Source organism: Sander vitreus, chromosome 9 (assembly GCF_031162955.1).
Source record: "Sander vitreus isolate 19-12246 chromosome 9, sanVit1, whole genome shotgun sequence".
Taxonomy (NCBI): Eukaryota; Metazoa; Chordata; class Actinopteri; order Perciformes; family Percidae; genus Sander; species Sander vitreus.
Genome location: NC_135863.1, coordinates 2,162,412 through 2,234,500, shown reverse-complemented (window position 1 = coordinate 2,234,500; position 72,089 = coordinate 2,162,412). Strand labels below are relative to the sequence as shown.

The 72,089-nt window shown below is 41.0% G+C and overlaps 1 protein-coding gene across 1 annotated transcript; it reads left to right on the top strand.

The window, feature by feature from the left end:
* Positions 1-35,341: 35,341 nt before the first annotated feature.
* On the top strand, positions 35,342-70,783 carry adcyap1r1b (adenylate cyclase activating polypeptide 1b (pituitary) receptor type I). Its single transcript, XM_078258104.1, has 14 exons — positions 35,342-35,626; positions 49,913-50,047; positions 57,921-58,023; positions 59,320-59,433; positions 60,792-60,898; positions 61,683-61,783; positions 62,367-62,499; positions 62,627-62,780; positions 63,900-63,960; positions 64,990-65,059; positions 65,147-65,238; positions 68,413-68,542; positions 69,002-69,043; positions 70,502-70,783. The coding sequence occupies exons 2-14, from the start codon at positions 49,988-49,990 to the stop codon at positions 70,688-70,690; spliced, it is 1,356 nt and encodes a 451-aa protein (XP_078114230.1). The 5' UTR covers positions 35,342-35,626; positions 49,913-49,987; the 3' UTR covers positions 70,691-70,783.
* The last annotated feature ends 1,306 nt before the right edge of the window (positions 70,784-72,089 follow it).

Sequence of the window (72,089 nt, the reverse complement as noted above, 5' to 3'; positions counted from 1 at the left end):
ACTTTTTCACAAATTAGCACCGCAACTAACAATTATTTTCATTGTCGATTAATCTGCCGGTTATTTCCTCGATTAAAGGTATTGTAGGTAGGATTGCGAAGATCCAGGAATTAGCCCAACAATTTGAACATCAACAACTTCTCAGTCCCTCCCCCCCTTTCCGCTAAAGCCCAAAACGGTCTCCTAAGCCCCTCCCCCCCACAAGGGAGAATGAATGCGTGTGCATGAGCAGTGAACAGGGAGCTGTGGATTTTTGCAAATCTCACTACAGGCTGTAGGTGGAGCCAGAGGAGCTGGTTTTTTTTTTTTTAATGACCTGCTTCATGTAGTTCTACTGGAACATCGGGTCAGTTTAGGCAAATATGACAGAAAGACAGTTTTTTAAGTCTTACCTACTGCACCTTTAATCGATTAGTTGTTGAGTCTATAAAATGTCAGAAAATGGTATAAAATGAATATTGATTTTTTCTCAAAGCCCAAGATGTCACCCTCAATCTTGTTTTGTCCACAACTCAAAGATATTGAGTTTACTGTCACAGAGGAGAGAAGAAACTAGAACATATTCACATTTAACAAGCTGGAATCAGAGACGTTTTTCACTTTTTTTCATACAAAATAACTAAAATCGATTATCAAAATAGCTGCCGATTAATTAAATAGTTGACAACTTAATCGATTCATCTTTGCAGCTCCACTTTGGATAAAATATGATTTTCTCCTCCCTCAGGAAGCATTTGACAGGAAACGGTCTACAGACAGGGAGGGCCGTCCACTTTTTAAACGGCTCACCCTTTAATTGTTTTGAACAGACTCACTGGTGAGCAGCAGTGTACGGTTTATTTATACATGCTATCAGAAGCAGCCTCACACGTCATTAAGCTTTGTTTTGTCACTCTTCCCGCTGGTTGGCATTGATTGCCTCTATGAATAGCTCCACTTTGCTTTAGATGACACACATGGAGCAAAACACCGCAACACAGGATAAAGACCAGCAGCAGAGAAATGCTGTGATATAAGAGAGTATGTGTGACGGAGAGACACACAGTCATATAATGCTGTGAAATTATTGTTATTCTAAATGAGGTGAGACAGTCGAGAGGAAAATGTGGACCTAGTCGGTTGCCATAGTGATTAGTGAAGTGCAGGGTACAGTATGTTCAAGTGTGTGTTTGTGGAGCAGGGCACGTGTATTCGTTTGTGTGTGTGTGTGTGTGTGTGTGTGTGTGTGTGTGTGTGTGTGTATGTGTGTGTGTGTGTGTGTGTGTGTGTGTGTGTGAACAGTTCAGTTCAGTCACTTTATTATCCCAGATGGGAATCTGCAGTCAGGAGTGCAAGTTAAACACATACAACAAATAGCATGCAAATGAACGAAAAGACAAGAACACAAAGACATAAAGTACAAAGATCCTTTACATACAATATACAGAACTGTGTGTGTGTCTGTGTGTGTGTGTGTGTGCGCGCGTGTGCGTGCGCGTGTGCGTGCATGTGTGGTTCAGATGTAACAGAGTTGTTCCTACTGGTCACTGATATCGCAGCTGATCTGAAATTGCACCTGGTGCTCCTGCTGACCTCTTCCAGTCGGCCTGACCCACTCTGTCCTCCTGTCCTCCTGTCCTCCTGATATTTTTGTCAGAGTTTTCTTTTTCTGCATCTGTACTAAACTGAATTATTGGATATTGTTGATTTAGACTCAATCAAAACGTTTGTGGACAATATCTTCCGGGTAGAAAACTCCTGCGTTCCTTGCGTACAATTTAACAGCGCTAATCGTCATCTACAATGGATGGTTTGAAGCTTTTAAATGTCAACACCTTCATTAATGTTAGGTTGGAGACCTAATATACTGGTTGGGCAGAGCACAGACTAAAGAAAAGGACACCACCCAAACTAGCAGTCAGTCCGACCGGCGGTGACATGTTGCTGTTAGATTTGGTTTATCAAAGAATCAGCACAGTACAGAAAATAAGCACATCAGAGACGACAGATAGGTCGGACCTCCGTGTTTAACTAGATATCTTTACATGTTACATACGGCTGAAAATTACAACAGAAACAAACAAGTTTGCCGATTTCACACATCCCAGCAATTCAAATCGACTGCCATGTGTTTACCCGGAAGTTATAGTTGTGTTAGCGCTACGTCACAGTGGTTCCAACAGTGCGTGTACATGGAGTTTTGTTCTGGACTTAAGTTTGAACAGCGATAAATTAACTTAAAAAACTGAACAAAATATATTGTCAAGAACTACAAATCTTTGTGTTGAGCTGAACTGAACTCTTTAATTAAAAGTGACAGCCCCAGGGTAGATCTACAGCGTCTGCTCCTCTTTGTAACAGTCAAACTTCTCTTTTCCACTTTAAACAGCAATATTTCATCTCGCTCTGTCTCGCTCTCTGACTAAAACTGTCTTGGTTCATAATTACTGCTTCAAGTTCTTTATTCTTTCACCTGCAACTCATCTCTTCCTCTGCTCTCTTTCTATTCTGCCTATCGTCACTAAATCCATGACTGTACCACCTCTCTTTTCCCTTCTCTGTTTATAGTAGCATTGTCTTTATTCCGGGCCCCTGCATCTCATGCTGGGACAAACACACCAGGCACAGAAGAAGAATCAAATATTGCATGACAGTAAACAAATAACCGCGTTAAACCTTTGTTGTCCTTCTGAACAGAAGAGCTAAAAGTGTTTTGGGCCCCCTTCTCTAATTTGCAGATGAATGGAGGGCATTGAGTGTCGCTCTGAGTGAAGACCCCTGTTTGTTAATGAACAAGAAAATGAACAAGCAAAACAAGAGCTATCTAGAGCGGGTGAGAAAAGAGGGCAAAATGGGATGTAGCCTATAGAGGTTAACTGTTCAAGTCAGCCTCATGCTAGTTTGGTACAAGCCTTCTCTTCCCCCCTTTCTATCTTTTCTCGACTACCCATCATGCTTGTCTTTCCTACTGAGTTATAGACCAATTTGGAGTGGACACGGTTATGTCACTGCAGATAGGCACGCAGCAGAAACAATAGTGGTTGGATAGTTAGCTAGCTAGCTTGCTAAATCCGACATCCTTTAATGTTCTGTTTAGACCAAAGATTCACGGCGAGACGAGTTGAAACTTGCAACGACTTGCAACGCGCCAGTCTGCAACGTTCTGAAAGCTGCCAGTTTACACAAATGTAGTCTATATCCACAACGCTCCACTTCTGGAATTGCTCCGTTGCCACCGGAAATTCCGCCGGATGTTACCTTCCAGACAGCTATCTGTCCAATCTGAGTTTTCTGTTGCACGACTAAAACAACTTTTGAACGTACACGTTCCAACAAAACAAGTTCCTTCCTGAGGCTGTTTTGCACAGGGCACCGTTGCTCCGTCCGGCACCGCCCAAGGCGATTGTGATTGGTTCAAAGACATGACAATAACCCAGAGCACTTTTTTGTCCATCCTGGAATGCTGTGTGGACTAGCCAGACCCTCCTCTGTAGCGCTGTGGAGGAAGGTCTAGCAAAGCGAGACTAACACAAATGCGACGAGACGAGATGGCGTATCATCTCCATAGCAACTGTACTTCCAGTCTATCTTTTGATGTTTCAGGCTTTTTTGTTGCTGGATATAATTTGTAGCGTCTTAAAATATTAATGAGGATAGTAATAGTGACATACTTGCTACAGTTGCATTTCTAGTGATGAACTGGCAAAAACAACATTTACATTTTCTGATTCACAGCTTTGTTCTAACATCACTCCCTCTCTTCAGTCATTCTCTAGCTCCCTCGACCACGTACCATGCTTGAGGGTGCTCGTTGAGCCTTTGTCTAAAATTGCCATTTAGACCAGTTGACAGTTTGTAACAGAAATAAAATCGATCATAGATCATTTTATTTCTATGGTTAGTAGCTGACTTTAGCAGCTGACTTCTTGTAAGAGCCAAATAGGGACTAGTTCATCTGAAATAATAATTTTGTTTAAAAACAGTTAAAATGGTAAAAAAAACAATTGTACAAAAGAAATGTATTGGTTTAAAATGCATGATTTAGTAATGTTTAGGTCCAATAACATTTCAGTATTTTGAGCTTCCAGTCAGATCATAGCGTAATTGATTGGATGTAATTAGTTTTAGTTTTTGAAGTTAGATGTTGGAAGCAACACAGTTTTTTGACCGTACGTACCATGTATCATTTTGTGTTTTATAAGTAAACATTCAAAAAGAAGACCATTTGGTTTGCTCGTGTTTCAAATAGTGGTTGTAGTTAGACTGACTTCAAAGAGTGGCACAGAAGAATTAGAAGCAACTAGGTGCCACTACACTTCTCTATTGGCTGTTGAAGCAGGTGACGCCTCTTACGTCTATGTCAATGACATTCCACTTCCGGGATTGTTCAGGTTCTGCCGGAAATTCCGCGGGATGTCCCTCTTTTTAGGCCAGATATCCATCACCTTTCGCTTCTTTTGTGTTGGCGTTCTAAACTCCAGTCCATTTCTGAGGACTATGGTTAACTGCTCCTCAGATCTCTGCAGGGTAAATCCAGACAGCTAGCTAGACTATCTGTCCAATCTGAGTTTTCTGTTGTACGACTAAAACGTGCAGAGGCAAACAGATGAGCTAGCTAGCTTACTAGCCAGCCCTAGCTTATCCATCTCTGGAGGAGCTGCCGTCAGCTCTCCTCCCAGCGAAGTAGTCTGCCAGCGGCAGGGAAACCCTGGGGAGGGTTGGGCGACATGTTGAAATCTTCCATCCGGCTGCCGTCAGCCCAACAATATATATATATATATTGAATATATCGGTGGGGTCTGCCGATATAATCGCCCGGCTGTGGCTTCAGCGACTACCACTACCCCCTCCTCCGTCAGTTGGGAGGTGTGTTAGATTAGTTATCATGCTTTTCATAATAAGCAAACGGTATTATATACATATATACATATATATATTTATTTATGTTAAAATTCTATCTATTTTTATGTCAACAAATAGTTTGATTTCTATCTTTACAACAAATAACCCTGTTCGTTAAATTATCATTGGTTCATGGCTCAGGGACACGTTGGTCGATGTATCGCAGTGGGAATCAAAACCAGGTGTCCCACACCAAAGGCATGTGTCATATCCACTGCGCCATCACCACCCAATCTCAAACATTTTTTTTACCAAAAAATGGGGAAAAAGTGGAAATTACGCCGCTGAATATTTGATTTGGCAGTAGAGCCAGTTTGGTGATACTGTGTTGGTAATCTGCGATGCTATGTTGTGTATGTATAAAAAATGATCCAATAACTCTCTCCTGTGTGTACACGTGTGTGTGTGCTGTTTGTGTTTGCACCGCCAAACTCATTTACCCTTCTGCTTTTCTCAGTGTGTAAACAAGTGAGCAAAGAGAAATCGCCAGGCTGCCTCTGTCTCCCTCTCTGCATCCGGCTCACTGTCATTGCTGCCAGCCTCCCGACTCTCTCACCTGTCTGTTTGTTTGCTCTTAACCTTCACCCTGTGTGCACATTTGTCAACACGCCACATTATAAAAATGTGACACAGGATAACTGGCATACTTTTGAATGTATAAGAGCTCTTCCAATAATTCTGGAAAGTGGATCTTTTCAAAGACAGACAACTGTCTTCCTAAAAATGAGAACAAACTTTATAATTATTCAACCTTGCATCTGGTAGTGGCACTCTCTCTCTCTCCCTCCCTCCAAATCCCAGTTAAATCACCACTGTCGCCATCAGGTGAAGTGCTCTGTTCGAAACTGTTACGTTCGAAACCGTTACGTTCGAAAAAGAAATACTTATAATACGTCCCTGAAACAAATAGAATAGTTTAAGGTTGTATATATGTTGCATGTTAAATTTCCAATTTTTTACAGCTATAGTGCGTAGTTTCTGTCTCCCCTATGAGGAATTCTAAGTAATGACAACAAAACTGTTGGCGCATCCACATGATACCCCCTTCACCCCCCCCCCCCCCCCCTCCTCCACGCAGTTGCTAGTAACCAAGGAGGACACAGAGGAGTGAAAAAACATGATGGACTCTTCACCGGAGCAATCCCGGAAGTGGAACATCGTAGATATTATACTACATTGTGGTATTCGGGAGTAAAACGTAGGGTATCGTATCTACACTCAAATTAGTGGTGCATTGTGGGTATTTTATAGTGGATTATGTGGTGAATTAAATTAACCACTGAGAATTCGAACACCAATACAAAATGGCAAACACCCTATATAGTGCACTGCATCCGTGATAGGGAACGGTTTCCAACAAAGCTACGGAGCTGTCGGGGAGTTGTTCCGCTCCATGATTTGTCTGTGGCAACAAGTCCTCCAAACCATGCGACCATATAGGTTGTTTATTCCTACCCTCTAAAATGACCTAAAGGAGCATTTTGCGTCCTCATATCTAAACCAAAGAACGTAACGGTTGCGGTTTTAAACACATTGTTAACATTGTGAAAGAGTCAAAGTTTGGTTTAGGCACAAAATCTACTTAAAGCTACATTGTGTAAGAATTTCTCCCATCTAGAAATTGTATATGACAACCAAATGAATATTACTTTCTAGCCCTTCCCATTCCTACAGTGGCCGTATTATTCCAAGAAGTACGACTTTGTCCGTGAGCGGACTTTCCAGTGTAATAATAGTTTTAAGTTTTCGTTATTTTGGTACCATTTCATTGCTAACATCAGCTATTAGGTTCCCAAACGATACATGGGCGTGATCCTCCATCTTCAACAGGCTTTCAAATCTGCCGGCAGTCGCGAGTAATCTCCCCCCTGGCATTTGTCACGGTGCCACTGAGTGTAAAAGCGTGAAAGGCGGAGGTATGTCCCTCTTTGGCTAATGTACTGTAAAGATGGAGAAGCAACATTGCTGCCGCCATTTGAGCGACTCGCTCGTATGTATTCTGAATGATTCTGAATGTCAGATTCTACGCTTACGAGAATACTTTGAGTAGTTGGTGGAAGTGATTACACATGAATGAGCACATATTTGTGAAAGAACAAAGGTTTTTTTGCTAAGAATCAACTCAAAACATTACACAATGGAGCTTTAATTAAGTTTAGAAAAACATGGTGGTTTGGGTTAAAACCAGACTTCACTTCTGGTTATGTATGTAATGCTGAACGTGGCGTAGCTTTGTTTTTTCCATGAATTTGAAATAAATCCAACGCCCCAACCTGCCTTCTTACACGGAACTTGCCGCCCTCACACTTTGTCACATTCATTTTTGCTTTGCTCTCGTCATAATGACAAAGGCCACTATAAATGTGTCGTAATTGCTGCTTGAACAAACAACCTACTGGAGTGTTTTTTGGGGGATACTATCTCGACATCAGAGAGTCCCTCTGCTTCAGGAAAGACATATTCAATGCCAAACATTGCAGATGAGCTGTACTATGAAATTATATATGCAAATGTAACAGGATTCAAATCCAGCTGCAGTCTTCTCAATCCTACGATTCCACTGGAGATCATCTGATTACATGTATGTGATATGCACGTACATCAAGGTCCAACCTCCTTCTCCTTCTGTATGCTGACATACATGCTCTCAGTCTACCTCTGATCTTTTCTTACCCCTCCTCCCCTATGCTCTTTCTCCCCTTCTGTGTCTCATCCTTCCCCTTCCTGGTGAGCAGCATGGTTTGCAGGCGTGTGTGTGATCTGAATTTCAACATCAGTGTCTGTCTACCGACCAGACTCCTGGGATGTTGCTGCCCAGAATTCTTGTTTTCCCTCCCTTCTTCGACTCCCACCCTGTTGATTATTTTCTCTCTCTCTCCCTCGTCCTTAGTCTCTCAAGCTGTCGGTGCAATCACATCGCTGAGTGAATTACATTTGCTTAATTGCCTCAATAATTTGTATGAGCTATAGCAAATCAATGCCTGAGTTAACTCTCATGCAAGGTGCCAGGGAAGCACGACACATATGCTGATCTTTATGATATGATGTGCTGTGTGGCACACGTGGTACCGATCAGACTAAGTCCTCCTGCTGCTGTATTGGGAACAAACGCTCAGTCTGAATTGCTGAGGGATTTTGGGCTTATGAAACCTTTGAGTGTAGTTGTTCATTTTGGTCTGCCCTTAAATAGGTTTAGTGATCACGGTTCAAGAGGTATTTGAAGAAAAGGTGCTGCTCAGAAGTGTGTCATTCATGTTATTTCTGTCACCAGTACAAATTATATTATTGCTGCTGGGAAGTACGAACAGGACGCAGCTTAAAACTTGAAGAGGTTTAAGCTCATTTCAGTCCCGTCGGTACAAATAACAGCAGATTACTGTAAGTAAGATTAGAACTCCATATTTGAAACTTTCACACATGGAACTCAGGAAAGTATTCAAGTTGTGTTAGAAGTATTCATTGTTTGTTTCTTTGTTTGAATAGGTGAGTCATCCAGTGGAGCGTTACTGGCTGGTAAACATGGACCTCTGTGTACTGCCACCATTTATCTGTATGAACGGCAGCACAGAACATCGGGAAACTTTCTTTTAAGTTACTAGCGGAAGTTAGCTTGCTTTATTGACAGAACGCTGAACAAGACATTATGCGATCAATTATGAGCAACAACAACTTATCAACTAGTTATAAACCAAAATGACTAACAATGGCTAAGTGATATGAGGGGGCGTGTGTGTGTGTGTGTGTGTGTGTGTGTGTGTGTGGCGTTGATAACTCAGTCGATTGCAGGTGTGTGAATGAGATTCATTCAGGAGATTGTCTCCTGAAGACTGGAGGCATTCATGGAAATGGCACGTTGACGGCTGCAAACCAGACGCCTTCTAGAACACTATTGAAGACAATGACGGAAGCGGCACTGACGCCACGCCACACCACACACACGTTGAAGAAACACACTGAAAGAAAGACTGTTGTGAACTTCAACACACAAAGGAGCGAGTTCGCGGAGAAATCAACCAGAGATGCTGGAGCTACTCGGAGCACACGAGGAGGCTGTCCCTCCCGATGACTGACGCCAGCAGGCCCGGCTTCAGAACGTGAACGCTTGCAGTGTCCGGGTGAGTCAGTTTACCACAGCACAAACCCTTCTAGAAGTAGGAAAGACATGCCCTCATCCAGGCAAATTAGTTTAATTCTCACATTGAATGCAACACATAGGGCAAACGAGACAGGGGGGATTAATGTTACTAGCTAGGCTAGCCTTTAGTAGCTGTGTGCCTTAATGTTATGAGCCCAGGTTAGCTTACCGTTTGTAACATGGTGCACACAGGGATGCAACATAACTATGTCAACCAGTGCTTGAGCAACTTCAACGGCGATTTGATGGCAATGTAGCTGCCCAACACAATGTCACTCCATTGCGTAAAATACAGACGCTTTGTCAGGTGCCTTTTTGGTGTCATTATTGATGCTAAAGGTCTGCTTTAGCGTCATGTCTAAACACAACTATTGTCATCACTTTTGACACAGGTAGGTTCAGGAAAAGATTGTGGGTGGGCTTATAAAAGGTATGTTTGTTATGTGTTATGTGACACGCGGGACAAGAAGGGACACATGGGTTTATGAAAAGATGAACGGGACAGTTGGGTTTAGGAAAAGCTTGTGGGTGGGGTTATTAAATGAATGTTTCAGTGACACGTGGGACATTACCATTGTTGCTCTTAATACTGTGTATTGCGTTCCATACACACGCTGAGGGGTGCTTATTGCGCCGTATCTGACGCTGAAATACACTGACCAAGCGTCCGTATTTTACGGGTTCGGGAATGAGAACGGGTTGAGCTGGCAGTGTTTGACATTTGGTAGCTTTGTCACTCGTAATGTGAACATAGCATTATGTTTATTTATTCAATTGACAAGCTGAGAGCGTACTTTCTGTCTTGTGATGATTTTAGTCTTAATGTTTGATTTGGCTTTTCCTTGCTGCTGTTGCACTGCTTGCTCATGAGGAAATGTTGAGTCCCTGTAAATTATGGTCTAGACCTACTCTATAAGAAAAGTGTATAAATTATGTGTTGTAAATGGACTAGACTAGTGTTACAGGGAACATGCATTACACTGTATTGAAGAGGTAAACATGTAGCTCCTGGTGTGAGTATACAGAGAAGAAGTAAGAAAAACATCCACCCCTGTTCTCATTGAGATGCATCTCAGTGGAGCTCCTGTTTCGGCTGTTCTTACAGTCGCCCTTGCAGCTTGAATAAGCCCCACTGAGACAAACAGAGCAGCTGTAGCAGCCCGAGGCTGGACAGACACATCATCATCTGGAATGGGATCATGGAGCATCAGTTATACGTCTTCACTGGGGTGTGAAATGAAAGAGAAATGGGTATTTTTCTGCCTAACAACTTCCCAGCGCTGCTCCTTCTACTCAACGGGGATGTTTTTAAAGGGTGTGTGAGGTGTTTAGTGATTTATTGATTTATGGTTTTAAAGACAGTTTTGGATTGAAGATGCCTGTGGTATTATATTTTATCAATGAACTAGACTAAATTTGACTAAATGTGACTACTTTATTTAAAGAAATACCTGAATTACACAATAACATTAAAATTACAATATTTTGCTATAAGACCTCAATTTGTATATTTTGTCAAAGTATAATTAATCTAATATAGCACACAATTACGCTTAAATCTGCAATAACAGATTTTTTGGCTGCTTGGGTGCAGCAGAAAAAGTTGTCAACATAACATTGACTTATTGTCACATTTTTAAAAGGTGAATTTTAGAAGATATGTAAAAATTAGGACCTCAGGTAGTAAAAAACCATACCTTCTAATTAAAAAGCACTGTCCAAACAACAGCATATATGCAGACTAAAATAAATTAGTTAGTTGGACTACTTCCTCGCCGAAAAACGCTACCATAGATTGTGTGTTCAAGCAGCAGTTCCGACTCATCTTAACGTTTTTTTTGAGTTGGTATCACATCGTAGTGTTAAAGGTGTCCTTTGGAGATTTTAATCACTATTAGCATGCATTGTGCATGTGCACACATACACAGTCCTTTTGATTTCAAGCTATTACACTAAAGCAAGAATGAAGGCAGTAAAGCAGGAGGAGACTGCTAGCTTGTAAACATGAATGTAAACAATGTGGGGATTTAAATATTAAAAAAATTGGATTTGCAAATGTTTTTATAAGAAAGTTGATTCAACACATTTTTTTAGACCTCAAGGATACACAAAATGCATTTTGGTGAAAAAAAAAGTAATGTATACAAATCCACATGAAACCTTTCATAATTGTTTTTCATATGAATTGAAATATTTAAATATCATCTCTATTTATGTCCTACTGTCATGAGTCCATTTGGAGCGTTGGTTGTACACGTCCTCAGAAAATGATCACTACGTGTCTGCAAGATGCATGAACGGTAGGGGCAGTGTAGGGGCAGTATGATGACGTGACAGGGTCAGGGGTCATTTAGTCTATATCAACGACGTTTCCTTTCCAGGATTGTTCAGGTGCCGCTGGGAATTCAGCCAAGTGTCTAAACTCCGGTGGATTTATAAGGACTATGGTTGACTGTACTCAGATCTCTGCAGGGTAAATCCAGACAGCTAGCTTTAGTTCCACCAAAACAAGTTCCTTCCCGAGGCTATTTGGCACAGGCCACCATTGCTCAGTCCGGTGATTGTGATTGGTTTAAAGAAATGCCAATGAACCAGAGCACGTTTTTCTCTCATCCCAGAATGCTGTGTGGACTAGCCAGACCCTCCTCCGCAGCGCTGTGGAGGAGGGTCAACAATGGTGGAAGGTAATAGACCAAGTCCACAATTACCTGCATCTGTACGATGCATTGCCGCTGCACAGTTACAAATAAGCTTCCGGAAGTTCTATACCGTCCAATATGTCTGTGTTGTGCCCTCTAGTGGAATCCTCCAGTAACACCCAACGTACACGCTGCAGACGGTTGTCTACAAAAACGTGTAGTTGAAAAGCAACTATATGTCCAGCCTAATGGAATAGAAGATTGGAAAAACCTTAAAGTTTGAAATATTTAGACATCCAACCATGTATATACCGAGGCAACATAACACTTACTTGCACGGCTGCAGTGTTGCTCTGCTTCCTTAAAGGTTTCATGGCATGAACATTTTACTTTATGAGGTTTTTTTAACATTAATATGAGTTCCCCCAGCCTGCCTATGGTCCCCCAGTGGCTAGAAATGGTGATAGGTGTAAACCGAGCCCTGGGTATCTTGCTCTGCCTTTGAGAAAATTAAAGCTCAGATGGGCCGATCTGGAATCTGCTCCTTATGATGTCATAAGAAGCAAGGTTATCGCCCCTTTCTCTGCTTTGCCCGCCCAGAAAATTTGGCCCGCCCATGAGAAAGAGAGAGACATCATAGCTTGTAAACAAGCAAAGTGGCAGTTGGTCATGGCCACACCCTCACTCTCCACCTTGCCCCCCCCTCTCCTCCTCAATAGCATTTAAAGCTACAGACACAGAAATGGCACATCCTAAGGAAAGCTCATTGTGGGACTGGCTCTAGTGGCTGTAATTCTGCACCAAGGCTGAATTTCGGGAAAGAAACTTCAGATACAGTATTAGTGCCTATATAAAAGCATCCAAAAAGCAGCATGTCATAGGACCTTTAAAATCAAAGGAAGCACATTATGGAGCATTCACTCTGCATGGTTGCTCCCTATTCTGTCTTATATTGACTCTGTCTTTTCTGTAATCTCATTGGGATAATGGACCGTGCAAATACTTTCAGTCTATTCTTCAACCCGAGGCTTATTCACTCATGTTGCCCCATAACTCGGTTAGAAGAGATTTGTTTCATATCATCTGTATGGATCACCATCAGTGGGATTTAACGTGCAAAAGGTGTAATGGGATTAACTGATTCGACATGATTTTGTGTGGGAGTTGAAATCGAGCTCTAACATAAACATCAAACGGTTGACGTTTTCGAGAGTCGCGCCCAGGCGCAGGTGGAGGATGAACTCTCTCAGCTCTGAGCACTGAGGCTGTAAATCCACAATCTTTTCTTCTGGTGTCACCAAAGCCACTTCATGTGAAAGACGACACCAATGCGCCTCCCCCACCGCGCACGCTATGACTATTGAACTGGCTGGGGGAAATGTCAGGTGTTGCATGTTGACTCGCTGGCATTTCAATAAACAACAGGTCTGAAGAGGATCGCTTCATGTTCCACGTCTTCAGCATGAGGTCTGTGGCATGCACCATCGCTACAGTATGTAATGAAATTATCATACTGTAAATTGCAGTGTGTAGGAAGTCCTCCAAAACATCACTAATATGCTCTGTGAAACCACTGATAATGATATTTGTAATTATGATAATTGTGTGTGAGCAAACATTGAAGCAAAGGGTGTAATTAGTAGATGAGAGAACGTGTAGCATGGACTCATAATGATTAGAGAACTGGATGGTTCAGAATTACAATAAGTCATTGTTATATGAGAGGAGTTTAATCTGGTGAGGTGGTTGAATCAGTTTGTTGGATTCCTCCGTGGAACTGAGTTATCTCCTCTCAACCACACACCTCTCAGCTGGTGTAATTTGTCGGATAGCTTGACTAATTGACAGACAAAGATCAAAGCCCCGAGGCTCAGAACATGGAGCGCAGACATAAAACTCCAACGTAAACTGACTTTGGCGTAGACATACGTAGGGAAGAGTAGTGAAAGAAAGCTCAAAAGACGGGGACAAGTGGAAATTCTATTAAGTAGATTTTGCATTGACAAGGAATTTCATTGAAATAGAATTAGGTGAGTAAGAGAGCGACGTTGTGAGAGACATTTAACGACACATCTCTCAAAAACAGAGGAGAAGAACTCAAAAAAGTGACAATATTGTGTCCCTCACAGGTGGAATCTATTATTAATTTTGCGAAGTCGGAATAAAAGAACGAGAGCAACGGAAGTTAGCAGGAATTCATAGAGGGCTTCTTCCACAAAAGTAAGAAATCAGTGTGACATGAGTCTAAAGAGGCTGATTACATGATCTGATTATAATCAAACCCCCCTTGTGAGCCTAGGGGGAAACGGACAGGGCATAACAATGATGGAAAGACATGGAAAAATTAAGCAATGAAGTGAGAATAATGATTAGGAGAGCAGCCAAAGCAAGAAAGCGTTGAGAAGATAAAATGATCTGTATACATGGAGACATTCATACGTAAAAATAGTTTGAATCCTACAAACTATGAATATGAGAAGTTGCATGCCGGGATCTATCAGCATGGCAAATACATTAAATAGGTATTTATTACCTATGCTTTGGTAATCAGCGTCTGCGTGATTTGGATGGGAGAACTGTTTCCATGTTTTTATGAATGAATAAATTGAATCTTGAACCTTTGAACCTTGAGAGCAGTGTCTGTAAGAGAGCCAAGTCAGGTCAAGTCGAGTCGAGCATATGGGTTTTGCAGTGCTCAGCAGTAAGCACACACATCCATGGTAAGTGGCTCAAACCAAACTAAAAGATGTCACACAGTATGCAAGTGACTTTGTAGTGCTGTTTAAGGATTTTATTCTTCCATTTTCTTTCCACTTTCCAAGCACTACAGTCCTGTGCCGACCCAGAACATAACCACACTCTCAAAAAGTCTTAGGAGAAGAGATTTCATTATCTATTTGTTGCCAGCACCACCCTGCAGCCGAGTCTACATTCATCTAATTGTGAGGACGGTAACGACAGCTGTGGCTGTATTGATGTCAAGGAAGAAGGGGACGTGAATCGAACGGTAGTGGACTGAATGGGCCATTAATCTCTGAGGAGGCCAAGGGCAAAGCTCACTTTAGCCGTTGCCAAATGGTTCCCATAGTAACCATAACTGAAATAAAGGGATTCCCCTTGAAGACATTTACAGTACAAACACCATTCTCCTGAACCACACACACACACACACACACACACACACACACACACACACACACACACACACACACACACACACACACACACACACACACACAGAACTGCACAGGTGTGCCATTGGTATGCAGTATGTTTGGTGAGGTGTGTTCACTTTAGCCCATTATAGTGGGAAATGAGACACAGCCGTCACCCATCATTACTGTAATTGGTTAAATTGCAGCTACATGTATCTCCCCACCTGCTGCCAATTTAGCAATGTGAGCATCCGGTGAAAAAAAACACAAAAAAAGCTGTTGTGCTGAAAAAATGTGATGACAGGTGAGATAAGCAGTTATATTTATATGTTTATGTTCCTCCTACGCTGACAGACTTAAACACACTCTAACAGTTTGGGCATTAACAACACACTTAAAGTTTAATGTAAAATTCTTACATTAATCTTGATCGCTATAAATATGGGAGTACTGTCGATAGCAAAAAAAATGAACAGAATTGGTCCTAGCAAACTGGAGTTGCTGAAGCTAATGCCCATAGCTCCCAGTTAGCTAAAACAGCATTTGTGGGAGCATATTCTAAAGAGTGCCTTTGTGCCTCTTAACAAAATGCAATTAAAATGTCAACATGTGCAACATGAACAGGGTTCTTACGTGACAACAAGATGTGTTTTCAATTCAGACATCCTGCCGCTAGCTCACTCTGCTAGCTGCTAGCTGCCGCCCGGGAGTGTGTTCAGTGGTCTTTGGTGTTTTTTGCCCCCAACGTCTCCTCCCAGGCAGCGCAGCAATGGTTATGTTTAGGGTTAAGGTTAGGGTTAGCTGCCTGGAAGGCGTCGTTGGAGGCAAAAAACACCATTGAGCGTGTTCAGCCAGGCTTCTGCCATAATCATCACGCAGTTCCGTGTGTATTTGTAGCTCATCCATTTTGTGTGCTATCGATCTGGCGTTGGTGAGGAGGAGTCTTGGCAGTGGCGATCTGTTTGGTAATTTCCTTAGCCGGGCTAGCAGGCCCGACCGGCATCCTTGCTTCTGCTTCCTCCCCGCCTTCCTCACCTGCCGCGGCCAACAACAATCCAGCGAGCGCAGCGAGTGGTCTGGTGGATGTCCTCCACAGACAGGTCATGCCTTTGCGGTGAAACATTTTAGTTTATTTCCCCCTCAAAAATAGGTAATTGAGCACTATAGTGGTTATGACCATATCAGTGACTATGTAACTACATGGAAACGGGATAAATGATGTCTGTGGCTTGCACAGTAATAGCGTTACTGAATCGTTACACTTAATGTCCTCGTTTAATACTGTTTGTGACAAAACCTGCATGAAGAAAAATGTGTTTTGCTATTAGACTTTTGTCTTCAAATTGTATCTCGGGGTGGGGGATACCACTAGTTGATGCTGTAATTTTGGCAAGGTGTTAACAATCACAATATGTTGTAAATATAACTGTGGTGACCCCTGTGCGTAATGCTGCATGATGGCACTGCTGGCCCTGCAGGAGGACTACGCCAATGGAAAAATCAGGAGAGAAAGAGACTTCAGGGACCATTACGATGACTGGATAATATGCCGATTTAAATTCCCTAAAGCTGTGCTCTTGGATCTATGTACTGAAATGGTTCCAGTAGAGAGGGCAACGTGCCGGAACCGTGCCATCCTGGTCCAAATACAGGTCCTCGCCACTCAACCGGCTGTTTCCAGAGGGAAATGGCAGACAGCTAAATGTTTTATATAAATAATATATATATAATCTTCAATTTTATCACTAAGGCTTGTTTGGATATAATATATAGTTCTGTTAAATCTCATAATATAGGTGTGGTATATCGAAGCTTTCCCAGAGAGCCGTAATGCCTGCTGTCTTGGACGGTATTATTAATACAGGTAGTCTATACATCAGGTTTCCCTACACTGTGCGAGAACAGGCCGAATTTACAATTCAATTTGCAGCATTCCCGAGCGTCTGAGAAGTTTTTAGCTTTTTCCCCGCCAGTCGTCATGATTCAGCGTAACAAAAGAACAACTGCCAGGATCATTAACACACTAATCAGCATTCGTGAGGTGCTATGCATTGACTATTTATGGTTAAAAATGGGCGTGTAGAGGGCAGGATAAGAGGTTGATTCATGTACGCACACTTGTGGGTAATCTGTGATTTATAAAGGGAACATTGCTTACAGGTGTGCGTATGCACGGTTTTTATAAATCTGATTTTTTTTGGCGTACGTACACTTTTAGTAAGGATCCTACACACATTTTTACAAATAAGACCCCTGAACATGTCTTCTATCACTCATTGAAATGCGTTTCAAAACAAATAAAGACCAGTGGCTGCCTGAAAGGTAGGAAATCATGCAGTTACTGTGTTAAATTAAGCCAAACCACAAGAGTGGTGCTTCTCACACACACACACACACACACACACACACACACACACACACACACACACACACACACACACACACACACACACACTCCTCTACACCTCTCCTACCACTTGTAGGGCCTCTTCTCACCCATTGTGAAGAGAGAAGAAGAATCTGTAGTGTGCTCACCCCTCCCCTGCCCCGGATTGATTTTATGTAGCGCTCCATGAGGAGAGCAGGATAATGAGATCACAGCATGCATTTTTCATGGACAGGATGAAAGTGCTACAGACACGTCACAGAATCTTCATTTCACATAGATTGCAGCCCACATCCCTCCCCAAAAGAACCTCTGCCTTGCAAAAAGAACTCATCGTTCAGTGTTCTGCCTCTAAAGTGAAGACAATGACCTCTACGGACAAATGGCGAAAGAAACAGTATGAACCAGACCCAGACCCAGTGAGAGATCTTTATTTTTCATGTTTGATTTGTAAATTAAATGACAGCTAGGAACAAAGACTTGATCTCAGAATGAGAAGCTGGAGGGCTACAGCTTGCAAGACATTTGCAGATCTGACAATGTTTTTTATTTCGCACTACTCTGATTGTAAGAGTCTAAATCCATTCCAGGCAAGAGACTGTGTGGCAGTGAAAGGAGAGACAGCACAATAACAGTGATTACACTCTGATAAAGGCATTAATTTCATTGTGGTAGGCAGGAAGTGTGTGTGTGTGTGTGTGTGTGTGTGTGTGTGTGTATGTGTGTTTGTGTGTGTGTGCGTGTGTGGCACTTCTCCATGCAGATGTCTTGATGTAAAGGCACGTTTCAACACCGTGACACATGCTCGGCTTCATATGGTCGTATTCTGTGTGAAGATGAACGGGTTATTTCACACAAGAGATTTCCAACAAGACTTCCAACTAAATGACAAAATAAGTTGTTTGTCTTTTCATTCCGAAACATAAAAATATGAGAGTTTTCTGATTGTAAGCTGAGATGGTTCAGGTTTGGTTAGGTTTAGGCACAGAAAACTACTTGGCAGGGCTGTAGTCAAGTCAAGTTCACTTTGTCGAGTCCAAGACAAGTCCAAGACCAGGACTAGTCGAGACCGAGTCAAGACCAAGTCCAAAGAGGTTCAAGTCCAAGTCAAGACCGAGTCCAAAAAGGTTCAAGTCCAAGTCAAGACCGAGTCCAAACGAGAGACAATCAATACAGAGACAGGAAAAAAAAGATCCTCTTCAAGACCACTTACTTACCTGTTCATCAATTTATGTGATGTGAGACAGTATATCTTCTATTATGATAATTCTGCTTTATTATTTGTAATAATCAAAAAGCAAGTGCAGAGTAACACACTATAGGATCAAATTAGGCCATATTATTTACTTAAAATATAAAATGGAAATGTTCCCATTCTTGAACTTATCACTGTCCTGAAGAATTCATAGTACAAAGTGCTCGCTGACATTGTGTCTGTGGCCAAAATGAAACTGATTGATACCTGATGATTGAGGTATATGATGCAGCCAGGTGTATACCAGGGGACCAATCTCGATTCCTGATGTAGATGGATTTTGAATTAAACTAATACCTGTTTTCTAAACGAGCACGCTTCATCAATGGTTTTGTTTTGAAGGAGGAAGTTACTTTAGAACAAAAGCATATAGTGCTGGACTCGGTTGAGACCAACTAGAATATTTGACTAGTCCAGTGTCCGAGTCCGAGACAAGTCTGAGTCTGAATACCAACGAGTCCAAATACCAACAAGTCCAAGACGAGTCCGAGACAACAGAAAAGCGTCAAGTACTACAACCCTGCTACTTGGTTAAGGTCAGTAAAACATTGTGTTCACGTTTAGTAACCAATGTTGGCCATTTTCAAAGTCATACCATTTCCTTGTTTTTGATATGAAGACGAGACGTGTGTGTGACTCATTTACCAACAAAACGTACAGCGAAAGACCGCGCAAAACATTTCAGACCGTCCGATACATTTTAACATCAATGTAGACTTTAACGATTTAAAAGTCGCTGAAGTTGCTGCCGTTTCCATCCTGACTGTCGGCTTTCTGCAGCGGGTGGGGCTACTGCTCCGTACCCCCCGTGACTGACGCTTGCACACACACAAACACACACACACAAACAACACACGCACGGTGGATGCAGGAGAAAAAGGAGATGAGACGATACGATGACCTAAATTGAGGACAGCTACGCTCCTTATTGTAAGCTCAATGATAAGTTGAAGTCCAATAAGTACTTTATCAAACCGTATCAATGTGTGTCCTAGCCCAGGCCAGGATAGTAAATTAACTAACAATGTAAAGATCAACAAGCCACTGACAGATATGTTCAAATTTGATTGATTCAATAAATTAGTATTTTTTGTCTTAAATCCACCAGCCATTTTCATATTATACCAACATTTGCAGCATCCTGAGCCTTTTTGGTAAGGTTACTAGGAAAACTCAGCCCAGAGTAATTTTATTCTTTAAGTTTCCTTTTTATTTTGAAACAACTATACAAAAAAAAATCGCAACTTCATTGCAACAAACATACAAAAGACATCGCAACTCTTATCGCAATTTTTTACAAAAGCTCCTGCGAAATCAGGCATTTTGGGCCGTGACAATCTCAAAAAAAGGCCGCAAAATCCTGGAGGGACTGATCGTAATTCACACGACCACAATGGCTTTTTTTGTCATCAAAGCAGAAACATAGGTCATTCTAAGCATTCACTGGAATGTGTGTGTATGTGTGATATCACTATACTGTAACTTATTAAAAGTTGAGGGACAATACATTCCACATCACTAAAAGTAATTGGTTTTGAAGAGGCTAGTGGTCTGAGCGTTAGGATTCCTCTTATTTAACACAGCTCGATGGGCTGGAATAATCTTTGCAGCTTCTCATTTGCTTTGGTTATTTCTGTGGGTCTATTTCTACTGAGGTCTGGATATTCTGCTGCCACAGATCCTGATTGAGTGACGGTTGATGCATTTTCCATGCAACGCAACGTAGTCGCACACTGACAGGAAAAAAACAAAACTTAAGAGCTAGGGGGTTTGTGACAGTTGTAAAAAAAAATACTCTTTTTTTATAACCTCCATCTTTTGAGAATTAGCAAATTACTCTGTCGTAGGAAGAAACACACACACACTAACGCACACACACACACACACACACACACACACACACACACACACACACACACACACACACACACACACACACACACAAACACACACTGCATGCAGACACTAAAAGATTTACTGCTGCAGTGCACTCGCCGTTTCTCACCCTGGCCCGTCGAGCCCTCTGTGGATCAGCATTAATACTGAATGTTTTATTTATCAAGAGAGATTTGTTCCTCATATTGTTTGGACTGCTAATGTTTAACTCTGCGCTCTGCTTGTCTCTGAAGATGTCTATCAAAGTATTTTTTTTTTTCTTTCTTCTTTCTTTCTCCGGTAGAGAAGGAGCTTTCTGTGTTAGGTCGGATCATGTCGCAGCAGCATGTTTTGGGGGAATGTTCATGCTGTAGATGCACCAGTTAACTCTGGGTAGATGGTCTCTTCTGTCTGCTGGAGGCCTGGGTCACAGAGCTCTGAGTAACTAGCTGTCACAACAAATTTGTGCGCCAACACACTACGCTGTCATGTTGGGGCTTTGGTTTGTCTCCCTTTCAGTCGCCCAACGAGGCGATCCTACAAGAGATAATTGCTCACCGAGGTGAGGGCAAAAGAGGCAAAGACTGCAGCATGTTTTTAATAAAGTGTTACTACAGGACTGCTGATGAGAAGTTGCTGATTGTTATGTTATTATCAGAAAAAGGAAAATTAATTTGTGTGCGCACAGAAAAAGGAAACACAATAACAAGACTAAAAGTGGAGACTCATGCTAGCGGCTCTATAAGGAGTACAGCTGAGGCTGATGGGAATGTCATTCATTTTACAGGTATTTGGACATTAATCAAAGTATTGGACAAAGAAAAATGTTGACCTGATGATGGCACTAGTTAAAGTTATTACAGTTCATCCTGAAGGGAACATGAATGTCTGTAACAAATTCCATAACAATCCATCCGGTAGTTGTCGAGATATTTCACTTAAAACCCTAGAGGTTTAGAGCTCTAGAGGAAAAGTCAGGGGATCACTAAAGTCCGTAGGATTCATCCTCTGGGGATCGTGAATGTCTGTACTAAATCCATGGCAAACCATCCAATAGTTGTTAAAGGGTAACTACCGTTTTTTTTTTCAACCTGGCAAGCAGTCGGCAGCAGCGAAACAAGCTACAATGTAAGTTAATAGGGCAATTATGCAGCTTGTATTTACCTTCACAAAAGTGCTCGTTTTGCCACTAACAGGCTCAGATTAATATTCTAAGTGTCTGACAACATTATGGAAAGGATCCTTACAGAGAGAGACCTTTTTAAAACCTCTTTGAGACCTTTCTGTTTAATCAGAAACAGATCTGAAGTCACTAGCGCTAAACCCACCAGACTCCATTTAAAAAAACAATACTTTGTATAGAGCCAACATATTTTCACATGTAAATCGGTAAACTATGTGTTCATTTCAACCAAAACTAGAGTTGTGATGGTTGGAAAAGTGGAAAGACGACCGAAAACGGCTTTTCATAGATTTATTTATTTCTGTCGACTTTGAATGAAGTGTATTTTACGATGCTAAAATGAATGTTTATTTACATGGAGTCTGGTTGATTTAGCGAACGCAATTTTGCGGATGTTTTTATGTTTAAAAAAAGGATCTTACTCTTCAACAGAAAGGTCGACCTCCTTAGAAATCCTTTCCATAATGTTGTCAGATACTTAGAATATTAATCTGAGCCTGTCAGTGGCAAAACAAGCTCTTTTGTGAAGGTAAATACAAGTTGCACAATTGTCCTATTAACTAACATTGTAGCTTGTTTCGCCGCTGCTGACTGCAGCGATCTCGCTTAATACTGGACAAGTGTCAAAGATTGTTGTTCCCATCAGTCACTTAGACACAAAAAATTTGGAAAATAGGGTCCAGGTTGAAAAAAACGGTAGTTACACTTTACAACGTTTCAGTGGACTGACTGACAGACCAACATCTCTAGAGCCAAGCATTTATTTACTACAGTACACACCACAGAGCTGTAACAAAGACAACAGAAGTCGTACAATGTGACTTTGACTGCCTTCAAATTTGCCTAAAAAACTTTTATGGACATTTGTTGGACAGTTTCTGTCATTTGTTTCAATGTTTTATGCTGAATTTCCTGTTTAATGTTTTTAATGCATTAATAAAGCACTTTGAATTGCCTTTGTGTATGATACATGCCATATAAATAAACTTAAATTAAAAAAAGAGACCACAACTGTGTCATTATTTACCCAAAGTAATCACAAGGAGTTTACATTCTTTCATTTACCAGATAGTGATTGAAGATCACCTCGAGAAGAAAGCTTTCACTGGAAATGTCTTTGCTTGATCAATAATATTAATATGTCTGGTGTTCAAGATGAAGATCAACATTAACTTTATTTTGTCCCACAGCGTCAGGAAATTTTTCTTGGGCACTCAACCCATACTGCAGCCATAGTAAAAACTAATAAATACAGACAGCATGTACAAACAACAATGCTGCACAATACTATACCACAGACCGTGCTATGGTCCTGATTGTGTATAAAAAACTAACCACGGTGTCATGCAATACACTGGTTAAACGTACTCAAAATAAATAAATTACATTAAAAAAATAGAGAGATCACAAATACAACAATTACATATCTTCATCGTCATTCAGGCCTGTTCTGTCTTTTACTTGCGGCTATTTAGAAGCTTAATAGACACTGGGATAAATGAGTTTTTGAAACGGTTAAGTCTGCAGCGAGGAGCTCTAAACCTCCTACCAGATGGCAGCAGCTCATATTCTGCGTGCAGAACGTGAGACGTGTCGCTAACAATTCTATTTGCTTGTCGCAAAGAAGCCTGTTCATAAATACTCTGCATGGATAAGTGCTCTTTAACACCAATGATCTTCCATGCAGTATGAATCAATCCTAACAGTTTAGTTTTCAACTGCACAGGGAGGTTGCCAAACCAAGCTGTAATACTGTGACTCGTTAATATAAACACCAAGATATTTATGTGAGTGGGCCTGAGTGATGGTTTGGTTGTGGATGACCACAGGCCTGTGGTCACCGACTCCCCGAGGGTCAAACACCATCTCTTCAGTCTTGAAACGTTTAGAACAAGATGGTTATCGTCGCGCAATTCACAAACCTTTCAATTTCCATAAAATAATCAGATGGGTCACAGTTCTTTTTCAGCAGAGATAAAATTGAGTGTCATCAGAACATTTTATGGTATGATTATTTGGATAAACTTCTACACTCATCTGTGTATAAAGTGAAAAGGACAGGTGGCTGACACAGCCCTGAGGGCTCCTGTGCTCAACATTTTTGATTCAGATAGAGTCCATGCGCTACCTGCTGTCTCACGATTGGTTAATAATGAGTGATACCATTTGATAACAAGGGTTGTACTTTAAATCATTCAGCCTCTTAATTAACAAATGTGGCTCAGCGTATTAAAAGCTGACTAAAATCAACGAATAGGGCGTGCGTGAGGTAGAATCCTCTAGAAATGTCTGTTAATACTATGTGTCACAGCGATGATGGCGTCATCAGTGCTTCTGTATTACTCTTATATGCAAACTGAAGGGATCTAAAGACAACTGACCTCTGTTTTCAAGAACTGTATGATAATTTTCCCAAAACACTTCATGATCAGTGATGTAAGTGCTACAGGGCGGTAGTCATTATTCTCTTTACAGCTTGCTTTTTTAGGTACGGGAATAATAGTAGGGATTTTTCCAGATAGAGGAACAGAGTGAATGTCTAGAGACTTCTGGAAGATGGGGCACCATGTCTCTGCCAGCTCTTTGCTGCAAGATTTCAATAAGTAGCCCAGAGATGCCATCCGGTCAAGAGGCCTTCTAGGGCAGATGCATGAAAAAGTCTCTCCACAACATGCTGGTCAATAGAGATTTTCACAGAGTTCAATGCAGATACACCATCCAGAGCTGCTTTTTGCTCTTGAGAGAAGTCTCTTGTTTCAAATCTACAGAAAAAATGATTCAACTCATTTGCTTTATCCCTCTCATTTTATCACATTAATACACACTCTTAGTTGGTGCCATGTTTGTCATGGCTTTTACAGAATCCCAGAGTTTCTTATTGTTCATAGTCAAACAGTGGGATTCCAATTTTCTCTCCTTACATCTAGCTGTCCTTAATTTGTGATTAATTTCTTTCTGCATAATTTTCATACTTACAAGGTCCCCTCTCTTGAATGCTATTTTTTCTGTACAATGCACTCTTTGATTTCCTTAGAAATGCTAAGTTGTTATTTGGGTGCCAGTGATTACTTTTGGGGGTAACACATATCCTGAAAGGTGTGTAATCAGGATAGCATGTGCCTGCTCTAACTCCAGACATGAAAGAGTTCCCAGTTGGTACAGGAGAAACAGCCTTTAAAGTTTCAATGCCATCATTATCCATATATATACCGTTTTAACCTGTGGTTTGCTGCTTTTAAGCAGGGACTTGTACCTGGGGATTAAGTGGCCCGGCATTGTGATCCGAGAAGATCCTAGAGGGTTTAACCTTAGCGGTGTACGCATTCTTAACATTACCATAGCATTGTCAAGAATATTTTTACTGGTATTACAATCCACGTATTGATTAAACCCTGGTACTTGAGCTCAAGTTTTACAATGATTAAAATCACCTTAAAAGAAAACAGGAGCTGGAGTATGCTTTTTACTTATGCTTTTGCCTGTGAACACAGTCTGCTGGCTGTAGCTACAGTGCAGAAAGCGTTTCACTGGGCGGAATATAAACTGGTGCATAATATAGTATTTGCAGAATTCCGTGGAAGATGAAAGGTCTTGAGCCCAAACATGTCAGCTCAATGTCGAGGGTTACAGACCGACTCTTTTTGTTGTGAACTGCGAACACCACTTGTTAGCAACATAAACACAGGTACCGCGCCTTTACTCTTGCCAGAGTTATTGGTCTGTCAGAGATGCAGCAGGAAAAGCCATCCAGAGAGACGGCCCGAGTCAGGCACGTCCTCCTGTAGCCACGTCTCAGTGAAGACAAGCAGGCATGATTCACGGTACTCGTGTAAAAATCTGGTGTTGACTTTTAGCTCCTCAACTTTGCTCTTCAGCGATCGGACGTTGCAGAGAAGCACGGAGGGCAGCGGTGGTCTGTGTGCTCTTCTCCAAAGTCTCTGTCGTACTCCGCCGCGTTCCCTCTTCCGCGTCCGTCCACTGCAGTGTCCCGCCCTGCTGGCGTGGAGTGGCATACAAGCCAAACAATTGGGATCACAAGCAGTCCTCTCAGTAAAACCAGCATCGTGTTGCGCTTGAGCACCGTGTTGTGATTTAAAAACCCCAAAAGTTCATAAGAAGCCACATACAGTCACCTAAAACAAACAAAAACAATGAGGCAACAGCACGAGACAGCCCAAGTCGCAGCAGAGCAGCGCCAGCTGTGTTAATAAAAGGGATAAAATAAGCATTTTGTCAAATTGCCTTATGTTGACTTTAATATCAACAATCTCTTCCTGAATCTTCATTAAAAAAAAAACACAAGAAGACAAGCTAACCAATCACAGTTTTCTTGTAATCTGCAGGGATTTGCTCCCATTCAGCCACAAAAGCATCAGTGAGGTCGAACATCAGCGGTGATCTGGTCTGGCTCTCAGTTGGAGTTCCAGGTCATCCGAAAGGTGTTGGATGGCTTTGAGTTCAGGGATCTGTGCAGACATGTCAAATTTTTCCCAAACCATTTCTTTATGGAGCTATCTTTATGCACGGGGCATTGTCATGTCAAAGAGGAACTGGCCTTTCCCAAACTGTTGACTCTAAAATATAATTGTTTGCTTTAGAAATGAGATTTCCCTTTTTTGAAACTGGCCACATCGGTAAAAAAAACAGCCCCAGAGCAAAACGTACACAAAAGTATGTGGATTGGGTACTGCATCCAAATACTTTTGGTCATATGTTTGTCCGTAGTCCCGGCGAGTAGTTACATATATGACAAGGTATATCTATTCCTGCAATCAAGATAGAGAAAACCAAATCAAAAACATCACATGAGAACTAATGTTTGAGAGTTTGAGATTCAATTCAATTTAATTCAATTGCATTTATAGTATCAAGTCATAACAGAAGTTATTTTCGGACACTTTACAGATAGGGTAGGTCTAGACCACATTCTGTAATTTACAGAGAACTAACAAACACAGTCATAATAAGATATGGCCTTAATTTTCAACTCTGTTGTTGCTGGTTACAATCTTGTGTGGTGTATGCATGCAGAAATTATGAGACATGTTTTGAACTTGCATGCTTTTTTGATTGTGTTTACTGATTTGCCTTTTGGGATAATCGTTGTAATTTGTTGGCTTCACTTCACTATAACTTGCCTCCATTCCGTTCATGTTTTGACCCTTAATAATTGAATTTCAAGAGGCTACAATAGTTGCAAGAGTACACATACACAACTAAGCATTAATTATTACTCCCTGACCTCTGAATTTCTCGACTTGCTTGTGTTATTTCCCCAGTGGCTAGTCACTTTCACTTATTATTGTGATTATAGCTTACTCTATGTGTGCAGTCACCCTGGGTCTCTATTTCCCTCTAGACATCTCTGCCCAAACTTGTCTAAAAACCTGTTACTCACCACTGACACTGGGGAAATCTAAAGCTGTCTGTAACATGGGGCCTTTCAGAAAGCCAAGAAAATAAATGTCGAACTGTTAAGATCTAGATGAAGAACTGTGTGAAAGGAGAAGAGGCAAAAGAGCTGGACACTCTGGGAAAATGAAGAATCTATTGCTTTTATCCACTTCATTAAAGAACTGTCAGTGTATGTATCCATGTGTGCCTGTGGGACCACTAGGAAGCATTGCGTGTCTGTGACAAGTCCCGCTATGTAGTGCGGCTGCTCGCTAGAGTCTCCATGGCAATGGCAGAGTTTGGAGGAAAAGCGGGGAGGTTTGTGAGGACCCATGTGGAGATATCCATTGATCTGGACGAGACTGTAGCTGAAGAGCATGATTCACTCACTCAACAAAGAAAACACAGAACACAGGGTGGTGAGAGTATATAAGGACAATTCAGAGCGAGGAGCTTTTTAAAGACCAGGACTTGTTGAATACACCCTTTAAATCACACATTTGTCAACCCTGACAAATATATGATCAGATAATCAGACTGAAGAGCCAATTTGATAACTCTCCATCAATCACTCATTGCTCTCTTTGTCAGCCACTGTTTGTGCGGTGTGGATTTCATTGCCTAAATCTTCTGACATATCAGTTGACTACACTGACAAATTGCTGGTAAGCAATGAGAATTATTACACTATAATGAAAATAGGAGTTCTCTCGAAAGGATCTATTGTTTTATTGTTTTAGGACAACTTAGAGGACATATACACAAACTAAAGAATCAAAAGCTTTAACACAAAGACATAGTTTGATCCAATTTAAAATATTTCAAAGACTGCATCTATCTGCATATTGGGCTTGCCAAAATATGAAACAATTTTGGGCTAAGGAAGCAATTGTTTATTTGAAGTTTGAAAAGCTCAGATATACAACTCAGGGCTCAGTTAATACATTTCCTGGCAACCATTCCTGGACTACTATAGAAATATCTAGAAATATACCTTTATGCCTGTAACTGATGATGATAACTTCGCAGAATCGCTGTAAAATCTTTTTTTATTGATTTATTGATTTTATTCAGCATATGAATTTGTGTGGTGTTTGCTTAATTTATTCCTTTGTATAAATGTTTGAAAACCCAATACAAATATTTGAATAATAAAACAGGACAAACAGTTGTGGCAGTCATGACATTTTACAAAGATTACCTAGCTCGACCGAGCCAGCGTTTATTTAGCAGACATAGAGTAGCGGGCAGGCTAATGTCTGCAAAACTACCTTGCTAATGCTGCGTTCTATTATCTATCAGTGTCGGAGTTCTGACGAGAAAGACAGGACGTTGCCTAGCGACACGCACCAACACACCCCCTTTACTTGGACGGCGAACTTTCCCACTCGGTCGAACTCAGAGGACACCGAGCAAGAATTCCGATATGGAATCCAAGATGGCTGCGCCCTGTGTGACTTGTAGTATGAATTGTTTTCATTGTTTTTGGACCGCTTTGGTTGTTTAAATGACGATTTCAATCACTCGTATTACTGCAATACCTTACTGCGTCCGTATCACTGCCTGTGGGTATGGGAATCTGTCTTGTTGTGAGTGCAATATTGAGTGAAGACTTGTTTCAAACGGGTGTTGCTAAACGTGGCTAGCGTTGCTAACAGAAGATAAACTAAAATATAAAATAAAGTGAAAGTTCAAATGGCTGCGTTTTGATAAGGTGGGGTAATAGTCATAATCATAATCAAAAAATGTAATGTAAGTGCTAGAAGCTTGTAGGATTGGCCTGGTACACGGCCAGTGCTACCGCAACAACAGCTTTCCGGGTGGCGTCCATGTTTTTCTCCAACTTGGATGCGCAAAACATACCAAAACGCTTGAAGTGTGGACGTGACGTCATATCCGAGTCAGTTCGTTGAGAATAATAGAACGCAGCATAGCCACGCAGTTGCCTGTTTTATCTTGTTTGTAGTCTTTTCTTGGAAGCAACAAGCATTTAATTAAATTATATTTTAGGATTTAGGAACATATATTATTGTAACTGCATCTTAGTTTATAATATGGTCAAACTTTGTTCCAAGGATATAGTTGATGGTGCACAGGCACAAGTAGAGTTCACTCCTTTAATGGTAATAAATTATAATAAACTAAAATATTTAAAAGATGCTAGTTATGCCTTAGGGTTGGAATAATAAAACATTGGCCTGTCATACTCCTCTCCAGGTTGTGATCAGGTTCAACCCTGCTTAGCTCTTTTAACAAGTCCGGTTTCAATGCCTGTGAGCTGTGGGTCCTGTGGAATGGGAAACTGTTGTTGGTGTAAGGTACAGGGGTAAGGGTATGGTTGGCATTATTATGGATCCCACGTAACTTCTAGGCAAGTCCCGTCCTACGAAGCAGCTCTATTGGTTGGGGTTAGGCATTGACCTCATGGGTTAAAGTAAGGATAGCCGACTGGTCAGGGGATAGGACCTGAACAAATCGGGTTACATTACCTTGCGTAAGCATGGACGCCTGGAAAATAGTAGTGTGTGAATGCTATTGAAGGGCGGGCCTTGCGTCGAAGATGCGTGGGTTCCATAATAATGCATATGGTTGGGGTTAGGTATTGGAAAGGGGTGTGGTTAAGGTAAGGTTAATTGATGGAGGATAGGTTTAAAATGCTAGGGCAATAATATTGTCTTATTTTGGTTTTGCAGGCTGTAAAGTAAAAAAAAAAAAAGATTCATTTGTGAACATTAAACCAAAAAGAATGCTCTGGGAGGGTTATTTGTGGTTGGCTTCCAAAGGGCAGCATGACAAAGGGCAGCATGACAGACAGTTTGGGAGCTCTGGAATGATACTTCCCAGAGATAGTCAATTAGACATCTTATGTATTCACATTATCATGGCAAGGATTACATTAAGAAAAGATTACATTCAGATTCAGTAAGGCAGATGTATGTCTTTTGTCAAATATAAGACTGTCTTCAACAGCAGGGCAACCGAGAAGAAGAACCATTTTTTACATATTTTTACAATGAAGGAAAGAAATTGGGTGAAAGAGAGGAAGACAGAGACAGAAAGAATGGGCGAAGAGAGAGAATGAATCTACTTGCTGAATGGCTGCCTGGCCTTTAATGCCTCAGATCCTTTTCTCTCAGCGTTGAAAATGTTCCTTCCCAGACCTTCATAAATCATGCTCTGTTATGAGAGGCCCAACCTCTCGTTTTTCATTCTCTCTCCCTCCGACTCTCCATCCCTTCTCCTTCAGCTTCTCCACAGCCTTGCTTTCAGGTAGAAATTCTGTTGCCATGGTGATTTCAATCGCTGTTATTCCTACGGCATTATGAGGAGGACCCCCCGACGGAGAGGGAGAGATGCGTTGTACTTACATTCCCGGACGTTCTCAACATGACTACCCCTCCCTCTGTCATTCCACTCTTAATGGAGTTACAGATCAGATATGAACAACATTGGATGCATGGAAGTGGAATTAATGTGCCTAAATAATCAACAATGTGGCTGTTGGACAAATGGATGGATTTCTAAAGTGGAACTTAAATAGATTTTAAATAACTTGGTTGGCTGTCTACCTGCTGTCAAAAGATCTGTTATAAACTGTATTGTGCTGTTAGAGAAGGCAAAGTCGGTCGGTACCGAACTGAAATATTATTTAGCAAGACTAGGTTTAACCCATAGACTGTAAAAAAAGATGGCCGTTGCGTCTCCACTTCCTCCCACTGTAAATCACCGCTTTTGGATGGACTGCTATGGAATTTTGTACCGACATTCATGGTCCCCAGAGGATGAATCCCAATGACTTTGGGGATCTATCACGTTAGCATGCTAAGATGATAAACATGGTAACCATTATGTCAGTCAAACCTGCAGCATGTTATAGCATTATCATAATAAGCATGTTATGTGCCATTTGTGGGGTTTATGATCCCATTTTCTTGCTGCCTTTTTCTTTTTTGTCAAAATTTTCATGGACATATATTTTGGCCATCCAGAAGGGGCGATTGAAATGTGTAGTTTGAGACTTAGCAAAGTACAAGATATTGAAAGATTGTGTCTGCTCAGCTGAAAGGAAATAAGTGAAACTCAGCTGAAGACAAGAAAGGAAGCAAAGTTGAGATCTTAGTACATTTTTAATGTAGGGAATTTAATTGTTTTGCATTTTCCAGCCTTTTGGATGCTGTGTTTTAATGTTTTAATATGATAAACTACTAAGTACCTCCCTAATGATAAACACTGTGTAAATCTGCCAGTGTGTTTTGCGGCGGGGTTACAGGCTTTCAGGTCACAGAGGTGGTGTTGACTCAAGTTTCCCAGTTGATGTAATAGTGACTATAGATTTAAAGGGTTGGTTTTCCCCTTTTGTAGAAATATCTGTGAACTATGGATCTGTGCAGAGGTACCAGGTCAATAGTTTGCAGTTGAGGCGAGACCTGCGATTGATCTGAATCTCAATAGCTCAGTTGCTCTAATTCCACCGTCAGCATGATTATGAATTGTAAATAGATTTGGTTGTCTTGTGCCAATCTGGAATGTTTTGATGGATTGTGTTTGAGTTCTTTGTCGTTTTGTCACGTCGTTGTGTTTGACAGGTGATTTTCGTCCGAATGCTCTGAATGCGTCCAGGCCATTTTCTCTCTCTCGACTCTTTCTTTTCTTTTCAGGCGGCTCACGCAGCAGCAGCCCCCTTCTTCACACACATCCTTACCCACCAACCCCCCCCACCCCCATTCCCACCCCCAACATCCCCAATTACCCCCCAGCTTCCAGCAGCACTCCACATCCCATTGCACTGAAATGGGCCAGTTGCTATGGCAACCCCACACAGCAGCATATTATTCCCTTGTCAGAATTCAAAAGAGGATCAATTAGTGATGATGTCACTGCGTCAAGCAAACCACTCAAATCCTGATCATGATTCCTTCAGAGCGGCTAGCCTGTGGGGTTGTGTGTGTGTGTGTGTGTTAATACATACATGTGTGTGTGCTATTTATGAGACCTATAGTGATCGGAGAATGTAAAGTAAAAAACATTTCTCTGCATGCTCAGAGTGGAAGATAGAGACAGACTCTAGGTGCCTGAGTCACCGTTACACACTGTGTGGGAGGGCAGGATGACGGCAGGATGGGGAATACAAGTAGAATGAAACACACTGACTTCCAGCACGAGGGTTAGAAAAACAAAAGAGAAATCAAATACGTGTTAGAGTTTTTGGGGCTGGTGAGGATCTTCTTGGGAATATTGGAAGTCGACGAAACGTTACATCTGGTGCACTTTGTGCCATTTCTCCTTGAGCCAAGGTAGCAGAAAAATGTGCTGCACATCAACTGCAGACCTCACTCGGCCATTTCTCTGACAGTGCAAATACAGTACACCTTTTAACCCTGCTGCAACTCTGTCGCCTCTTTCCTTCTAGCAGAATAACATGGATCACTGAGAATACGCAGGTTTACATAGACGAAAACAGGCAGTTGTACCAGAGAGTAGTAACTAATCTGTAACCTTTACCGTTCGTTCACTTAAATATAATTGTATTTTGTATTTTCTGGTGGGAACTGCTAGATGCCTCCTATCCCAAGGGATTGACATTTCCACTTGTTTTCCCTTCTTCTGCAGATAAGCAGAGTTTTACATCAATCACACAGAGCAAGTGAGTAAGAATATATTTTTAGAGCCATTATTCTGAGGGCATCCTCCTCTTTCTCCTCCTCCTCCTCCTCCCCCTCTCTTCATGCATCATCACAACTGTTAGTATTAAAAAAGATTTAGATTCCCAAATGCATAAACAACCAAATATTGAAGACTGGATTGTGCATTGATTTTCATGTACAAATATGTGACAAATTAAAGTAAAAAATAAACAGTAAGTGTTGTACTGTAAGATGTTCTTCAGTGTTGCTTGTCATCACACACGCCTATAAGAGTTATATAGTTCCATTATCTTCATTGTGACTATAATTGCCTCTTCATCACACCCCCAACCGGCACCGCTAGACACCACCTACCAAGAGCCTGGGTCTGTCCCAGGTTTCTCCCTAATGGAAGTTTTCCTCACCACTCAAGGTTTCTACCTAAAAGGGAGTTTTTCCTCGCCATTGTCACACTAAATGCTTGCTCTTGGGGGAATTACTGGAATTTTTGAGATAATTCTTGCTATGAATTGATACTATAAATAAAATTTAATTGAATTGAATTGAACAGATTCTCCGCAGAACTCTGCAGGGACGATCACCATTCTTCTAATATTCCCTCCATTTAGTGTTTTGGTGAGGGTGGGCCTCTGATCTCTCTCTGCAAGAACTCTGTGCACAGTGTTTTGCAGTGTTTATTGTTGTGGCGCGAAGAATTGTACAAATGGGGATCATGGCGCACACTTTTGGACAGTCTCTCAAAGGAATTCATGTTGTTGTCATGGTTTGTACCTGTGAAAAGTGATGGAAGCAGTTTTGTGAAAAATGAAAGAGAGAGCTTAAGAGAGAAATACAAACCCAGCTTACTTTAATGTTGCTTTAAGGGGTTGTGACTGTCAGTTTGTGTGTTTTGGAAAGTTACAAAATTGTTGGATGCCCCCCATTTCCCCATGATAAAAGCAGGGTTTTTTTTAAGGATACCGAGGCGTTAAAGGCCCCTACAAACTGGGATAATAGCGATGTTGCAGGTTTATTTCCTGCCACACGGGATCGCGGTCCAGTGCTAAATGAATGGGACTCTATGGAGCTAGACGGCTAAATTTGTCTCTTTCGCCTGATTGTCGTTGAGAAATCTCAGATTTGATTGTAGTTTTTGCAAGTTCAACATGGATTATAGGTCAAAAGTTGAATGAACGAGTACTTGTGTCCTTTCGATTTCTTACAGGTTGAGTCGTTGTTGCCCATAACACGCTAGCATTCTGCTAATGAACGCTGATTGGTCAGTGAAGGACTGATTACGATCGGAGATCCCGCTTGACGGCATCCGAAGCAGAACCAGAATGTCAGAGTGAATATTTCGGCGTGGTCTTTAAAACATTAGCAAACCTCTTTCTAGCACGTGTATTAACAGGGAGAGTCTAACCTGTCAGCTGTGTTGTATTAACAGGGAGAGACTAACCTGTCAGCTGTGTTGTATTAACAGAGAGTCTAACCTGTCAGCTGTGTTGTATTAACAGGGAGAGACTAACCTGTCAGCTGTGTTGTATTAACAGAGAGTCTAACCTGTCAGCTGTGTTGTATTAACAGAGAGTCTAACCTGTCAGCTGTGTTGTATTAACAGAGAGTCTAACCTGTCAGCTGTGTTGTATTAACAGAGAGTCTAACCTGTCAGCTGTGTTGGCGATGCTTCGAGAGAACAAAGGAAGCGACTCAGAGCTTGCCGTAAAGCAGTATCTCTGGCCGTATATGTGTACGACGTCATTGACACTTTAAAAGGCTTTTTAGAACAAAATAGCCACTTACACAAAATCTAACACCCAGCAGTTTGCATTTTCTTAGCCTGCCCTAATTACTAGACAAAAAATGATACCCTGAGAAAAGTGGATGTTGAGGGCTTTAGCTCCATAGAGTCCCATTCATTCTGCACTGGAATTGCAACCAGTTCAGAAGCTGGAAGTAGCCTATCCCTAGAGTGGAATTGCGTCCCTTATTAGAAATTCTTTGATAATAGTAAAGAGGAATTTCTCAGGTCATTTAAGGCTCCTTCCTAGATGCTGTTCATAAACTCAGCTCACTTGATCATCACATTTTTCTATTTCGTATTTTTCTGGGAGTGAAAAACAAGATAATGGTCACTGTCCGTGGTTCTGATCTCTGTTTAAATGTGACACAGAACTACACACACACACACACACACACACACACACACGCGCGCACACACACACACACACACACACACACACACACACACACACACACACACGCACGCACACACTCTGCATGTTCCACCACATCACATTCACACCATTTTCTATGTTAAATCTGGTGTGAATGGATCATTCAACACAACCCGTTTATGTCTCACATCTATCATGCCAAATTGGATTTGTGCTTCCTCGCGCGCATGTGTGTGAGCGTATGCCCTCACTCCTAAACTACAAACTGCAGCACCGCTCTCATAGACATTTTCATTTGTAATCGCGCTGCTCGGTTTGTATTTTTATAAACACATTTGACACTACCATCACATCCTTTTTTTGGAGGCAGAATGCGAGCCAATAGTGCTGAATGGAAGGCTGATGTGACTGCACATCAAGGGTTCAATCCTAAGTGTGTGTGTGGGCTATGAACTTTGAGTTCCAATTTCGTGGAAAGTGCTTCACTTATAGTTTTGCTCTCTTTTTCATTTCTTTCTCTACAGTAACACACAAACACACACACACACACACACAGAGAGAGAGAGAGAGAGAGAGAGAGAGAGAGAGAGAGAGGGGGCTAGTTGAAATGCGCGGTGCATTCTTCTGTGGAGGGCGAAGCGAGCAGGCATCCGCAGGGAAGCACAATTACTCGAAATATCTGCAGTGATCAATCTCTTATCGCGCACTGGGAGAAAAAGAAATCCCACCTGGAAGTCCACAACATTTTTTTCTTCTCCAAATTGCGTTTCGGGGTGGAAGTTGTGTTGCCCGGCGCCACTGAGGAGTCTCGTACCTCCGCAGCCCCGCTAGGGTTGATCTGTCCATTACGGAGTGCGCAGCCTTTCATCAGCCTTGACCAATCCACACAGCGAGGAGTTACATGGAGAATATCGATGCAATGGTAAGAGTTGGCAAAATGCATGAATTAGAATTGTATTATCTCGAATTGAACATCAACGTCTTTTGGTCCTGAACGTGGATGTCTTGGGACATGGGTGTTTGGGAGGAGAATGGGAATAAGCATGCCGGAGATCTGCGGCATCCTACCCTTCAGCGGTTCCGCACAGCTGCAAACGGAGGAATAGGCTATACGATTCCAGAAATACATTCTAAGGGAAAATAGCACGTTGATACACACAACATGCTCTCCAACCCATAGGTAGGCTAGCCTATGCATTTTGTCCATATGCACGAGGAGGCTCAGCCTTTTCTTATCTGTTTAGGGCGGTTACTGAATAATAATGAAGTGTAGTAGAGCCAGGACACAAATGGTGTTAGAGTCACGTTGATGGAGATACCAGTTTCCTTCTATATGTCATTCATACAATTGCATGCATTAAAACAGCACTGGATACACACACACACACACACACACACACACACACACACACACACACACACACACACACACACACACACAGCTGCCCTTTAACATACAGTATTGGCTTTTGCAAGGAATTCAATTACCCCAAAATAATAATTACTTTGTTTTTTAAGGATGTAGCATTTGGGCTCTGAGGATCTATGAAATCCCTTGGGGGGAAAGCTGTGAGTGACCTTGTAATGTATCATGTTGTCACTGAATCACAATTGCTGCTTTCTCTTGTCTGTTGCTTGTATTTGGACGGTTTGGAGGGTTAAAACAGCTGTGAAAAGTCTTCCAATCACAGCCGGCCTTGTTCAGTTATCCGCTCTGTTTGACAGAATTGAGCTTCCTCTTACAGCCTCTCACTACTCAATGTTTAATGTTCATGTCCAGCAACAAAAAGTGTGTGAAGGATGTGTGTTTTTACCTATCCCTCCATGTTTTTGGTAACCCATCACTCAGCTGCAGATTGATTGATTAAAAAAAAAAGGGCTCCTATCGAGCTATTTGTTTACATTTCTGAATGCTCAGCTGCAGCCCCTCATTCATCGAGAGAGATGCCCTGAATCCTGATCCGGGGCCAAACAGATGCTAGTTTGCATAAAAATGTGTACCAGTAAAATGTGGTTTTGTAAAAACAACGGCGATGAGATCAATACTTGCTCTGAACATCTGCTGTTCAAAAAGACAACACTGTTTTTTGTTTTGTTTACATTTACAGTTCACATCTGTCTCAGCATGCAGCAAACCACATAATCCTGTTTAGATTTGCATGACAAACATGTCCACAATACGTCATTAGAGATGTTGCTGCTTAGAATCGTGGACAAAAACATTCGCGGCATAAGTGCACGAGTATCGGGGACAAGCTCTTTCAGATCTCTGTGATGCTGACATTTAAATGGCCCAATTAGCCTTGTTGTGTTGGCTGGCCTGAGCAGCAGAGGAAGGGGAAAGTGAGGCAGGAGGACATTAGGCGTCAGGCCCGGTCTCTGCACGGCACCTTGTAACACACCCAGCATCACGCATGAGCTGATGCATCATTAAAGGGCTCATATTATGCTTTTTGGCTTTTCCCCTTTCCTTTATTGTGTTATATATCTTTTTGTGCACGCTATAGGTTTACAAAGTGAAAAAGCCCAAAGTCCCCCCCAAAGGGACTTACCATCTCCAACAGAAAACACTGTTCACAAACTGCTCCTAACAGCTCTACTGTAGTCCAGCCTTCACTTCAGAGACAAATGTGCATCATTTTGCGTCACTTTGTAACAAACGTTAACATGCTCACCTAGCTGCTAGTGTGGCACGCTCTCAATCTAAGCTAGTTAGAGCAGAGGCCTGAAGAGTTCAGATAGTTGTATCGCCATGTCCAGGAGACTTAAAGAATTAAAATGTTACGTATAAAAGATTCATTTGTTAATATTTAAATCCACTTCTGGGATATCGGAGGTATTTGGTCAAAAATATGTGATATTTGATTATTTTGATATTTGGTTTTCTCCATATCGCCCAGCTCTAATTTCACTCCTTTTGATTCCTTCATGGGTCTGTTTTTGGAAGGGGAATTTCAAAGTAAAGTCTGTTTGAACAATGTTCATTGATAAATGTTTGTAAAGATTGACCCACCAGCTGAGTTTAAGATGTTAATTCACTCCTGTTTCCTTAAATTCCCATAGCTAATAAAAAACACCTTAAAGTGAAAATCTGGTTTTTATATACGACGTGGGTCTTATTTTCATATCATCGCATAATATGACATAATTAATTGCTGAGATGTTGGAACGTGAACCATCCCTACAAAGAGGCCCGGCATGGAAAGAAACATGATCAGCTAGGAGGATCCAAAAATTCTAATCTATTTCCTTTATGGAAAAAAAAATTGTTGTGTTGCTCACATGCCATCATATCTCACATTTGCAGTCGTGGCATTATTGTGTGCATGAAAACACATTCATATACAAAGCACACTCATTTATTTGCTTAAGTAAATAACATCTGTCTCATCGCACAGATGGGGCCAATCGTTATCCATGGAAATGTCGGTGTTTTCCCTGAAACATCAATTCAGGTTATGAAATATTCTGCTACTGTCAGCATATTTGGAGACGTGGTGGGAAATTGTGTTGTGGGACATCACGGAGTGCAAAGTATCAGCAATGTGTCTGTTTAATCTCTGTGTTCATTTCTGTCAAAGCAAAACCCAGGTGTAATTTTTAGGGCTGTCAATTGATTCAAATATTTAATCTTGTTTAAAATGTAATAACAACTTATTACTTATTTCACCAGTACATTTCTGGTTAAAAAGCATTATATGGCATCGGCCTGCAAGCTGTAGCCTCCCACTTACCTATCGCTGTTGAATGTTTGTTGCTTGTAGAGTTGTCCAGGCGTCTCCGTTGCAATCTATCCAGCGCGGCATGCCTTTTCCATCAGCTGTATGCTTGGCCAGGAAGTGGTATTTGAGACTCAACGTACCCCGTTGGTAACTTAATTCACATCAACAGTGCATGCAAATAACTTCTAGTCTTGTGAAAAGAACTATCTGGAAGTAGCCTGACAAGCCAGACCCACATTAAGATGTTGGGTCTGGGAACTCACCATTGGCAGGGCTCAATCCGAGGGGCGGGATAAACGGTTGTCTTTCAAATTCCCTCTGCACTCACTAGGATAGCGCTACAACCAACCAGAGCAACAAGATTCAACTTTTTCCGTATCCGGTCGGCAAAACTCTGAACACATCTTCCTTTTTTAAGAATGACTTCAGTGCCGTTCTTTGTTCTTTTCTCAAAGAAAAGCTGAACTCCAAGTCTTCCAGAGTCGCGGCCAAAGCCGATTCCAAAGACCGCTGTTCACCAGCAGCAGCAGCCATCTTCTTTGTTTTCTAGTAGCAGGGAATTCACACGGAACCGTCGCAGCTCTGCCGTCATTATGTTAAGCCCGCCCACCGACTCTATACACGATGTGATTGGCCTGACTAGAGTTTGGTTTTTCCAGCTCGCAAGCCAACGGAGAGTTGCTAGACGACGCTGGCTGCAAATTACATTTGCTGCCGCTAGGGTGGTCTAGATTTCTAGGCTAATCTGGAAGGACTTTGAAACTGAACATGCCATTCAAAAGACCCTTCTCTTGATCCATTTCTGCTCAAGGAGCTTTGTTTCTGCGAGCCATCCACAACATTTACTGCTGCATTGCTTCCTGATTTCCCAAACGACGGAGAGGCCCGGGGCCAAAATCACAGAACGTGCCTTAAAAGGAATTTGCGTTAACTCATTATCATCACGTTCATTTTGACAGCCTTAGTAATTTTATAACATTAGTAATGGCTGCATTCCATATATCGGTTTTGTGTTTTCAGGCATGGCTAACTGCAACACTTTAATGGAACACAGCCATCCTTGATGTTAATAATTACACCTGTGGTGGGCATTATTAAGGCAGACAGATTCACTAATAATGCATTCATCCTCTCTCTGACTTTGCTAGGATTTCACTACTGCCTATAGTTACCATGTACATTTGCACCAGTTTTATAACAAGAAAATAGGGCCCTCTGACTGTTGGATGAACAAAAACAGAATCTCTAACCCAGTAACCTGTTTTTCAGGGGCTTCAGTTGTCAATATAACCTTTTGAAACTGGAGCTTTCTCTGTAGTTGCCTGCCTGACCAGACATGTTGATGGAAGGTCACAGTTTTACCCACATTCAGAGCAACAATATTGCTGGTCAGCGCGGCTGCAGAGTGGAAATGGACAGGATTGTGGCTGTACAGAGGAAAAGGGCATACATTATTAATCTGGTGTCTCTGGCTAAATGTTTAAACTGGCCTAAAATCAAACAAGATGTGTTTTTGCATATATTTACATTGAAATCCTGTTTACATTAGAGGGTCATGCAACGTAAACCCTGTTTAGGCTTGATCTTTGACTTGTACAGCGGTCTGGATGCTCAGCAGGCAGTCGGCTCTACAGAGATCATTTGGTCAGTTGGTGCTGGTGTTTGGCAGCGTGGTGCAGCCATGCAGGAGACGACGCTGTCTCACTGCTCACTGGGTCATGTTGGGAACCGGAGCAGTCACGGGATGGAGGCATCTTCAACTGCGCAGCTCGGTCACAAACGCCCTGCTTCTGCTCCGTTTCTGTGTCATACCTGCTCTGCCTGTGATACAATGCCCTCTGTCCAAGAGGCTCTACTTGCTCTTGTTTTTGACACCATGCATTGGTTCGTTGCAGCAATGGAAGAAGTGTTCAAATCAGGGGTCGACCAATACTGGTTTGTCAAGGCCGATACCGATCGGCTTATTAGTAGTTAATGAAACCGATAACCGATATTTGGAACCGATATGCATTTACAGTGAAAATGAAAATCTTTTCAAAGGCACACTTTTAGATTTTGTGATGTTACAATGCTTGAAGCAATTATTTAATACATTAGAACCTTTCAACATAATAGCCAGTAACAGAGAGTCAGATAGTGTTGAGGGCGGGACATTAAGTCAGACTCAGTGGTGAGAGAAACCGAAGCAGAGGGACAGACTCAGAGCTGTAGCTGAGCCAAAGTAGAACACTTTAATTCATTAACTTTATCGGTTATCAGGCAAATAAAACGCCGATACAGATAATCTGCAAACTGCCTAAAAATGACCCGATAATCGTCCATGGCCAATAATCGGTCTATCCCTAATTCAAATACTTTTCTAAAAGCACAAGTACCACACTAAGTAAAAGTCCTACATTACATTTTCTGTCAATATTTGGCCACTATGGAGGAGGTGAGGAGATAACGTCAAACAAAAAGAAAGCTGCAAGATACATAGAGATCAACAGCGTGCTTATTTGTTGACATGTTAGCCAACAGTCAAAGAGCAACATAATGATCCCATTCAAGTGTTTGTGTCCACCTGATGAATCAGAGTCAAATATTTCCTACAGTGTAGATTCCAGATGTTAGACTTTCTTCATTAACTTTGTCACTCTGCCACCTACCATGTGGTGGGTGATGTACGGCCTTTTTTCAGAGCACAGAAAACCCCACTGGACACTAAATGGCACAATTAATGATTAAATGATCCACATATGACATATTCAATGGTAATCAAATCAAATGCAGGTAAAACTAAACAGATATTAGCAGCAAAATATACTCATATTGTTGTTGCTTAGCGACGGCGGCTCTGCTAAATAGTATCGGGAAGGATCTTGTTTTGGTGGAACATTTGCACCCACAAAAAAAACGCCAAATACAATATTAAATGATGTTAACTGTTCCCACAATACAGTAACGTGAGCTATTTACATTAGAGCCTGACCGATATATCAGCGGGCCAATATTATTGGCCGATATTAGGGATTTTCCAAACTATCGGTATCGGCATTTATAATGGCCAATACATGAATATTTAAAAAATAAAATAAAAACGGACGAAACCCCCTTCAACCATGTTCTGAGTGTTTGCGTTGTATAGTTTGTCCTCCAGAGGGCGCTCTACAACGTCCCTGTTGGCAACACTCGTGTTTAACCCTTTAAGTTTCACATCTTAAGTTTGTATTTTTTATACATTTTATTTATCAGAACTTTAACATATTTTGATGTTCCTCAAAATGTATGCAGTTTATTTTTAAACTGCATTATCATTATTTTAGTGAGGACTCCTACATACATCCTCCTAAATAACTACAAATAACTAATGTTAGGGAAATCTGTTTATGTTTTGTTACGTGTTTCTGGATTTTTTTTAATATATATTGGCCGATATATCGAAATATCGGGCTTTTAAATCACCAAATATTTGTATCGATATCAGCCTTAAAAATCCTTTATCGGTCGGGCTCTAATTTAAATTAGCTGGATAAATGGTTAAACCTGATTAGCTCTTACCAGTGTATCTCTGTGTGTACTTCAGTCCGCAGCAATCCCACCAGTCGGTCCAGTTAGAGAGTAAATGCTGTAAACATATTCCTTGTAAATCTTTACAATCATTCACCAAAAGAACCAAGTCAGCCTGCCTTATTACACGATCTAAATTGTCATTAAAACTTTTTCAGCACGTAGCTCGCTAGCACAAAGTTTGTTACTGTCTCCCAAAGCGAACAGAGTTTGAGAACGGCAACAAACAGAGAGCAGAAGGATGTCGGGCAATTATCCTGGAAATGTGCTTCCGTTGATCCAGCTGAATTCATTCCTGATAATGGAAACCTCGTCGGGCATCAACCCCTTACAAACTTCTTCTAGGATTCAGGGATGTCCTTTTAATAATTATCCACCATTCTAATTTAATGACTTTGAATGAATTTCATTACATAAACTACTACGACTACCATTTTTAGTCACTGTTCCATTATCTTTATTGTGACTATTATTGCCACTGTTCATCACACCCCCAACCGGCACCGTCAGACACCGCCTACCAATTACTGGGGAATTACTGGAATTACTAGAATAGTTGGGACTTTATCAATTATAGAGTGTGGTCTAGACCTACTCTATCTGTAAAGTGTCTCGAGATAACTCTTGTTATGACTTGATACTATAAATACAATTGAATTAAATTGAATTGAATGACTACCGCCGGAGGTCCACAAATAAATATTACAGAATTTAGCATAATCATAAACAGAATCCTAATTTTAGGATGTTTAATAATCCTAACATCAAAAATATATACAACCATTGTATGAACTCCAATGAGGTTCCCAGCACGTCTTCAACCTTTTAACATGATGAAGAACGGATGAACTGTGTTCATCAGAGTCTTAGTTCAGTACTTGGATGTGGTACATGAGTCTCTGAGGACGATATGCAATGTTATTTTAACCACTCCTTTATCAGTGTCTTTGCCTCAGTCTCAGCACCCCAGTGAATTGTGGGGAAAAAGGACATAATGGGAGCGAGAAACCAGAACAGTTTTCCTACTCTCTCTCTCTCTCTCTCTCTCTCTCTCTCTCTCTCTTTCTAATTAGTGCACATCCCTCTCCCTCCCCAAAATAATGAAGACTAAGTCATGTCTGTGTATATTCATTCCTCCCATAATTCCTTAGGCTAAATATAGAGCGCCGAGACATGAGTGACTTAGTGTGATATTCACTGGGAATTAGACAGTCCAGTGCCGGATTAACACATTAGATGTTGATTCTTGAAGCAGCACGGAGAATACTTTTCTTCATCTTTGTGAAGGAAGAAGCAGTCCATGCTGATGTGTGATAAGAGGTAGAAAGAGAAGACGAGATTGGGGTTGAGGGTCTGTCGGTGTCAGTGAGCAGAGGGAGATAAGCCGGCGCATGCCTTTCTGCTCCCGGCCACAACAGCTGTGAAAACCTGACCAGAACATCCTGGGGGTAAAAAAAACTTCTCCCAGTGTCCCACCGAAAACAAACACGAAGACACACGTCAAAGTGGCTCTCTTGCTATTTATTTCTTTGCTATTATTTCTGGCTTTCTTTCTTTCTTTCTTTCTTTATTTCCTCCATCTTTCTCAACCTTCTCCATCCATCTCTTTCTCTCCTTTTCTCTCTAATGATGTGTCTCATCACAGAGTTTTCAAAGCGTTTCTCGCCAGTGCGGCAGCGTTATAGGTGAGTGATCATTAAGAAAGCCTCGCTCCTGTTTTTCCCGCTTGTTCCTTAGAGAAGGAAATAAATCCTCTTGTCAGACACAAGTCACCCCTCCCCCACACACACACATTCTTAAGGAAGCCACTCTTCCTTTTGTCTCTCAGCCTTTGAGAGAGAGACTTTTTTTTTCCTTTTTTCATTTCCTCCTTCGTTTATTTTCCGCACTCTTGGGTGCAACTCTACACCGAGTATTTATTAGTGCTATTATAAAGCGAAAGTAAAGACCAGTGTGTTTAGTTTGGGGAGCGAACATGCTTGTGTGTTTCTCTAATTATGTGTGTGCTCTGTAGACAGAGAATCAAACATTACACATACATTCAGGCTGACAGTGTTGAACATGAAAGCCGCTGAGACTCATTAAGCCACTGCTTACAGCTCGGGGAGGAGAGTCCTGAGCAGCTGCTGTGCTAGAACACACACGCACATGCACGCACACACACACACACACACACACACACACACACACGCACAAACACACACACACACACACACACACACACACACACACACACACACTTCTTCTGAAGTTTTTTTTCAAGTGTGTGGATAACTGTAAACACACATGTATCCATTCGGGGTGGGGGAAAAAAATCAATACATCATAGTATCGAGAAACTAAATACTGTATCGATACACAGATGCCAAGTATCGATCTTTTATCATATACTGTATGTGTTGGTCAGTTTGTCTGCTTGACAATCCCATTTTGCAGCAATAAAATTGAAGTGAGATGAACAAATGTTTCTTTTTAGGTAAAACAGATGTTGACAAAGTTTCTTTTTTGGGGACATAATTTGAAATTGAGAAAAATTTGAAGTTGGACAAAAAAGGTTATACATTGCAATATATCGCAGAATATTGCAATATGTTTAAAGGTACACTGTGTAGGAATTCCTCCCATCTAGCGGTGAAATAGTATTTTGCATTCAAACGAATAGTGCTCTCTAGCGCCTCGCTTTTTCAAATGCGTGTTGTAACTACGGTAGCCGTTATGTACCAAGAAGCTATGACAACATGTCTTCCAATTTTCGCTATTTTTTGGTGACGAGGATTCCTTCTCCTGTGGTTCGGCATAAGTATGATCCTCCATTATGAACTAAAGGGCAGTGCAGGCTTTCACATTTGCCGGGGCAACGACAAGCGCCTCTCACTGATCTCTTTCTCCGTTTCAGCTGGTTTCAGTGACGTGACGCTGTCTCTGGACGAAAACGCGTTGTGGATTAGCTAGACAGGTAGGCTAGTGCTCTATGTCCCTCTCAGCGATTATAGTTTTTCAAAATGGCGGAACGACATGGAAGCCTCCTTGGACTTGCCCGTCCGATGTAAATACAGATAAGAAATTCTTCGCTTACGAGGATAATTCAGATAAATCATTGGCAGATGTAATTTTACACCAATGAGGACATATTTATGAATGAAGACATTGATTTTTAGCTAATAAAATACTTAAAACACTACACAGTGTACCTTAAAAATTGCAATAATATCGTATCGTGATATAAGTATCGTGAGGCCTCTGAGGATTCCCACCCCTAGTATCCATGTATAACCTCATGTATATTAATATAGTCTTCTCATTTAAAATTAAAGTTAAAGTTAATTTATGCGTCCATGCCCAGGGTCCCATTGTCTCATAATCATGTTACGGTCGGGAAATTTGTTGGAAATACAATCGAGGTAAATATCATTTTAAACTCATATTTGCTACTTGTAAAAAATAATAATAATGTGGGACCAGCCAACCAGTTACAACTGACATTCCTCATATACTGTATTTGTTATAAATACTTTTAGATTAATGCTTGAATAAAACTCTAACCAGATGCATCTCCTGCATTCATCTTAATCACTGTGAGCCTGTAAAGCAGCAACAGTGGAAGCAGCAGAAAATTATATTTGATGGATTTGGAGTTGCCCTTTGGACACACTAGCACCGATCTCTGCAAATATACGCTCCATCTCCCATTCACTTCAATTAAAGCCTGCATTACTCACGACTGGGACAGAGTATCAAACATGAATCTGGTGTAATCTTCTTTACTTAGCCAATTCTTTGAGAAGTTTGAGAATAAAAAATGGCTTTTTGTTTTTTCTTAAATAAATACATTTTCGTGTTTAAACCAAGGGGGTAAGCTTCACTTTAGAGCTCGAACCTCCTATGGCGCCATTTTGATGCTACCAAACAATCACCCGACGTTAGCATTCCATTGACTGCCATTCATTTTGACGTCACTTTGACAGCGAATAACTTTACATCTGAAGCGTTTAAAGACTTTTTTTGTCCATTGTTTATTTCTAAAGAAACACGACAATGTATAAAAGGCTCCATTACCTTGTACCTCACGTTATGGCTCCGTAGCAGACGTTTTTATAAATATAGGCTAACGATTGTGTCATAACCACGCGACTTACTGTCTCATAGTAGAGGAATTACCGTATAGTACAGGAGAAGCTCGCAGGCAGTTTGGACTTACATTAGCTGTTTAAGTTTAATTACTAATGTTAACTAGCATTTTAGTTAGCAATAATTAGCCTGTGCCTATGTTTTATCTCCTTACATATACCTACGCTCTCCGTCTCTGCTAGATTGGGAATGATTGAGATTTCTCTTGGCACAGCTACCAGAAGACTTCCAACTTTCAGACAGGTTGCTCACGTCACATTTACGTCGTCTCTCTCAGTTGGAGGCTGCTCAGTAACGCTCAGCGCTCACCGGAAAAGTGCTTCTAATGTCCTTCACTGGTCTCCGTCCAGAGCAACGGGATCTGTTGGTCCATTATATACTGTCTATGGTTTGAGCACCGCTCTCATAGACATTTTCATTTGTAATCGCGCTGCTCGCTTTATAGTTTTATAAACACATTTGACACTAAGTAACTTTTGGAGGCAGAATGCGAGCCAATAGTGCTGAATGGAAGGCTGATGTAAATGTACATTAAGGGTTCAATCCTAACTGTGTGTGTGGGCTATTAGTTCTGCAGGAAAAAAAGCTAATTCTTCGCCTACTTGTGCAGCATGAGGTTACCAGTGAAGATGCACTCTCTCTGAGGAACTTTGAAAAGTGCTTCACTTATAGTTCTGCTCTCTCTTTTTCTTTTCTTTCTCTACAGTAAAAAAAACACACACACACACACACACACACACACACACACACACACACACACACACATTGTGGCAGGGGGAGATACCATCAGTGTTTGGGTGGTTTGTAATATGTGAGTGTTTCTTTTTCTCAGAAATGAATTAATGGCAGTTTGTGCTCGAGCACTCACCATGAAAAGTTTTCTATGGAAGAGCATCAGCAGCCATTATGGGGGCCTTGGCAAAGCTGCAGATTCCCATTCATGTTGTGTTCTGTTTGGTTATTTTTCTGTTGTTTTTGTCCTTCTGTGACTCTTGCAAAATTATGAATAAAGAAACTGGGGCTGTAATGCATTAATAGTCAGCGTGCAGGACTCGAATCAAATGTGCTCAGTTTGCATGTAGATATGTTTGTGTTTCCGCTGAAATACTGAAATCTGGGTTGAGTTTAGATTCCATGAAGGTTCAATGCCTGTTGTATCATTTAAAAACTAATGTACATTATGAAATCTCAGGGAATCTATTTACGGTAGAGCAGAAGACGGAGCAGAAGGAGGTTCCAGGTCCACGTGGTTCAGTTCAGATCCAAACTCAGCAGCTCTCTCAGCTGTTGCTCCTGACAACGGCAGGAGGAGGGGCCTGCTTCTGGCAGGGTTTTGGTGAAGTAGGATTGCCAAGCTCTCCCTGTGGGGACGAGGCCCGACTGCTCAGTCCTGCTACTTGGCTTTACTCATGCGAACCCCTCCGGGCCTGCAGAGACAGGCTGCATCTATGAGGACACAGATACAACATGCACATGGGCTCATTGCAGACACTTGACATGTATTCACATACAGTTTGAAAAGCCAATACAGTGGATAGGCTGACAATATCTTTGTAATAGAGCTCAACAGTGTGGTTCCGGAAGTAAAAATCCCATTCGTTTTCTGCGTCTAGGATAGGATTTAATTATTAGCCGTAATGTCTAAACGAGGGGTCTTCAACAGTTTTTAAACCAAAAAACAAAAAGAGAGACAGAGCAGGGACCCCCCTACTACATATATGGTATAAAATGAAGTTGCGTAATAAACTGGGTCTACAATAACTTGTAGGACAACCTAAAGCCTTTATACATCCAGTATTTTCCGGACTTTAAGTCGCTCCGGAGTATAAGTCGCATCAGTCAAAAAATGCGTCATGAAGAGGAAAAAAACGTATATAAGTCGCACTATAAGTTGCATTTATTTAGAAATGTATTTCACAAAATCCAAGACCAAGACTAGACATTTAATCTGGAAAGGCAAGTTATTAAACTACACATCAGCAGCCAGAACAAGGGGCTGAATACGGTAGGTGTCCGGTATGTTAATGTAACGTAACTGCACTGTTGACGCTCCCCTCACAAGTTTCTCACTCACTCCAAACTTTCGTTCTGCTGCTCGATTACCGTTTTCGGCTGCGTATTTTACTACCTGCAGTCGCCTGCCGTTTCTTTTCTTTCTCAGTTGTCTTTAGGAGCAGCATATAGTCGTCACAAGCCTAGAGCGCCTCTCGTGGCTGTAGACAGTAATGTTTTCAGCATGAAATAACATTTAAAAACATGTTAAATTATATATATTTTGATATATATTCTGACTATAAGTCGCAGGACCAGCCAAAGTATGAAAAAAAGTGCGACTTATAGTCCGGAAAATACGGTACCTTTTTTGCATAGAATACTATGCTATTAATAATAATTGTTGGCATAATTTCAGAAATCATGTTAAACATACATGTGGCACAGTGGATCCTCAGGATGAACTGTATGTGTGGATGGCCTCAGTGACTACCTTACTTATAGGCCAGTAAGCAGTGGGGATTTATATTTGCTGATATTTTGGATTCATGTTAAGACTTCATTTTTTGAAAAAACTTAAAAAAATTAACTAATTTGGTGGTCCTCCTGCATTGACTCTGAGGACCCCTGAGGGGTCCCGGACCCTTTATGCCCCTGTAGAAGCCACAAGTCCGTATGATATCAACCTTGTTTTAAGAAAAATGATCAGGTGTGCTTACCTAATGAAAGACATTCAAATGAAAATGTTAACTGATTGTTTTGTAAAGCGTCTTTGAGGACTTCGAAAAGCGCTATATAAATCCAATGTGTTATTATTATTAATAAACATTTTCCAATAAGACGTCCTAATTGATGATGTGTTGAAGGTGTGCTGGTTCACAAAAAACCCTCTCCGTCGCCTCTTTATCCAACAGCTCACTGCTGTTCCTCCTCTGCAATATTTAAAACGCATTCACTGATGCAATTGTGCAAAATATTTCAATATCTCCATTGTGTTGAAAGAGTTTTAAGAAACTAACTCAGAAAAACACACACATTGCATTTCCTTTAACCTCTTCACTATAAAAGCCTTCTGGGGGTTCAGCAGAAAATGTTCGGTTTGCATCAGAAGGAACTTAAAACAGCTCTGTTATGACTGAAAGCGATCAAAAAACAATAAAATAAGTTTGGTATTTTTAAAGTAGAAGCGTGAAACTAAACTCCAAACCCCAAAGAGTCAGTTAGAAGCTGTAGGTACTGAGAGCTGAACAAAGACAGACCTACCTGTCTTGTCTTAAAGTGCTCATATTATGCTTTTTGGCTTTTTCCCTTTCCTTTATTGTGTTATATAGATTTTTGTGCACATTATAGGTTTACAAAGTGCAAAAGTCCAAAGTCCCCCCCAAAGGGACTTACCATCTCCAACAGAAAACACTGTTCACAAACTGCTCCAAACAGCTCTATTGTAGTCCAGCCTTTACTTCAGAGACAAACGTGGTCACTTTGTAACACACGTTATAATGCTCACCTAGCTGCTAGCATGGTATGACCTCATACTCTGCTTCTGACTGGCTAGTAGTCCTTACCTAGGTACTGTCAGGGCACGCCCTCATACCCTGCTTCTGACTGGCTAGTAGTCCTTACCGAGGTACTATACATGTGCGACTCCCAACAAAGATGGAACAGAAGTGTGATGCCTCACTCTGTAGCTAAAACAGAGAGCTCAACACACAGGGTGAAAAGAGGAGCTGCAGCAATGTGCAGTACAACAAAAATATGGTGTTTTTTGAAAATTAAACATCCTGTCTCTTACTGTCCCACACTCTTGTGTTTTTCAGATCCCGAGGTGAGCTGACGTCCCGTTGTATCCGTCTGTCAGAGCTCGATGTTTAGAGGAAATTGAGAAACACAAAATGTCTGCTACTAACATCAGCCAGCTGATCCTCGCCCTCCTCCTCCTCCTCTTCCCCACAGTAAGATGACATTGAAATTGTTGTTCTTTCTTCTGTTTTGGTACTTATAAAGGACAACATATGTCTAATCTACTTTCTGTGTATGAGTAAGCGTACTCGTGCCAAACGATCCACCTGCAAACCGACTCGGCAACAGGTGGAGCTTTACATGAATACATTCAGCAAACAGGTGCTGAGGTCTGATTCTCGTGTACTTGTACAGTCATTCACATAGAAATAATAGTAAAGAAACTGTATGGAGTGACTGCATCAATAACTCATTGACAGGTGTGTGGCAGGAACGATGAATAAGGATGCATTCTCATCATTTATTCATTGTTTATTCAACATTATTCCTGTCTGTTAAATCTGTGAGGAAGGAGAAGGTCCTCTCCCCTCCTCTCCTCTCTTCTCCATAAAAAAAAAGCTGTGAGGAAAGCATTTTGTATTACTGTCTTGCAAGGTGAGTCATCACCCTTGAGCTGAAGTGTTGTCTGAGAAACGGAGAGATGAGCTTTAGAGAAGATGGTGGACGACAGCAATTTGCATGAAAGAGGGGGAGGCAGAGTGGGAGGATGGAAAATAAGAATTAGTATCTGTACACAATATTCAGTTTATTACAGTGCACTTTTTATTGTACATGTTAAGAGTGACAGAATCACAAACAGAGAGCTGGACAGATGGACAGTACATACTCTTCTTAATCACAGTCAGCAGTCTGTTTGGATGTGAAAGTCTTAAACATTAGTGGGGAATTGGTCATTACAAGACTTTGGGGGTAAAACGTTAAAGTACACCATTTTAAAAACACATGAAAACTGTCAAATTGGAATTTCTGCCAAAACACACGTGCAAGTACAAGATTTAGACCAAACAGATGTAATGGAGATGAATTTAAGTGAAATTAATGTCATAGATTACTGTAAAACCTTGTGGATTTTGCTTTTCAATTTCTTTCCCCCAAATTTTAAAGTTTGCTGTTGGAGCAACTGAAAACAGCGCAGCCGGGAGAATAGCTCTGACCTAAAAGATATGTGTTTAAAAAAAGAAATTAATATTTGTTGATATGTGCCGTATTTGGGGCTAGTTTTATTCTGTCCCTCTGTTACAGACCATTGAGAGGCTTAAATTTACGAATAAATATGTGCCATCCATCCATCCCACCCACCTCAATCGATCGATCAATCCGAGTTTAGATTTCTATTACACTAAAAGTTAACATTAAAAAATGCCTTATTTGCATGTTTAAACATAAAAAGGTCTTAATGTCTTAATGTCATTCATCGAATCCATCCATCCATCCATCCATCCATCCATCCATCCATCCATGAAATGCTTTGATTAAGGTTAGTTAAAGCTATAGTGCGTAGTTTCTGTCGCCCCCATGAGGAATTCTAAGTAATGACAACACCACTGTTGTTGCATCCACATGAGACAAGCCTTCCGTGATCACGCACCACCACTAATTATGTATGTATTATATTGAAGATATGTATAAAGTAGCTAAGCAGCTGTATTAGTTTTTTGAATATTGTAAGAGGCACACAAACTCACTCAGTGATGTACAGTATGTGTAGCGTGCATCTGGTCATGCTGGCCGTACACAGTTTGACCTAATTAGTTGTAGTGAAGTGATTTAGGGCAGAAAGATACCATCTAATTAGTCACAGGAGGTTAAACAGCAGAGAAATAAACACAGAAACTGTTCTTTAAACTTCCCAAGACTCACCCAGTGTGTTCAGATTCCCTGCCTCTCCCACTCATCATTTTGGTAACTTTACAAATGAAGTTCATATGCACTTATTCTGCATTAACGATTGATGTTCACTGGCAGAGTTCAGTGCCAAAGAATGTAGTAGAGACTTTAATATAAAGCAGTGAAAAAAGGGAGGATAAAAACACTGGTGGTCCAGGTGTAAATCACATCTCATACTGCAAGTGAGTGTTGATATTTCTAATACCAAAGTTATAATAGATCAATGCGGTCAACTTTGTTAAGTTGCCGTTAAATCTCAAACACAAAAACTCAAGAATGATCAGCAGGATACCACTCCTATTATATGATCTAGCGATGTAGGATTAAAAAAAAAGATGGACCTTTTTTATCCAAAAGGAAATTCCTGTGCCAGAGATTGCTCAGAAAGTACAACATACAAATAGAATATACATACATAAGAATAAAAACAATAACATAGAGTAATATATGTGAAGTGTATGAAGTGTTTTTTGTTTAAAAGATTGCCAAAGAAAAACCACTTACCCTAGAAAGAAGCTGAAAAAAACGAATTCTTCGTCAGATTCTCAAAATTCCGACGGTCCACTAAGTGGATACAAACCTCACTTAGAACATGTCCGATTTCAAAAAACTGTAAAGAAATCAACCATTTGCATGATCAAGGAGCAATGTAATGCATAAAATTCTACAACTACGTGTAGGCAGCAATGTTTGTTTACTGCCCTGCACAGCCACGTGATGAAAATTCATCACACTGACTGAGACCAGCACCAAAACACAGCGCAGCCTAGTGGTGAACAGTGGTAGAAGAAGTATTCAGATCCTTTACTTAAAGCGTAACTCTCGCCAAAACGCAACCTAGGGTCTTTTTGTGAATGTACCTGAGTCAAACTTTCGTTTAAAAGCATCTTTAGGACGGAAGCATCACTTTTAAGATTTACCGTATTCTCGTTTTCGGTCAAATGGCCTTTTGAATGGGAGTGCTAGGGGCACTTTTATGCTAGCCTCAAAATAGCTATTTTTAAAACACTAAGAAGGCTCGACACAACATGAAACTTTGCTCTAAGTATCGCCAGGGGCTCTACACTCAAGCATTGAGAACATTGTTTGTGTACACAGAGTTTACTAAAAAGAAATGTTTTGAGCAACTCACGTTAGCAGTTGTTGTTTACGCTATCCGCCATTTTCCCAGTCAAAAATAGGCAATATCCGAATGCGAATTAACAGACTCCATAGGAGGAAATGTCATTCTTATATGAGGCTCCTTTTTCAACTACAAGGTCAATATTGTGTTTCACTAACGACAAAACAACAAATTATCTGTGCATTTATATGGATCTAAGCTTTTGGAGCGTTCCATCTTTACTCTCCTCCCTCGACTATTTTTGACTGGCTCGATAGACGGCGACCGGAAGAACAACAGCTACAGTGAGTTGTTAAAACTTTCTTTTTAGTAAACTCTGTGTACACAAACAATGTTGTCAATGCTTGCGTTAAGGTGTAGAGACCCTGGCGATACTTGGAGCAAAGTTTCATGTTGTGACGAGCCTTCTTAGTGTTTTAAAAATAACTATTTTGAGGCTAGCATAAAAGTGCCCCTAGCACTCCCATTCAAAAGGCCATTTGACCGAAAAACGAGAATACGGTAAATCTTAAAAGTGGCGCTTCCGTCCTAAATATGCTTTTAAATGAAAGTTTGACTCGGGTACATTCACAAAAAGACCCTAGGTTGCATTTTGGCGAGCGTTACGCTTTAAGTAAAAGTACTAATACTACACTGCAGTAATATTTAGGGAGTGGCAGTAGCTGATCCTAGCTAATCCGTAGGGTGTTGGGTTGTGAACCGGAGGGGCGCCGGTTCAAGTCCCCGTAGGAGTGTGGATTGGAGAGATGCCAGTTCACCTCCTGGGTGCCAAGGTGCTCTTGAGCAAGGCACCCTGCACTGTACTCACTCACTCTGACATTTCTCTATTTGTGTGTATTTCAGGCTTGTGTGTATTGATCTATAACAGAGTGTATATTGTAATTTCCAATCAATAAAAAGTATAAAAATAAAATTATTTAATTAATGAATTACTCTGTTACAGTACAAGTGAACTTCATTAAACTTATATAAGTATCATCTGGAAAATGTAGTTTAAGTATGAAAAGTAAAAGTATTCAATGCAGAACTAGTAACTAAAGCTGTTACATTACATCACGTTACCCTTGTAAAAGTGTAACTAATTCTTTGTGTGAATGATTTACAGCCAACATTGTTTTTTCCTGTATTGTATATACATGTGTTCCCTTAGGGAAATGGGTTATTATCTGTTTCAACAGTTTTTTTATTTAAAAGTAAATAAATTATCAAATATCTGTTACTTACGTTTTTCCTTTTTGTTATGTTTATGCCATTATAACTTCGTTATACTGCTCAAAAGACATTTAGGAGTTATTCCTACTTCTGGCCATGGTTGTGCTTGTTAATTTGAGATGCACACTTTGCAAAAAGAGTGAAAAATGAGCTAACAGTAAGTAATAATTAGACAGGAGCAAAAAATGCTCAAAATGGCTTGGGTTTCAGAGGGTTAACAGGTGTTTCCACTTAAGCCCTGTTTACACAAATATTATATGGTGAGAACGACAAAATATTTTATCAGATATGCCTTTCGTTTACACAGTGACAGCATTTTTAGGGCTTAAAAACGCAAAAAGTGAAACCACCCTCCAATGTGGAAATCTTAAAACTCTCCACCGTCGTGTTCTTTTCTAAAGGGTAAAACACGCACTGTGTGTGTGTGTGTGTGTGTGTGTGCCATGTGTGTGTCTGTGTGTGCATTGTTTGGAGCAATAACTCCACCTCCTCGTCAGTCCAGACGAAATTGTCAGCTTTTGTTGTTCGGTTTGCACTACAAGGGAGAGGAGAGGGAGAGAGGAGGAGGAGGAGGAGGAGGAGAGGGAGACAAGTATAAGGTATAATCAGGTGGACTGAGTGAAAACACCTGTGTGTGTGTGTGTGTGTTGGACCTTTGATCCAAGTGGTTACATCTTTGGCCATGCTTTTAGTTGCCTCCCCCAAAAATAAAACTTAGATTGCTATTTCTACATTCTGTCTGATACGTTGGTGAATGTTTGTTTGGGTGTACTTTTAGTGGCATTAGGTTTTCTTTAAAAAATGATGCAATTAACCAGCATGATTCATGATATATCAGCATTAATTTATGTTTTTTGGCCAATTGGGAGCAGCAGAACAGATTAGGTAGCAAACATTAGGAAGATATCGGTGCCTGGGTGGCCTAGTGGTAGCGCACGCGCCCTTATGTGGAGGCTCGGTCCTAGACCCAGAGGACAGCTTTAAAGTGGAGTTGTTCCGATACCAGTATCGGAAATACCTCTGATACTGCCTAAAATACTGGGATTGGCAGGTCTATACTGAATAATCTGATACCACGTAATTTAGCCTCGAAAAAAAACTTTGAAGTAGTTTATTTACCGTATGTTCTTTTTCCCTTATGACTGACTGTCAAGCTACATAATAAAAGAAGTTATATAGCACGCCTTCTCTGTATGTATTTGTGTTTTATTTTTTTTAATTTACACACTGGTATCGGATCAGGGGCCCGTTTCAGGAAGGAGGTTTAACAAACTCTGAGTCTAACCCTGATCTCTGAGTTGATTTACCCTGAGATGGGAAACTCTGAGTTTTCGCTTCCAGAACAGCTGATTTGAGTTGGTTCAATCAACTCAGAGTAGGTTCACTCAGAGTTAAGCGTGTGCACCACCACTATAAAAAAGGCAGCATGAATGATACTACGATTCACCATGGTAACAACCACAAGCAAACGGGTCGGCGAAAATACTCATGCGCACATACAGCGAGTTTGAACATGTATTTCGTTAAAAAAACAACACAGCGGCTGCTGCAAAAGAGAGAGAATTTGCGTGGGAGAAAATTGCTGCAAGAGTAAATGCGTATATTCCAATATAGTGTAGGCCTATATCATATTTAATCATAAGTATAGCCTAATATTACTGGTGAAATGGTATTGAACCTATAATCATGTTTCATGTAGGTGCAATACTGCGGGCGAAAAAGTACTAGGTACTGATGCTACAGCACCATCAATAACAGAATTATAATTAATAATCCTTTATTTCAAAGGGTTTACATCATTCACCTCCAATACTGTGGAACTCCTTTTTAATGGCTCTTACTGGTTTTGTGTCCAGGGAACACTATAAAAACGTTTAAAACACGTTTCAGAGCGAGTCACACTCTTCTGACAGCGCTTACAGTCCAGCTCCGCATCACCAATGTTGTAGAGAAAACTGTCGTTTGCAAAAAAAAACGTAATGCGACACAAAGAATGTGCTGGGATGTAGAGCATGTCCACGATGGGTGACGTTAGTGATCTGAGGACGGATAAGGTTAGACTACAGAACTGATAGACTGGGAAGAAAAACAATACCGCTCAAATAGGAGGTTATCTGGAAATGAAAAGCTTCACATCCTGAAGAAGGCTGTCAGTGCCGCTACGCGTGGGTTGCTTCTCCCTATGTCTTTTAAACTTTCTATTGTGAAATAGCCTGTAAAATAAAGGCTTTTAAAATAATTTTGAAGAAGAGTGCCTTGGACTTTCCTTTTTTTCTACACTTAATTGAATTCCCGACCCCAAAGAGCACCTTCAAACATGTTATGAACTTCCTGAGCACCCTGGACTTTTTTGTCTTTCCATAATGCAGCTTCTTCATCAACGGGATCATCAACAAAAGGAAATGCCATGTTTTGAGAAAAGAAAAGAAAAACATTTTATAGTCTGCCTAACACGGTTAATAAACCAAACTGGTTTTATTTATTCATGCTGATGACAAACTGCGCTAAAATGCGCCTGATACAGACTGGATGAATGAATGGGGAAATGAAAGAGCGCTGTGTCAGAGGGAGGAGACTGAGAGAAGAAAAGCTGCTCCCGACCAGGTTAGGTTCACAGGCTCAGTTACCATAGTAACTGACTCAGTTAGTTTAAGGTACCTCTCTTTCTGAAACAGAAAACCCAGAGTTTCCCTCATCTCAGGGTTAACAAACTCAGAGTTTTCACTAAACCTGCTTTCTGAAACGGACCCCCAGTACTCTGTATCTGGAAGGAAAATATGTTATTGGAACATCTCTACTTTAAAGCGATAACAATATTTTTTCTTTGAAACCCAGTAATATGACAAACTAGTGTTTACAATGTCTAACTACTACTTTAAGATGAAATAACATCCACATTCACACAACAGATCCAGAGAATGCCATCAATCCAACTATCTGTGCTTTTACTGCCAGTGGATTTAATTCAACTATACCGCTGCAGACATGGTGCTGTTGCTGGAGAGTGCAACCCATAAATCAACCAGCAGATTCGTTGGTACAGAGAGTGTCGACCCAATGCCCCCAAAACGACTTCATCTCTATTACTCTGGTAAATCTTCAGTGCATGAATCCCAAGCGAGCGTTGACGTCAGCGAATAAATAAACCTACTCGACTGCTCCACTGCTACACCCCATAAAACTGTGACGTGGCGTCTCCCCGGACGCCGGCACAGACGCACACGATCGTCTTCTTACCAGACACCCCTCTCTCCCCTCCTCCCCCTCCTCGGTCCCAGCTTTAGCACAGCATTGTGCAGCTGTCAGGGGAGCTATGAAGGAGGTGTCTCTCTGGACGTGACCTCCCGTGTCTGGAGACGTCGTTTTGGGGCTCCCTGGCGTCGATTGTGTTAAAGCCGCTGGAGAGCTACAAGTTTAAACCGTCACCTCTGTGTGTTTGTCCACGGCTCTTAACAGATGAGGGTAACGCCTGGCACAGCTCATTGTGTAAAGTGCACGTCTGAAAGGCTTTCCTGCCTTGTTTTCATTAGAATAATACCCCTCCTCTGTGGTCAGTTAGCACGGGGAGGGTGCCAACACCTCTGAAATGTTTTCTCTAATCAGTTGAGTGTTTAAACAGATCCCAGAGCTAAGACCTCTCCCACACTGTGGTGTGAACTGCACGGTGAAGCTAATGAAGCAGCCTCTTCCATTTTACCTTTGGGTCCTTCCCCTCTGCTCTGATGTAATCTTCAGCCACTTGACTCAGTCTTTCTGTGTGTGTGTGTGTGTGTGTGTGTGTGCGTGTGTGTATTGTTCTCCAGGTTTCCAGCCAACAGGTCCCCTTTAACTGTGTGATCAAGAGAGAGCAGGAGAAATGCATGGAAATGATGGCCTCGGATGATCCTGGGAATAATCCAGAATTTGGTATTTATTTTTTATTTTTTTTGCGAGCGTGTGTTTGTGTAGCCTTTAATCCCTCCCCCTCATGCCAACCACTGTTATGTTGATGTTGCAACAGTTTTATACATGGGCTGATTTAAAAAAAAAGAAAAACAAAAAAAGAATAAACACAGAGATTAATAACAATAAAATAATAATTAAAGTTTTCTACATGGGCTAATTAAAAAGAAGAAAAAAAAGAGAAGAAACACAGAGATTAATAACAAGAATATCTTCAGGGCCGGCATACTAATGAGCGGGAGATAATTCAACAAATTGTGGTTGACTCTGACCTGCTTTTCTGCAAAGAGAGAGATCATTAGAAAGACTTCACAGTTTGCCTGTGTGTGTTTGTTTGTGTGTGTGTGTGTGTGTGTGTGTGTGTTTGATTTGTAGCATCAAAACTAAAGCAGGGCCAACAGAGAAATTCAGCAGAGCAAATGAATTGTCACTCCAGAGTCAGGGAGAGGCCGAGGCTTTAATTGGCAGCATCTCACAATGATGATGATCCTAATAACTGAAGTTGATCAGTGAGACAGTGAGTGATGGCTCATTATATGATGGATGAAGGGAAGATCAAACTGAGTGAGTAGCTTTGTGCCAATTCTCTTTCCTAACCTTAAAAAGTATCTTTTGCTGGTTGTTTTTATATCTGCACAGCAAACTAACGCTGTTTTTTTAAATATGTTATTTGCGTAGTTACACACTAATCAGGAAGCCTTAGTGGAGGTATTGGCTACAAAGCAGAGCTGGTTAACAAAGTCACAAAGACCTTCTGCACCATTATTCAAACCCACATGATTGTCCCCGATATCTCAGCCATAATTTTAGCCTATATGTCATTTTTTCCAGTTAAACTACATGATTGTGTCCCATCTAGACTGATATTTAAATGTGGGAATCCAATACAAAAAGCGTATTAGAATAAACAATCACCACACATAAAATGAATACAAATCTCTGTCAGCTTTTCTCTAAAGTCATTCCTCTGTTGTCTGAGTCTTTCTCTCTTTCAGATGCTTTTCTATAGAAAGCTGCACATGCTGTACCAGCAGGAAGTAATAGATACAATTACTGAATGTAATTACTTACAAAATGAGATATTTGGTCATTATGGCTGCTGGCATAAGAGCTGACATCTCAGCCACCATATGAGAGTTTCAAGGATCTGTGATTTTGAAGTAATGATGAATGAGTTGGCCTGTTCCCATTAACATATGGCTTTTTAGAATGAAACACTCACTGCTGTGCACTGCGTTGGTCCACCTGTTGTGTCCTCAGGCTGTCCATGGATGTGGGACAACCTGTCATGTTGGCAGCCGGCCACGATCGGCGAGGTCGTCGAAGTCAACTGTCCTGAACTCTTCTATCAGTACACGATTGAAGAAGACTTCGGTCAGTATCTAAGGACTTCTTACACACAATCACCATAGCAACTAATTTTTTTTGAAGGCTTCCTGTTTTACATGTCTTGTTGCAGTGTGGAGATTTGAAACGGATGACGTTTCAGTGATTTGCAGGTGTGTGTGTGTGTGTGTGTGTGTGTGTGTGTGTGTGTGTGTGTGTGTGTGTGTGTGTGTGCAGGCTCTTCTCATGAACCATTCGTGCATACAGCTACAAAAAGTAATGCACTGTAATTTGTATTTATTCCCTATATTTATTAGGGCTGCAACTAACTTTTTATTTTCACAGTCGATTAATAATCCGTTGATTATTTTCTTGATTAATCGATTAGTTGTTTGGTCTATAAAATGTCAGAAAATGTTGAAAATTGTCGATCATTGTTTTCCCAAAGCCCAAGGCGGCATCCTCAAATGTCTTGTTTTGTCCATAACTCAAAGATATTCAGTTAACTGTCACAGTATGAAGAAACTAGAAAATATTCACATTTAAGAAGCTGGAATCAGAGGAGTTTTACTATTTTTATATAACATCACTCAAACCGATTAATCGATTATCAAAATAGTTGTAGATAAATGTAATAGTTGACAACTAATGGATTCATTGATTAATCTTTGCAGCTTTATAACTGTATGCACCACATTACAGAATTTGTGTCCCGGAAGAAGTTAAAGGGAAAACTCAAGACTTTCACCTAGGAAATTGGTGTTTGTATCTGAGAGTACTACCGTTGTTTTATCTCAAACCACTTTTTTTGTTTAGGTGCCTAAACTTCATTATCACTGCAGGACAGTCACATTTTCTCAGCTACGCTCAACTGCAACGGCCGCTAAAACGACTATGACCTCACTAGGGCCTGTACCCGACTCACATTGACCTTTTTTTGTTTTCTGCGCCTTTTGACGTTTTTGTGGTTTTTTTCCCCCACATTCTTGAAATTCTTTGACATTTTTGTCACTTTTTTAAAAAGTTCTTTTATCAATTTTTTTTTTCAAATGCTATGAAATTGAATAAAACACCCAAATTCAATGAAAGCAGTGGACTGATCATTTATTTTACTTGTGAAGAGCGTTGTAGGGAACCATCCACGTTACTTTTCTTTTTTAAATTTCTGATTATAGAAACTTTTTGAAAATGGGTCAAATTTGACACGAGGACAACAGGAGGGTTAACTTGTGTTTCCCTGAACTTTCTCTCTCTCTCTCTCTCTCTCTCTCTCTCTCTCTCTCTCTCTCTCTCTCTCTGAAATAATTAATGTAAGAGGATCTGCTTCTCTTCCTGATTTCACTCTAGAAATGAGTCTGCCTTTGTTTGTGTTTGCCATAATCAAATCAAATGTCCTGTGTCCACAGAGCTGGGGAAGGTGAGTCGAAACTGCACTGAGTTTGGCTGGTCAGAGACCTTCCCACATTACATCGATGCCTGCATGAATGAGGACGGGAACGGCAGCCATCCGGTGGTTAGTATATCACTGCAGCAATGTGTCACACTCACCGTTTCAATGAGACACTTTATAGAGAGGCAAAGTCCCTCCCCTTCCGGTGGACCTCATCGGAAAAAATATACATGGTAGTGAACAGGGAGAGGCAAATTATTTTTTGATCCCGTTTGAATTGAGCCATGAATTACAACTATGATGTTTGTCAATTTAAAAGATCATTTTTCAACCGAAGAAAGTCTCAGTTAGCCGTAGGTTTGTCATATGACCACTTAGTTTTGTGTGAAACCGCTCAGTGAACTACATCTCTCGTCCCTTGCTAGCTAGCTAGCTTAGCTCTGTTCCACAACACATGTGACGTTATCTCACCTGATGTGTTTTATCCAGTGAAGTGTTTTCAGCAGATAAGTAAAAGAACAGGCAAGATCCTCTGCTCATTTGAGTAATGTTACATCCTCGGTATGATACACACAGACATCGTAGCTTCAGCGAGACGTCATCCATGCGACTTTGAAGTGTGTAGTCTTTCTAATTACGTATTTTCAGTCTTATACTTATTTAACAATAAACTGAGACTTTCTCGACTTGCTGAATTATCTATTAAACTGATGAACATCACATGTGTAATTCATGGCTTAATTCAAACAGGATTAAAAAAAAAAAAATTGTCTTTCCCCATTGACTCCCGTTCATATTTTTTCGAAAGATAGGTCCCATGGACCGGAAGTAGTGTGACTTCGGCTCTCCATATGAAAAACACTCAGTTGTTAATTTACTTTTGATTGTGCTTGTGTTTCCATCTCAGGACAACGTGTACTTTGTGTCAGTGAAGGCTCTGTACACTGTGGGCTACAGCACCTCTTTGGTCTCCCTCACCACTGCCATGGTCATACTGTGCAGGTTCAGGTGAGACGTTTGGTGGTCGTGGAGGGTACTGCAGCTGGGTGGGGCGATGTTAGGAAACGTGGTTTATCAGACTGACATGAAAACGTAAAGGAGAAGTAGTGGTGGATGTTTTTTCTTCCTCAAAGATATCTAAGTCCCCTTATACAGCTTAGCCCAAACCTCATTCTAACCGTGAGACTAAGTGGGGACCAAAGAAATGTCCACACTACAAAAATGTCCTCATTTCACACAAAAACCAACGCATTCTCATGAACGGCTTCGTATGATATTGTACGGAAACCCATGCACAACAATCAATCAAAGACTTTTATGATGAAGACATCCCTTTCAACATGAATTATTAAGTGTTATTGAAGTATTTGAGATATTTTAAGGTTAATTACACATACGGCTGCATCTAATGATTGTTTTGATTCAATTTTGACTTTCCTTTCTTAAAAAATGACTCAAATTGATTAATCGATTTAGGTGTTTATAAGGTGTTTGTACGCAAGTACTAAGTATATTGTTCCTGCATGCAGTACTTTTCTTTAATAATAGATTCCATGCTATTCAGTATGTTCATGTCTGTTTTTCTGCACAGGAAGTTGCACTGTACCAGGAACTTCATCCACATGAATCTATTTGTGTCATTCATCTTGAGAGCTATTTCAGTCTTCATCAAAGACGGCGTGCTGTATGCCAAAGAGGACAGCGAGCACTGCTTCATACACACTGTGAGTAACACAAACACGCCTGCACACTCCTCTCTGTTCTCATGTTAACAGGCAGAAGAAGATTTGTTCACACATAACAAGGATTTTTTACATTTTAATTTTTGTTTCTTTTTTTACCTCCGTGAAGCTGGAGTGTCGAGCAGTGATGATATTCTTCCATTACTGCGTCCTCTCTAACTACTTCTGGCTCTTCATCGAGGGTTTGTATCTCTTCACTTTACTGGTGGAGACCTTCTTCCCTGAAAAAAGATACTTCTACTGGTACATCATCATTGGCTGGGGTGAGACATCGGCCACATCACACACACACTAGACATGATTCTCAACCTGGGTGACTTCTGGGGTTTGCCAGATGGTTGTGGAGAAAAAAATGAAATAACATATTCTGGACTGGGGAATGGTTTTTATATTACTGTTTGGGTTTGGTACATTTCACGTGTTATATTTTGTAAATCAGGATGTCCTGGAGTCACCAAAGAAAAGTCCTAATCGAGTCAGAGTCAAGTCACCATTACCTGAGTCCGAGTCGAGTCACAAGGCCAGAGAATAGCGAGTCTGAGTCCATGACTTGAGTACTCCATCACTGCCTTAAGGCCTGCGGGCCAAATCCGGCACCTCGCAAATTTGGATCTGGGCCGCATAACAATTTAGGTTCACAATAAATTTTGGCCCGCCTAGTTGTGCGCAAAACCGAAATGGAAAAAAAAAATTCAAATTGCAATTACTCAACACTCAACGCAGTGTTTGGCAGATTTTGCCTACTTCGAGACCTACTTCAGATTCCCACCCATATTCAGGCCTGTGAAACAGGTTGTTGTGAGTCTGGTAGCCTACTTTTAAAAAAGTAATCAGAATGCATTGTTGACTAAACTCTATGATGGCTAAGGAACATTTTTGCTGACTCTTTAGGGCTTTATGTGGTATAGAAGTATAGTATGTGAAACGTGCAGTCAAAAATAATAGATTTTTTCGATTAATAAAAACATGTCAATAAACTATACATGTCTGGCCCCTGATGTGATTCTAATTTTCTATTGTGGCCCTTAGTGAGACTGAGTTTGACACTCCTGGTTAAAGTCATCAGTGCGCGAGTCCAAGTCGAGTCACAAGTCCAGAAAATAGCAACTCGAGTCAGACTTGAGTCCGAGTCCAGGACTTGAGTACTCCATCACTGCCTGGAACACAGAAAGGGGTCTGAAGGCAGCTCAGGGGGGGAGAGAATAAGTCACAAACGCATCAAAAATCCACAGAGCCTGGAGCACTTTGACAACGCTAGGTGCTAGCTGCTAAAACTAAACTGTCATGGGGAGGGGTCGCGGCTCGAAAAGGTTGAGAACCACAGAGTTCTTCTCTGATCGGTGGATGCATGCGTTACTAATGTTTGTATCGTGTTACAACAGGAACCCCCACAGTGTGTGTGACCATCTGGGCAGTGCTGAAGCTCCACTTTGATGATGTCGGGTAGGTCATTTATGAACAGCAGAGTTCAGTGTTTATGTTGAAGCAGAGACGTTCACAACCGAGACGCCCTAACTCAAAGTCATTTCCTGTATCTGTGTCACATGGGCTCCACCACTGCCACGCCTCTTTAGGAGACTAGCGGCAGGTTCCTGAGTGTATTGATTCCAATGGGAGAAGTGGACGTAAACAAAGATTATGACCAAAGTAAATATAGGACCCATTTTCTCCAGAACATTCTGACACTAAGATGGTAATTTCCAGATGGAAAAATCAGGAGAAAATTAACTTTGTTTAAGACCTGTTTCTATCTCAAGAACAAACTCTCAGGAGATCTTGCAACACACACAAGCTAATGTCAAATAACGTTTGTGAATGCCCTAACACAATCAATTGCATAATGCTAAATATGGCTTTTACCTGTGTTTAGCTTTTCATCCATTCACACGCCGTTCACTACAATTTCAAACGAGGCCACGCCAATTCATGAGACAGGAAGTGTGTACCGTTTTAAACAATTGGCACAGCGTGTAATAGAGGTGTGAATCTTCACTGATCTTTCGATTCGATTACGATTACCATGTCAGCGATTCGATACGATATCTCGATGCATCACGATGCATCACGATGCGTCAAATAATTGTTTTTGTCAAAGCCATATAGGATATTTAATTCATAGCTTTTCAAGCTTCAAAAACCAAACATTCTGCAGTGCTCTAATACTAAATAAATTGGATACATAAAACTACAGCACTGAGCACATGGCACTTCCTGAATGTGCAAAACATAACAGAATATGTAAACAGAAAGGTTGTTAGGCCTACATTAAATTGTAAACAGAAATAATCGATTATGGCCCGGCCGATTATCGATGCAGCATCGTCCATGTCACGATTCGATGCATCGATTATTTGATTAATTTCAACACTTCTTCACTACTTCTTCACTTACTTCTTAAGTAATAGAGAATATTTGGTTGAAGCTTGTCTGTTCATGCAACCGATGAGATTTTTCATCCCCCTGCTCTCTCAGGTGTTGGGATATGAATGACAACGCTGCCATCTGGTGGGTGATCAAGGGACCTGTGCTTGCTTCAATTATGGTACGTTATCACTCTGTTTGAGCAGAAAGACAATCCCTCTATTACCGAATACCTATTTGTTTGCAATACATTTTTTTTTTTTCACAGATCAACTTTGTGCTCTTCATCGGCATCATCATCATCCTTGTCCAGAAGTTACAGTCCCCAGATATCGGTGGAAATGAATCCAGTATTTACCTGTAAGTCCTTTTACCGTTCAAATTTTATTTAACATTTTCTGGCTGACATTTAAGTAAAATGTTACCTATACATTAATCATTTCGAGATGGTTTCATGAGCACATATGCAAAATTTCCACATGTATTACTTTTAGTTCTTTTACTACTTGTATGCACTCTTTAAAATGACTGCTTTACATTTTTATAACTTGTTTGTTTTGTTATGGTCAGCGGGTGGGAAGACACGCCGACAAAGTAATCCATCACTCGTTAATGATTACTCCTGTAAAAGTTGCAATGTGGTTACTTTACTCATTACTCATTGTATGGACTGATTTTACACTTGAGGTATCCGTCTGTTGAAAATACACAGACGTGTTTTAACTATCAGACAGATAGGATGGGAACAGTTGTCATGCACAAGTGTAGTTGAATTTATTGAGCTAGAATAGAGCTGCAAAGATGAATCGATTAGTTTGTTGTAGAATTACAACTATTAAATTAATCACCAACTATTTTAATAATCGATTAATCGCTTTGTCATTTTTCTATGAAAAAACATCCAGATTTACGGTTTTTCTTGATTGCTTTGACGCAGCAGTCAACGCAAACGCCACATTTTTCAAAACAGTTAACACACAGGCCTAAAAAGTGGCACTCATGGTCAAAATGACACATTTTGTTTGCAAAAGGCTCTAACTGTGCCAAAACATTTAACATATGCAACAAAAGCAAATTTTGCCTTCAAACACAACTTGCAAACAAGTGTATGAGCTCTTCCAATCAACCATTACACAGTGGACAACAAAATACTAAATACAGCTCTCAGTGCGAATCAGTGCACCATTGCTTGTCATTGTAGCCTATTACTGGACGTAGCTTTCATGCCAGGGACATCTGTTGACAAATTTGCCTTCTTGCAAAGAATTGGATCCAGAATCAGAGATGCACATTTTATTGATTCCATTAATCCTTATTTTGAAACTGTGGCTGAAAACTGAAATACTGTAAATATTACACAAAATACATGTAAACCAAAATGAAATTATAGTATAAGAAATTAAGAAAATAAAATGTATTACAGTAAAGTAAACATTACTGTAGAGTATAAGAAATAGCCACTATTGATATTCAGTCTCTTCGGTCTTGACGATGGGGCCACATGGCCTCATCCACATCACATTTGATATCCTCTCTTGCAATGCACCGAGGGAAAAATCTTCTTGCATGCCTTATCCAACCTTGACATTTCTCTGCACCTATTTCTTGGGCAGCAGCATTCATTGCATTCAACAAGGGAATCTGCTCATAGGGACGCTGATCATAAACCTTCCACCTCCAAGCACTGAAGAACTCCTCTATGGGATTACAAAATGGGCTATATGCTGGAAGGAACTGCATCATCAGAGGGTGTACTGCAAACCACTCATTGACAAAGCGAGAGTGGTGGAATGCCACATTGTCCCAGATAATGACGAAGAGTGGCATGCCAGGCTTCAACAGCCCTCTCTCCTCAGGTGGGATCAGCCTGTCATGAAGTGCATCCAGGAATGTTATGAGGCGCTCCGTGTTGTATGGGCCAATAGTGGGGATATGGCATAGGACACCATCATTGGAGATGGCAGCACACATGGTTATGTTGGCACCCCTCTGTCCTGGAACTGTGATAATGGCCCTGTACCCAATGAGGTTCCTTCCATGTCGCCTCACTTTACAGAGATTGATGCTGGCTTCATCAACATAAATGAAGACATGATGTGCCCCCTCAGCTTCAAGCGCCATTATTCTCCAAGTAAAAAAAAAGCAAAATTACAATGAAAAGTGACTCCAGTTGACTCTAACTGCATGATATGACAAGGCATTACAGTATACTGTAGTAATGTTTCCTTACCTTCACATATTGGCATCTGGCGTCTTTCACAACGTCAGAGTTCCTTTGAAATGGAACTGTATAGAGCTGCTTCATAGCCATATGGGTCCTTCTTAGGATGCGGTCAATGGGTGGTCACGCTCACGTTGTTGATGTTCCTAAACATGCCCTGATCTGCAATCACTGCTGCCCTGATTTCACGCAGCCTTATGGCATTGTTTGCCACAACCATGTTCACAACGGCTACCTCCTGCTCAGCACTAAAAATGCTCCCTCTACCACCAGAGAATGGTAGCCTTTGGATTCTATAAAGAATACATGTAATGGGAATGAGGGACAATTACATAAAGTATATTACTGAAGATATTTTTGTATATACTGTACAGCAACATTACCCGTTTTTCGAAAAATTCTGACAATGGATGCGACAGTGTTTCCGTTCAGAACAGGTTGGACTCTTTGTCCAGCTTCTCTAAGTGAAAGGCCATGATTGATAAGATGATCAATAACAGTTTCCCGAATTTCTTCAGAAACCTGAGCCCTTCCAACTATACCTCCACCTTGGACTTGCACTTGGACTCCTCTTCCTCGGACCACGCTCACTCTCACTCTCACTCTCACTCTCACTCTCACTCTCACTCTCACTCTCACTCTCACTCTCACTCTCACTCTCATCTGCCTTTGACCTCTTCCATCCATGTTGGCAAAGAGCAACACAGACGCTGCACCTTTAAGGCCTGCAGACTGATTGCTAATTGAAGATTTGTGTGAAGGAGTGTCAAACAGGTGCTTCAGTGACTTCATACTGATGTAGGTAGTTTCTAATAGTTAGGAACAGATAGCTTCTGTTTGGTTACCATAGCTAAAACAATGGAGTTTGGACTGCTTGAATGACGTCCGTGTTAACTGTTCTGCAAAAGGGTGGGGGAAATGTGTCAATCCAATGAGAACGGGTTAACACATTTGCAAGAGGTGTCTTCTGCTCTGCCGAGACAGTGATGATGAAAACCGAGTGGATCCCAGTTTCTGTAAGCAGGTCAAAGCAATCAAGAAAAACTGTAAATGTGAATATTTTCTAGTTTCTTTTCTCCTTTTTGCCAGTAAACTTAGCTTTGGGAAACTGATCGAAATTTTCACCATTTTCTGACATTTTATAGCCCAACCAACTTATCGATTAAGCCTATGGACAGAATCATGTCATACCTAGCTGTGCTGATTATAGTAAGGACACACTGAATACTGAAATCTCATCAAAATTGTGTGTGTGTGTGTGTGTGTGTGTGTGTGTGTGTGTGTGTGTGTGTGTGTGTGTTTTTATTTTGCAGGAGGTTGGCCCGCTCCACTCTGTTACTGATTCCTCTGTTTGGGATCCACTACACTGTGTTTGCCTTCTCCCCTGAGAACGTCAGCAAGAGAGAGCGTCTGGTGTTTGAGCTCGGCCTCGGATCCTTCCAGGTGACTGTTTCTCCATCACTGCCTGGATTTACTACAAAAGGAAAATCTATGTACAAACTGGGAAAAAACGTTGCGATGAGGATATTATCAGAACTGACCTGCGAAATAGCAGTCCACACAGACCTCTGTAGTGAATTTGCAGCCATAACCCTGCAAGAGGCCAAAATAGCCAGTTTGGCTCTCTTTTTCTTCATTCTTCTCCTCCTCAGCAACTGCTCATTAATGTTACAGCTGCCATTACACAAACATTTTGAAATAAAAGCGAAACTGCTTACTTCCTCCATAACCTCCCTAACTTTAGTGTAACAGCGTGCTGCGTCTGATGTTGTTGTTCTTTTGCTCATGTGGGTCAGCTCAAAATTGCAAACAGTTCACACTGGAATCTGATATAGGCCACATTTTAAATAAGGTAATGTGAACAGCAAATTTGTCTCATGCTCGGACCCTCTGTCTCCTCAGGGCTTTGTGGTGGCCGTCCTCTACTGCTTCCTGAATGGAGAGGTAAACATCCTTTAAAACAATTACTGACACCATTACACCAGTTCTCTTAATTAAATGAAACGTACATAACAACATTACCGATTGGGTTTGAAATGCCTATAACTTGAGTGATGGTATAAGGCACACAATTTAGAGTTTATATTTTCCGACACAAAAGTTGAACAGTTTTTTTTTTTTTTTTTTTTTAGCAATCTCCAATAATCTCACATCTTCACTTTCTATTCTATGAACGGTTTTATAGCTCAGCTTTTTCCTGCAACAGGAATTACAAATCATTTGATTGGGTGTGGACATAATATCCAGCTTAAAACTGGTTAAAACCAAGGTGTTCCTTTTAAAGAAAGTGTTTTTTCAATGACTACATTAACATACACATCTTATTCCGGGTTTTGCCCTTATTCTGAAAAAGACAATATTCCGACTAAGCTGTTTGCATGGCTAATGAAAGTTAATATTCCACTAACATTCCCGTTTGCATGCAGCTGTGCAAAACGGCACTGTGCAAAGACAGCCTCCCTCTTTCAGTCCTTCAACCACCTTCTTGAAAAAGTCGGTGTTGCGATGTTTCTACGTATTCAAAAATCTGTTCATATACAAGTCTTTTATAATATATTTAAAAGTGCGTGTGTTTCTCCTTCCGACCAGAGATGTGGGCTTTTCTTTTGGCCATGAATCCCTACCGCGGCCCTGCAAACTGTTGGCTGGTTGGTTTGTGTACAGCAACCATAGCAACTCACAGAGCTGCATGGGCGTCAGTTTGGTTTGAAATGTGCTGGGGACAGAGACGCATTCGGAAGTTAATTTTTCTCTTTCGCGCAGGTCATGTTTTGAAAGACGCTGTCCTGTAACTTACTAATGTAAATGAATAAAAGAAATATGTTATGAACTTTATATATATTTTTTTTTTAATAACTATTTTTTTTTTTAACTAAATTGAGCTCGAGGTTTTCATAAAAAGTGGTGGGTACAAAATGACTCATGATGAAATCTGATAGGCGTACCCAATGTCCCCACCCTCCCCACTGAAATCGACGCCTATGCAGAGCTGACCGTAAGCCGTAAACGGGCAAGAGGCCGTAAACTGTTGCAAACTGCGGTAACAACCCCTGATTAAGACACATATTCTGAATGCACTTTATACATGTCCAAAAAATGCTTCTAAAACCCGCACAATACCAGCATATCCCACATGTCCTAATCAGAAACTGTTACATTCGGAAAAAGGCCTTAAATTCAAACAGAAAATGCTGTTTACATGATGGGGACCAAATCTGGAATATTGTCATATTCGGAATAATAGTGGAACATTAGTCTGCATGTAAACATATAAAAAATCAGTAAGAATGTAAAACATTGAGCCTTAAATACAGTACATAAAGAGTGAGACTGAGGGACAGTGAGCTTGTCTCCTTCCAGCGTGGTCCATTAATAATGACCTTGTGAAGTATATCCCTCAAGGTGCAATCGGAGATCAAGAGGAAATGGCGCAGCTGGACGGTGAACAGATACTTTGCTGTGGACCTGAAGCACCGGCACCCTTCGCTGGCGAGCAGTGGGGTCAACGGGGGCACGCAGCTGTCCATCCTCAGCAAGAGCAGCTCGCAGATCCGCATGTCCAGCCTGCAGGCCGAGACCCCAGCCACCTGAACGGCACCGCCTCCGCACCCGACGCCACCCAACCTGCCACACCCACCCTCGTCCCGATGACCAGCCTCACCAACCCATTCCTCAACCCGTACCCCAACCCATACCCAGACGAAACCATGATGGAAACCCAGCTCAACTCCAGCGACCCAGAACAGCCTCTAGTCTGACTTGCTCCGCCCTTCGAAACATGACCGCAACCCGAATGTCAGGTGCCAAATCATGAATCTCTTCGTGTCCCGGTTCAGGAGTGAAAAAACAAACTTAGTCCTCCTGTTTCCTGAGCAGTCTCTGGCCTTCAAAGGGCATGATTGGGAATTCTAGTGTACAGTATATCTTGTTGGGCTGTAACATGCAAGAAAGCATGGTTATCTCTCTGTATATATTGTGTTGCGGTATTTGCTGCTGTAAAGCACAGGGCGGCCAGTTTGTTACTGCAGCCCTCTCACAGTGATCATTCCAGTCCGTCTTCACCCTTTCCTCCAAATATGTGTTAGACTGTATCTATACACTACTCGTCTCTCAGCTGCTGTGCCAATTGAAATGGCTCTATTTAAGACAAACAACACTGGGAAATGTAAATACCTTAAAGGGCCACTCCACTGATTTTACACGTCACGTTGAGTACTTATCAGCCTGTGATGTAATCAGTGTTGGGAAGGATACTTTCAAAACGTATTCCGTTACAGAGTACAGAATACATGCCCAAAAATGTAATTTGTAACGTATTCCGTTACGTTACTCAATCTGAGTAACGTATTCTGAATACTTGGATTACTTCCACATTGAATTGCATTTTAAGTAGGAATGCGGCCATCACATACATCCAGTGTTGGGCAGTAACAGAATACATGTACTGGCGTTACGTATTCAGAATACAAATTATGAGTAACTGTATTCCGTTACAGTTACAATTTAAATAGTTGGTATTTAGAATACAGTTACATTGTTGAAATCAATGGATTACATGACGATACTTCTGTTTCACAGGTTTATTCACTCTCGCAACCTCATGCATTTCCCAGAAGCCCCAATATGAAAACGAAAAAATTAGCTATTTGCGTGATCACTGATAGAGGTAAAGATGGAGCTGGATCCGGCAAAACAGAGCCAGGGCAGGAATGCGTTTTCTATCTTGGAAATTGAAACAGCATTTCACATTAAAGAAAGAGAAGGGAGAACGAACTATAACTGTGCACTGCAGTGCAACTTCTGCTTGCCAGCAACCAACTTCCTTTCAGCGTCCAAATTACTCCACCTCCAACCTGAAGAAGCATCTTAAAGTAAGTTATTTTTAGCTAAGGGTAGTCGTCTGCTGTAGTTTTACTGGTCACCTTGCTATTTTATAGTTGACGTGCGACTTTACATTCACCTACATGCTGATTTACTAGCCCCAGAGCCG

Bases quoted from the DNA above. Each gene is read 5' to 3' on its own strand.
- adcyap1r1b (XM_078258104.1), top strand. From the start codon at position 49,988: ATGTCTGCTACTAACATCAGCCAGCTGATCCTCGCCCTCCTCCTCCTC. The intron at 59,434-60,791 runs GTCAGTATCTAA...CTGTGTCCACAG, and splicing joins CACGATTGAAGAAGACTTCG to AGCTGGGGAAGGTGAGTCGA. The intron at 62,500-62,626 runs GTGAGTAACACA...ACCTCCGTGAAG, and splicing joins AGCACTGCTTCATACACACT to CTGGAGTGTCGAGCAGTGAT.